Raw genomic sequence first — 72,089 nt, forward strand, 5'->3', positions numbered from 1 at the left:
TTATTATTATTATTATTATTATTAATGTAATGCACATAATGGGAGAATTACATGCCCATAGTTTGGCCAATTACTGTGACAACAGTATGATAAAAGATATTTTGAAGGGAGGAGAGATGGAAGGGAGTAGAGAGATGAGTTCACAATATTTCTGGCAAGAGAAGATGAGTCGAAATGATGACAAGAACAGTGGGGACTGTAAATGAGAGCACTGATGCAAGGAAAGGGTCCCCAGGTGGAGAGATACTTAGCTAGACTTGGCAACAGACTGAACATGATGAGCAAAAGATAAAGGAAGCAAGCATTCCTCAAGATGGTATCATGGTTTCATGGAGATAAGGGTGATTCAGTTATGTGACATAAGAAAGTGAAAGAAGATCTGACTGGGGGAGGGGCCTGGCAGGGCTAAAAATACTCTGTCAGGTTTTATAATATCCTGTTACTAGAACGACACTAGGCTGGAAAAGACGTATTTTATTAGGATCGGAAGAATGATCTGGGGTGGCTTAACCATAGCCTAGGCCTCTTAAAAGTTGAAATGGTTTTCTATTCAAAGATACCTACAAAATAGGGATCTATTTTGTATATGCCTACAAAAGAGGCATATAGTACAAGCATACAGGTAATTTATGAGCATGCTTTTTTATTCAAGTTAAAAAAAAAGATAGAGCAGGTTAAAGAAAAAGATCACTGAGCACTTGCTCTCAGGCTTTCTGGTCTCACTGATGTCAGAGGTTGTTATTAAGTGTTTTTCCTGAAGAACTTGTCTTAATAAGTAGATACGTCTCAGGGGAAAAAGCTCAAGAGTTTAACTTTCAAAGACAGAAATAGAGTAAGGAAGGAAAAGGCCATCATGCCTGAAAATCAGTAGAAGGAGAGTTAAATTCACATAAAATATCATTTGGGGAACCAGAGCACAATCGGGGTGGCCAATAAGGAAAACCAACAAAGTTGGTGAGATGTCCAAAGAAAAGTTCTCCTAATCACCCTGTGACTCATCTATTCTCTCTCACTTGCTGCCAGCACTGTAGATTTTTTTTTAAAAAAATAGAGATGGTTAGCCGAAATTATTTCTGTTCTAGAAACAGGGAAATGGTGTTAGCTATGAAATTTCATAAGAGACAAGGACAGGTGAGGTGAGAATAAAGAGCAAAAGACCCATAGGGTGGCACCTGGGAAAGGAATTAAAATGGCATAATCATTTCATCATTTGCACTTTGTAAGGGGAAGAAAAGAAGAGATACATTTTAAAATACATGTACATTGTTCAGAGGAAATAACTTTGAAGTCCATGCAGTAAAATTTAGGTTAAATACTAAATGAAAATGTACAAAGGAAAATAAAGGTGAATTTTTAGTTGGATTTTTTTGAGGCTTTCTTTTCATGAAACTGAATTTAATTAGAGCATTTATATCCATGTTTCTAAGTCCAAATCAAGGCCAGCCTCAGAAGTACGTGGCACAGATTGAGGAGCTTTCTAACAATCTTGACCCAAAGACCGTCCCTATCTGCCTGCCATTGATCTGGGAATTCCATTATAGAGGTAGTCATTTCTCTTCACAGAAGTTCTGAACGATGTCTTTTTGAAGCGGGAATTTTCCTGAAAGTGCCTTATATATTACCTTTCTAATAGTCGTTCACACCCCAGAAAGAAAAAGATCTTCAAAAAACAGCTACACAAAGGGAATGAGGCTTAGGAAATGCTGAACCATTTGAAGACAATGTACACGGAGAAGAGGAGGAGTGGGTGGCTACCCGAAGTTGGGAAAATCTGCGGATTCGGACCAGGGCACATGATCTCATCACCACTTCTTTAAAGTTAATTCCCACTTGTTATTTTTATTTTTTTCTGTAGTTTTCTGGGACTAGCTTGCCTATTCCTCTTTTCCACAATAAAACTTTTCCCCTGGGACTCCATCTTCTTGAGCAATGAGGTACTGAAGCATATTTTTCTCTCTAGTTCCTCATGTTCTATAATGAACCCATAAATCTTGTTCACATTTGCTAAGATTTTTGCCTCAAATTACCACTGGGGAAGAGCTGACACACTATACCTGGAGGAAATTACAGAGCATAAGAGCTGTATTAGTCACATGTAGCCTTATCTTCATCAGAATATTACTGGATTGGGGCCACATTTTTTTTTTTAAAGACTGAGTCAGTTTTTTCCAGACCTTCATCCGATCTTGGCAAGCCCCAAGCAACTGTTTGTCAACTTTATACCAACAATCCACTACCTTCAACTCTTTTCATAAAGATAACTCATTGTCAAGTGTAGCATCATGGGGAAATTCCAAACCAGTACCAGGCCTCTGCTTCTCCAAACAGAATTTCATATGCACACACTTACTGCCATCTTCTATTTTGTATAAAATACATGAGAGACAAAAATTTACATTCTTTGAACTAAAATGATTGCACATTTTCTACACAGAATTGTTCTCATGGGCTCCCCACCCCCTCCTGGATAAACAACATTTAAAAAAAAATTAAGTTAGTCTGTTTTTCACTTGAAGAAAAAAATTAGGGCTAGCACTGGGACTGGGAATTGGGAGTGGGACGTGATTCCAGTGCTCTTTGGGCTTAGTGCTACGATCTTATAAAATAATCTGAAAGCACCCGTGTGTTAGAATGATGGGACAAGAACAGGCCTGACAGCATTTATGATGCTCCCCCGATCCTTCAGCACAGGTCCGCCTTCTGTTTCTCTCATCAGCTCCACTGAAGAGACCAACCTGAACCCTGGACACAGTGGAGAAAGAGAATGGTCCCGCTGCCAATTCTCACTGACTATAGTTTTCCTTATTTTCCTGTCTCTTTGGAGACTTGAAGAGAACTTTTAGGTGAAAAAAAAATACATAAATACATCTGGAAAGTTTATGAATTGAAAGGATTGTTAATGAGTGTCATTAGCTATATAATTTCTGGACATATTCAAACAAATATGGGATTGAAATAGAAGGTCCTGGAAGCTTCACAGTGTAGTAGTATCTGCCCTCCACCCCTCTCCCATCTCTAATATTTTCTACCAAATCCTTTTTTTTAGACCCTGGATTGGGAAATTTCATAAATAATGGGATATTAGACACCCCCTTCCCTTGCTAAGTAACAATCTATGCATAATTTCCGCATTGGACAGAAAGTCATATTAGGGGTTTCCAGAACAAAGATCAATGCATTGAGAAGGAAAATAAAAATGGATGGTAGCTAAAGAAAGGAAATTCCACAGCAAGGTGAGACTACCTGAGTTTCTCCTGTGTCTATCTCAGCTTCTCTGTCAATAAGAAATGTCTACATTTACATTAATCAGTGGTGTGCTGGATCTGGCTCCAACCTGCTTCTAAGAGACAGAAATGTGTGTATTTTTTCCCAAGTTCTAGTTCATTGATATACATTTGTATAGTTCAAAATAAGCCAAGGTGGGAGTATTGACACCATGGAAATCAGCAAATGCTTCAAATCAGGCCATTGTATTTTTGTACAGTCAAATTGCCAGCACACTGCCAATTATAATTTATATTAAAGAAAAGGAAATGCAAGAGAAGGGCTAGTCAACATACACACAGTGCTCTCCCTGAAAGGAGATCTGATGAATACCATTTTTCTCATTTTTAGTGATGTCGTAGCATGCATTAGGCCATGGTGTCTCCTTGAATAGCAGCATCACATACCTGAGATTTTGCAAATCAGAAACTCTGGATTGGGGCCAAACATTAAAGCCCTCCTGGGGACTCTGACTCTTGCTAAAGTTCGAGAACTTCAGCCCGTGCATTGCTTCTAGTGAATCTTCTCAATCTTGCTCTGTGTGTGTGTGTGTGTGTGTGTGTGTGTTGACGGGACAGTCGAGGTCAAGGTATATTAGATGTCAAGGTGTATTACTGAAGGTATATTATTTAGTTTGATTTTATGATAGAAGAGATACGAGCAGATATCAAAAATATCAAGGCTTGCTTGTCTGTTTGTAAGGTAGAAAAGGTGCAAGCTAACGAGAAAGAAACAGTAATAGGGGAAAGAGAGAAAACACAGGAGAGGATAAGAGTAATTCGACCAAATTCCTTGAGAGACAGAAGATGGGACCTGACATACAGATAATGAAATCAACCTTGTTAAGTCTTATGCTTGATAGACTTGTACCATCCCCAATCACACCTATTTTTTAAGGATAAGATGCCAACATCATCTCTATAAAGTAAAATAACTTTTTTTTTTTTTTAAGCAGATGCAATATCTATCAAAGTCTTGAACAACTGGTCTGTTGAATGCTCAGATAACACAAAAAGTTAGTTGGGTTTGCATGAAAGCTAAACTAAAACTCTCTGCCACACATATTACTATACAAATTAATTTGATGAGTCATCTTTGATATCTGAGGTGGAACAAAATTTATAACGGGCCTCCAATAAGGCTTTCAACATGAAACTTCAATAAGGCCTACCATTTACTGAATACCTACTGTGAGTTAGGCATATTATGTGCATTATTTTGTTTATTCATCATATTTGTACAAGGCAGGTGTTATTAGTTATATTTTCTGGATTGGTTAAGGTTCGGAGATATCAAAGTTAATCAATTGCCCATGATTGTGTAGTAAATATCCTTTAGTATAATGGATCCCAAAGCTTACTTATTCACTTATTTTTATTGGTATTACTGGCAAAGTTGGCAATTTTAAGAAAATGCTTTGAAGTAAATTTTATAATAAGTTTATAGAATAGAGTCAAATAGAAAAAGGTCAAGGAAGACCCCCACACAATAATTTTCCGTGGAAATAATTACAAAAACCTCTACCCCTCCTAGAACATTACAAAGAGTAACTCTGAATCATATCTGATGAAAACAGTTTCACACTTACATTGCTCATAAGCAAAAAGAAATAGAAATGAATATCTTGTCAGAACTTTCATAACCTTTGGGCTTGGGGACCAGAATTTAGCAATACAAAATCAATGGGATTTTCGCAGGCCTTATGCTAAACTCAGTGCCTTACTGTGGGCACCGACCAGACCTCTCAATAACTCCTCAAGTGAAATATGTTCAGCACTCTCAGGTTTAATTGCTTAGCTGTGCTTTTTTCCTGTCCATTGGGCTTTCATAAAATTATGAAGGAGAACCATTAATGTTCACAAGGCAAAGTCAAGGTCACTGCCTTGGCCACCTTAGTGTGACATTGACCATAATAAACACATAGAATTACCCTAGCTTTTCCCATGTCTGCATGTGGTTTACACTAGAGAAACGCCAGACTGACTAGACTATATGTCTTTCCTGGATCACAGCTCTGCCGACCATCCAAGAAACATTTTTCCCTCCCTTTTGGAAGTTGATTTTCTGTCCTCCAATCCTACTTCGTTTTAGAGGAATCTCTCTATTCAATAGAGTAAAACCAAAAAGAACCATTGCAGTGTATTATCATTATTTAAAATGTATTGTTTTTATCTCAGTAAGCTTCAATGCAGGAAGAGTAGAAAGTTTTTCATCTACCTATGACTTGCCTTTTACCATATGAATTAAACATCAACTGCTACTCTGGGGCTCACTGAGTCTTATGGTGAAGTCCAAATCATCACAAAACATTCGCTCAGTCTTTCCTCTATTACTAGGCTACAACCTCAAGCAGTTTTCTCTTGTTTAAAGTGTCTCCTTCAATTAACAACTTTTAAGGAATAGAAAGTGATATTCAATATTGAAACAATATATTATACCTAGCTTCCTTCCCTAGTTTGAAATCACTTGAATCTTTCTATCAGTCTAAAAGGAGACAGTGCTGTTTTGATTTTGCACAAGGAAAATTACGTATTGAAAATATATGTATGTACATGAATACAGATATTTATATACATACATATACGTGTGTGTCTATACAGTTAATAGACGGCAACTCATAAGAACTCGAACTACAGACATTGTCTAGTCTTGGGTAATCAACAGTTTGTACATGAGGAAGAGAGTTTTTGTTTAGCATTATAATTTTTCAGTGTTTTAGTATGATACTTAATATTTTAGTATTATACTTAGTATTTTAGTATTATAATTTCCTGGCATAGTTTTCTAAGATGAAATTGTGTGCTTAGTATCTTCTAATCACTTCAAATGGATTTTGCAAAAGGAATGTTCTTTTTAATGTATGGAAACATGTACAGAGCTTCGGGCCGGTTGTGCCGTTGCGAGGCTGAAGCTGCGATCGCTGCTGTGGGCCCAGAATTGCATCCTGACTAAACTGGAGACACCAGTGTCACTGCCAGGGTTCCTTTGAGGTAGTGTCTGTTTGGGATCTGGTGCAAGTCGAATCTCTCATAAGGTGTAATTGAAAAGTGACTGAACCTCTCTGCAAAGATGTCAAAAACAAACAAATCCAAGTCTGGGTCTCGTTCTTCTCGCTCAAGATCTGCATCAAGATCGCATTCTCGGTCATTTTTGAAGTCTCGATCTCGAAGTCGATCTATCTCTCATTCGAGGAAGTGCAGGTTGAGTTCTAGGTCTCGTTCCAGATCATATTCTCCAGCTCATAGCAGAGAGAGGAATCACCCAAGAGTGTATCAGAATCGGGATTTCCGAGGTCAGAACAGAGGCTATAGAAGGCCCTATTATTTCCGTGGGCGCAACAGAGGCTTTTATCTGTGGGACCAGTATAACCGCGGAGGTTATGGAAACTACTGCTCAAATTGGCAGAATTACCGGCAAGCATACAGTCCTCGTTGGGGCCATTCCCGATCCCGGTCCCCAAAGAGAAGGTCCCCTTTGCCACGGTCCAGAAGCCATTCTAGAAACTCCGATAAGTCTTCCTCTGACAGGTCAAGGCGCTCCTCATCCTCTCGTTCTTCCTCTAACCACAGCCGAGTTGAACCTAAGCGCAAGTCTGCAAAGGAGAAAAAGTCCTCTTCCAAGGATAGCCGGCCATCTCAGGCTGCCGGGGATAACCAGGGAGACGAGACCGAGGAGCAGACGTTCTCTGGAGGCACCTCTGAAGATACAAAAGCATCTGAGAGCTCAAAGCTGTGGGCAGATGGCAGCACGTACAGTGCTGGTAGTGCATCCGGGCCTCGGCGGCCTCCGAGCTGAGTCCCGGGGAGCGAAGCCCTGCTCTGAAAAGCCCCCTCCAGTCTGTGGTGGTGAGACGGCGGTCCCCCCGTCCTAGCCCTGTGCCAAAGCCTAGCCCTCCACTTTCCAGCACATCTTAGATGGGCTGCAGAGTGGTTCTGGGTACCAGGCTGGGACACACCAAGGTCAGTTTGACCATGGCTCTGGGTCCTTGAGTCCATCCAAAAAGAGCCCTGTGGGTAAGAGTCCACCGGCCACTAGCTCCACATATGGCTCGACTCAGGAGGAGGAGGCCGCTGCTCCAAGAGAAGCAACCTATACAGAGAGGTATCTAGATGAGCAGAAGACAGAGAATGGAAAAGATAAGGAATAGAAACAAACAAATACTGATAAAGAGAAAATAAAAGAGAAAGGGAGCTTCTCCGATATGGGCTTGAGTGATTGGAAAATGAAATCTGATCTGTTTGCTCCCAAAACTGATTCTGAGAAGGCTTTTCGGGGTAGCCAGTCTCCCAAACGGTGTAAGCTCTGAGATGACTTTAAGAAGAAGATGGCTGACCTCCACAAGGAGGAGATGGATGACCAAGATAAGGACAAAGCTAAGGGGAGGAAAGAATCTGAGTTTGATGATGAACCCAAATTTACATGGAAAGTCATAGCAGGTGCAAACAAAAACCAGGAGGAGAAGAAGTCAGGCAAATGGGAGGGCCTGGTGTACGCCCCTTCAGGGAAGGAAAAGCAAAGGAAAACAGAGGAGTTGGAGGAGGAGTCTTCCTCAGAGAGATCCAAAACGGAGGATGGGGAGGGCTCGCGAGAACCGAAAGTGGGCACAGGGGGTTCGTGCCTGAAAAGAATTTCCGAGTGACCACTTACAAAGCAGTCCAGGAGAAAAGCTCATCACGTCCCCCAAGAAAGACCTTTGAGAGCCGAGAGAAGCTAGGAGCCAAAGGAGACTTTTCCACGGGGAAGTCTTCGTTTTCCATAACTCGGGAGACCCAGGTCAATGTCCGGATGGACTCTTTTGATGAGGACCTTGCAAGACCCAGTGGCTTATTGGCTCAGGAAGCAAGCTTTGTCAAGATCTAGTGCATGGCAACAAAAAGGAACAGGAATTTCGTTCCATTTCCCAACACATACAGTCAGCTCAGTCTCAGCGGAGCCCCTCCAAGCTGTTTGCCCAGCACATAGTGACCATGGTCCACGACGTCAAAGAGCATCACTTTGGGTCCTCAGGAATGACATTGCATGAATGCTTTACTAAATACTTAAAGACAGGAAGTGAGCAGGATGCAGCTAAAAACAAGAAAAGCCCAGAGATACACAGGAGGATAGACATTTCCCCCAGTACATTCCGAAAACATGGTTTGGCTCAGGATGAAATGAAGAGTCCCCGGGGGACCTGGCTACAAGACTGAGGGAGAATACAAAGATGATCCTGTTCATCTCCGCCTTGATATTGAACATCGTAGAAAACATAAGGAGAGAGATCTTACACGAGGTAAATCAAGAGACTCAGTGGATTCCCGAGACTCAAGCCACTGGAGGGAAAGACCAGCTGAGAAAACCGAGAAAACGCATAAAGGATCAAAGAAGCAGAAGCAGCACCGTAGATCATGAGCCCAGTCCGGGTCATCGTCCTCCTCCTCCCACTGCTACAAAGCGGAGGAGTACGCTGAAGAGGTGGAGGATAGAGAGGAGGGCACCACGGGCTTTGACAAATCAAGCTTGGGGACCACAGACTTTGTGGGTCCAAGTGAAAGAGGAGGCAGAGCTCGAGGGACCTTTCACTTTCGAGCCAGAGGGAGAGGCTGGGGCAGAGGCACCTACTCTGGCAACAACAACAACAACAGCAACGATTTTCAAAAAAGAAAGCGGGAGGAGGAGTGGGACCCTGAGTACACTCCCAAAAGCAAGAAGTGTTACCTGCATGATGACCGTGAAGGCGAAGGCAGTGAGAAGTAGGTGAGCCGGGGCCGGGGGCGAGGAGCCTTTCCCCGGGGTCAGGCTGATTCATGTTCCGGAAATCCAGCACCAGTCCCAAGTCGGCCCACGACAAGTTCAGTGGGGAAGAAAGGGAGATTGAAGATGACGAGAGTGGGACTGAGAACCGAGAAGAGAAGGACAATTTAAAGCCCACCCCTGAATAGGGGCCAGTCTTGATGGGAGCCCCACCCCAGAGGAGAGAGGCGCTGGGAAAATGGCTGGTGAAGAGCTAAACAGAGGAACCCCAAGAAGATTCTGAAAATCCCACCCATACCCCCTACCAGCCATGCAGAATCCTACTACAGCTGAAAGCATCCCTGGCGCTGCGTCGCACTGGACAGAGGTGGCTGGTGTGGAGCCTGGGGTCAGGCCCAGCTCTTGAGCAGAACACAGCACATTGGGCTTTAGCTGTGTTTCTCATTTGTTGTTGGTGTGTGGGGTGGGGGCTGGGGCTGGGAGGGGAGAGCGATACTTGGATTTTGGTTTGTTCCCTATTAGAAACCAACAGTTTTGTTCTTAATTTCATTTGGAGCAAAGACTAATTTGATGATTTTCAATTTCTTCTCCCTTATCCTGGTTTTAAAAGCCCCTCCCCCCTTTTTTAGGCATATGTAATAATATTAGCAGAAAGATTTAATTTGGGCAACTTTGATTCTTAAAAGCGAAAACAAAGCATGTGAATGAACATTGAAGTGTTCACCTCAGTTTGGGACCAAACTGCTCGGATCTTTGTACAAATCAGTTTTGTATGTCGAGGAGGAGTTCAAGGCCTTTCTAAGCACCTTGTGTTCCCTTTTCTGCACAGCCATTATCACATGGTGTTGCTCCTAACCACACCCCGCGTGCCCCCTCCCCCTTAGTTTCTGATTTCTTTTGGGCTTATTTTCTGATTCTCCACCAGCAGCTCCAATATCCTAACTTTCTAGTCCTGCTGATCTGCTCCACAACGGGTGGAAACTGGACGGCAGTTTCTGGTCTGTTTCCTAAGATACTTCCGAATTCTATTATCTTTACAAATATAAGATGAAAAAATAATTTTTTCAATATTTTTTATTAATCTTTTTATAAAATGAAAAGAAACTCCTATGATCGATTAAGGAAGGTGGTTATGGCTGGTGGTTTGAGGGGTTTCCTTTTTTTTCTTTTTTTTTTTAACCTTAAGCGTTAAGTTGAAACATTCTCAGATGTGTGGGGGGAAAACATCCTCTTAAAATGGGGTCCTTGTGCTTGCCTTCTGGGGAGGCGGTCCCGAGCAGGTGAATCATATGGCATTTATGCATATGGTATATGCGGACTGCACCCACCTCTTTCCCTTCCAAACTTTGCCTCTTGGGGTTTTGGACTTTCCTCTTACTTTGCTACGTTTCTATAGTTAAGTTGGTTTTATTTGAATGATTCATGTTTAGGGGAAAAAAATGAAAACACCTTAAAATTTGTTTCAACTCCTCCTGCAAATAAACAAATAAATGAAGTGGCAGATGAAAAAAAGAAAAAAGAAAACATGTACAAATGGAATGCTTTCTAAAAATTAGCATAGGATGATTCTGTGTTCTAAGGTATATATGTGCACCAGGGTGATCTATTAGAAATTTTAGCCTGAAATTTTAAATACTTTGCTATTTAAACTAAAAATTCCAGCATGAAATATTGTAAGCAGTTTCCTACATCCAAAATGGTAAGATTTAATAGTCCTTGCAGAAAGTCCTGTTCTATTATCCTAGAGAACCTTTTGGATGGGGACCTTTCAACCATACAAACTTGAAGAAAGAACTCTTCCCTTGTACTTTTCATGAAGTGCAAAATTACCATCTACTTGAATGAAAAAATTTCATTATATAAAGTATTCTGTTTACTAATGTAAATTAGTGTAGATTTGAGGCAATATTCTTAACTTGTAGGCATTTTAGCTAACTTTTTTGTTATTTGGGTAGAAGAAAGGCTCGGGGAAGTTTGTAAGATGAGGTCTGATACATTCCTGGGCTTTGTGTAAATTCCGAATGCCTTGCTTGTGGAATTGTGTGTTCTCTTTTTTTGAATAGTTGTTTAAATGAGATGAGTTGAGATGGAGGGAATAGCACAAAAAACATGCAGATATTTACCGTCTCATCTTTGGAAGGAAAACTGTGAAACCCAGGGATAAAAGACATGGCTAGAGTGGTGATAGTGTGGTGGTGAATCACAAAATCTCAGAACTTTAGAAATGTGCATACTACTGATAGTGTGTTCTAAAATGATATCTTTGCTGAAATGAATAGGGAGAGCGACAAGGGACAGTTTGTGTGAGAGGAGCAGGCACAATACGGGACTGCTCACTCTGGGTCCGGTGCTGTGCAGCAGATCTCTACACCTTTTCATCCTGTGTAACTGAAACTTTGAACCCATGGACTAGCACCTCCTCATTGTCCCCTCCTTCTAGCCCCTGACAATGACCATTCCACTCTCCGCCTCTACGAATCTCACTATTTTCGACACCTCGTGGAAGTGGAAATATTCAATATTTGTCCTTCTGTGACTGGCTTACTTCACTTAGCATAATGTCCTCCAGGTTCATCCATGTAGTTGCAAATGGCAGGGTTGTCTTCATTTTTAAGGTTGGATAGTATTCCGTGGTATGTATAAACCACATTTTGTTTATCCATTCACCATCCATCGATGCACATTTGTTTCCCTATCTTGGCTGTTGTGAATAACCGTGCAACAAACGGTTGCGTGCAGACAGCTTTTCAAGGTCCTGGCATCAGGAGTACTCTAAGTGTGCCCTATATATTCTTTTGATAGCTTCAGACAAGTTTGGGCCAGATTTCCATGATTCTAATTTATAATTCAAGTGGTATTATAAATACTTCATACTTTTGGCCTTCTCACATAGTCATTGATGGCCTCCCGGCCTGGCACAATTCTAACTTGTGTCTTCGGTCATCAAAGAGACACATTCTGGATTTTTTTCATTGGTCTCCTCTTTCTATAACACATTGTGAGCTACCTTTATAAAGGGATTCTGAGACAAACCTGTTTCTGATCTCAGATACTCTAACTTCTTTCATTCAGTCATCTATTTGCCAGTACGATAAAAGAATTATACTTTCTTCTAAGCATTTTGAAATCATCAACAACAGATGTCATTTTTCATATATATCATACAGGCATTCTTCAAAGAAAGATTTGCAAACTAAATCAAAATTAATACAGCATTTAAATTCTGACCACCATAAGTTCGTATTTTTCAAATCATTCTACAATTTAAGAACTAGTACCCTGTTATTCAATAGGTCAGGCATCCACAAAGTATGATCTGCAGGCCAGCCATCTATCTTTGTAATTAAACTTTTACTGGAACACAACTATGTTCATTCATTTTCCATTGTCTATGGCTCCTTTCATGCTATAATAACAGAGGTGGTAGTTTCTACAAAGACTGTGTGCTCCATAAGCCTGAAATATTTGCTATCTAGAGCTTCAAGAAAAAGTTTACCATTCTCTGCAATAGACTATAAATCGTAATGCCCGTACCCAAACATGTAAACAAAATTTAGAAGAAATTCCTATGCTAGTTTTTCTCAGCACCCTTGGCATGCTGAAGAATGTGCATCCAAGTTGATGGTGATTTTGCAGTTTATTCCAAGTATAAGTACAGCCACTCATGTATCCTCCTAAACTTGGTTCTGAACAGCTGGGGTTGAAAAGCTGAAACTACATTTCCCAGACTCCCTTTTTTGTATGGCTTCCTGTTTGTGTCCTGCTCATGGGAGGAACGGGTGGAAGAACAGAAGGTGAGAGGAAGAGAAAAGCTTCCAGTTTCTGACCCTGACAACAGTGGCACTTGATAGAGGCTGCTGTAGCAGCAGTGGCATGGGGTGACTGCAGAAGCTTGGAGCCCCAGCAGTGGCAGCATCTTCAGTTCCAGCACTGCCAGCAGTGCAGCAGGGACAGCGCTGTGAGCTCCAGTGTAGGGGCATCATTTGTTCTTTCATCTCAGAGTATCTCCCCTTCTGCCTTTTGGCTCCTCCAGCTTTCCTGCTTTTCTCTGTTTTATTTCTCTAGCCCTTCCAGAACTTTGTACAAAGTTCCAGTGCAAACCCTCCCCCATTTTGAAATACCTACCTCTCTTTCTATTTCCTTAACTATGCCCTCACCAATATGATACCCAGGGTGCCCTGTTTTCTTCCTCTCTTTTGGTGAGCACATATTTATCCACCAACACACACACACACACACACACACACACACACACACACATCCATTATCTAACTTAGGCCCTTAGAATCCTTATTGTTGTTCTTGCATTCTTATCATAAATTTTGACAAATTCATGGTCACTCAGGCTTCAAGCTGATATAATGAATAGAGAGAAAATAGGCACTCAGAGTCAATAAGAGGTATGGATGATGATGCTTCAGTAATTTGTGAAATTGTAAAAATACACTCACTTATTTTTCCTTTTAGCTATATTGAAATTTTGCCTGATTTTAAATTTAGAAGAGAACACTCTGGAAATGCATAACTAAGAAGTGCAAAATAAACAAATACACAAACAAGAAAAATAAAGCAAGCAAACAGGAAACATCAGTGTAACTGTAACCCCAAAACTAGGCAGCTTGTAAGTCTAATTTAATAAAAGCTGGCAAAGACTTCTCTCTGCTCTATGGTTAATAGCCCCGTGCTCAAAATACACTCCTGTCTTTCAGCTTTTAAGTCATCATGAAGAATTAAGGGCCCTAAAGGCTTCAGCCCCTAGGTTTCCTGCATTACTTGGATATTCTGAGAACACTTCATGTTTCTAATGACATATTTAAGTTTGAACTTTGGAAAATCATTTCTCATGTTCTCCATTTACCTATAAAATTATTCCATGTGTCTGTTTCCTAAGAAGAATTTGGGATGAAGACAATGACTATTAACACGAAATTACTATGACATAAGGTCAGAAATGAAGTATACTTTATTATATACCACACTGTGTATTTAAACTATAAGTAATGTGCATTTATTCCTTTGTGACATTTTCTTCCTTCTGTATAAGCTGTTTTTCATACATATCATCTCAAATCGTATTTTAAAGATTTGCTTGGCTACTCATAAATCTATTTAGTTCTGAAGTACAAAACTTACAGCTCCTCTTAGATTCAGTACAGTCTGTACTTGAAAAGAACTCATCCTTTAAAAGCACTTCCTTGCCCAAAATATTGGGGGATGCTTTTACCTACCACCCTCAATGTGATTTAAAGAAAATGAGCAACTTTAGACAATATGGTAACACACCCCTAATAAAAGGCCAACTACTCCAGGGCTCTAAGTCATAACAGAATCTGTTATTTTCATTTTGTTTTTATTGCATGATACTTTTTCCCCGTGAAATACTAGAACATAGATTTTTCTTTAAAAAAAAAATCATGCACTTAAAGCTACACATCATTTCATGCCCCTCTTCTTCCTAGATTCAATTACACTTTGCACATTTACATAATGTCAGACATTTGCTCTCTAGAGCTGGGTTGACACCACTGCGTTAAAACCCTTGCAACACACACCTTCCTCTCTGTGTGACTTGGGCAGGTAATTGAAGGTCACTGTGACCAGTTCTTTGTCAGCACAATGGAGATAAAAATACTCAACACTTTCAGTGCCTGAAATGCTCTAAACTTTGTGGAAATGGTAAGTTTTTTCAATATTTATTATTTGAAAAATTACTCTCTCAAAAACAAAGAAAAATAAGAAAATCAGGAAAAGTCTATAGCACAGTTGAAAGAGCATCAGTCTGAATAGGGGAGCCTGGTTCTGATTTGACCACCAGGACACTGAGCTCAGTCTTCAGTGTTTAGTCCTGCACCACTGAGTTGGATGAAAGACAGAACTGCATAAGATCATCACAAAAGACTCTTCCAGGTATAAAATTCTTTGCCTGTGACTAATTTCAAATGACAAAACATGGTTTATTTGCCTCTGGGCTGTTAAATGTAACCAAGCTTAACTCTTTTCTGACAGATATTTCTGCCTTTTCCCTGATTTCCCAGATTGAAGAAGGCCCAAAGAATCAATTGTTGACCAAATTCCCCAGTGAATAATGTGTGATTTTCTCATCTCAGTATTTTACCCTCTTTTTTCATCTAATAACCAAAAAGAGTATTCATATTTACCGCATGCAATACCTGTGGTCAAATTACCCATCTTTCTAATGGATTTACTATAAGCACATGCATTTATTTCCAGTAAAACATTCATTTCAATCTTCAGAGCAGAATGTTTTTAAGGTGTGTTAATGAGACATCACCAATGACATGTGTCATTACACAGCTCTGGTCTGAACTAGTGCCAACATTACCAATCAAATGAAGAACCACGCCTACGTGGGAAATCAAAATGTTGCAGAGAAACCTAAAACCACATATATTTACCATTCCTAGGGAATCCTGACCACCTTAACCATTTTAAACCTTATCAGTACGTAAATACCACTATTAGAAACATTCTGAAACTACAATAGCACTGGCTTTCATTAGATGCTCAATTTAATTTAGTTTCTACCTTCCCATCCTTTAAAGTGTTTGAAAGCTCCCATATATATTATTTGAGGCATGAGACTGGGGCTTGAGATACTGCTAACCTTATTCTGCCAAAATGTGTGGATTCTGCTCATAAAGACACTTAGTTTGTACAAAACCAGCCACTCACCAATTCTTCGGGTCTGTTCCCCTGGGATACCTGACCATTCCCCTCGGGAGCGCTGTGCTCGCATACCAGCTTACATCCTCCAGGTCTCAATACCTACGATTGATTGACATAAATGAGATTCAACAAGACTTTCCTGCCTGGCTTGGTTCTCACTGAATTAGTTTGATTAGGTATTTAACCAAGGCTGCAGAGACTAAGCCAACTTTGTGACTCTGTAACCTGACAGCCCTGGAGTGGTGGCATCCTCTCTTTTTGGTCTGAAATACTGCCAGGGTAAATCAGAGGCACGTTCATCAGCACCACCTCACGCCTCACTTTGGACTTCTCAGAGCCATGTAGAGTTGCACAGTTTATACTCTAACGGATTTTAATTTGTTGTTTGGCAGGCCCCGGTATAGTAAATGTGGATGAGATTGCTGGCTAGTCAAAAAAAAAAAAAAAAACGGAAGAATTTATTTTCAATTTTAGAAAACACTGACTGATACCAACCATTGACAACTAAAGCAATTTTTTTTTTTTATAAATCTGTTTGTGCATAAAAAAAGATTAACAGCAAAGATCGCTGCCAGTGGTAGCATGTATTTATGACCACATGACGGGGAAAGGATTTTGCTCTGCAGAGAATACTAAAGCGACCGTAGCTTTGTGGAATAAGAAAGCTGCCTTTTCACAGGAAAAACCCGTTTGGTTTGTCGACTTTGTCCACCAAACTACTTATGCATTCATATTTTAGGGAAAAGATGCTATAGTAGGCTCTTTAAAAATATGAATCAAATGTCTTTCCTTCTTGCTAAATGAAACCTCATGCCCAAGAGTGCTATTATGAAAAGCTACTAAAGCAAAAGCCAGGAGTAAACATCACTAGACGACCAGAAAGAAGGACATTAATGTTTTAGGGATTCAATGGCTTAAGAAGTCTTGATTTTATGGATGGATGATGGACTCATTATAACAATGACTATTTGTTTAAGGTAATTAGACTTATTGGTTGATGGATTTATTATGAGGCAAATTACTTAATACCTATTAGTAAGATGTCTTTAGAGATGATGAGACCAGATATAAACTTCATTTGCTTTTTCTGATCAGCTTATATAAATATATGTACATGTACATGGCGTGTGTATGTGTGTGTGTGTGTGTAAAAGTACAATCGAAGTTTATGTGGAATTCTTTCATTTGAATATCTACTGTAATGGATGTTTCCTATATCTACAGTATGACAAATAACATGCTTGGCAATACCAAGAAGAACAATAAGACATCAAAACATTGTCTGAATAATTAAAATTGATTAACTCATGTTCAGTAGATTCATAGTGTTCTGTGTTCTTGTATATTTTAATTCCTTAAATAAGTAATACATAAATTACACACATACCTAGGCTCTTTATTAAAATATCCCATCTCCTAACCTTCATTTATTTTATTATTTGTTAGAAAGTAGAATTCATAAGTTACCAATTTACTTAATATTCCAACTACATAAGACAAGGGAAATTTTGAAAAGTGTATTTAGCCATTTCAGGTTAGACTTTCAGGAGTCTCATAGAGCTGATAAAAAAATATTTGCACAACCCAGGCTGAAATCCACACCTTCAAATTTAATTTTCAGACACATCAAATGTCTCAGGCCAGGAAGAAAAACAAAATAACTTGACATAGCTGTAAACACAGATCTTTAGGGATAAAGGAAAATTTCTATAAGTTCTTTTATTAAATTGGGTTAGAGTAGAAGAAAAACCTATCTGAGGTAGGGAGTTTATGGGTAAAGAGAAAACATACAACTTCAGACAAAAAAGATTGGAATCAGTATTTTTTTAAAGCAAAGAAAAGGCGGTGGCTAGACAATATGCTGATTATTTTTGCTATCTTGAGTACAATTAATGGACAACTTAATTCAGTTTGGAATTCATAATTATAGTGCTGTGGTCGTCTTATTATTTTTCAATATAAGCACGAGTTCCACCTAGCACTCATTTTTTGTAATAAATTCTAAGTTGAATCATCGAATCTTTTTTCCAGACTTCATTTTTACAGGTTATTATAAAATAATCAAAATGGACAATTGTCTTTCCCAAGTCTTACCCTCAGAACCTGGCCTGAGAATAAGACTTACGGGACTTTACAAGTTACAGTCCTCTCAGAAAAGTACCTGTATAGAATAACAGCTTTATTTTTTGCTTGTCCTTTTTATGATATGCTATAAAGTCAAAACTCAGTCACTGGATGTCCCTGCAAAAACAACAAAAACCTGGAAAAAAAAAGTGCCAGTTCCTTACCACCATCACTTGAATGATTTATGTGAGGCTGAACAGAGGATGCAATTGATTCAGGGAATGGTGACTAATTATTTTAACAGGATGTAATAGAAGCTAAGTCTCATCACTTCATGACTAAACCCCTTGACTTACTAATACAGACAGTTGGACTCTGAGAAAATAGTGGTTTCCCTTTAACTGGACTTTAAAAGAAAAAAGATAAGCGTTAATTGGTTATACTTATTGGTCTTTTTTTCCTTCTAAGAAATACGCCCCTTTTCAGTGAATCATTTTTATAAATAATCAATCTGTTAAAACAAGTACATTATTTTATTTTTGCAACTTTTTCCACCTGCTATAAATGTATTCTGAAAAATGTGAGGTAATAATCCATGGGTATTATGTAAAATGGATTTTTTAAAAATGAGATAGCAAAAGGATCACAATAATAGTCAAGACAGATTGGTCCCTAATTTCAGCATCCTCAAAATACTAAGTGAAACAGAATAATTAAGATTCCTTGTAACAGAATTTTCTCTCACGGTGGCTTTTCCTCACACTTTTGTAGTTTCTATATAATATCTGTTGGTCTGAACTAAAGAACATAAATTAACAAAACTAACTGCTAATAAAGCCATTAGTATAGTTACAGGATTTAAACAGTTTTAGTAGCTCCTTAGAAAATTTTAATTCTACAGTTTCAAGTTCAATACCTAATCTGTCCAGACATCTTGTAGATGTAGTCTCACCAAGCATTTGTAACAATGGAGCTCCGTGTCATGGAGGTAAATTACTACTTGTTACAAATGTGATTGGGAGGAAAGAACTGGATGACTGATGACAACCTCTCTCCTCCCTAAGGAACAAACACTCCAATACCCTTTAAAAATAGCTTAGAGAAGAGAAATTGCATTGAGGGCTTTGGATGAGAGACTTCGAAAAGCAGAAGCAGGAAGTGTGATCTTTATTAGGCCTTCCCCCAGCCCCCAATAGACACTTAATGCGAATAAGGGGATAGGAAAGGTAGTTGTTAAGGATTATCCTAACTCATAACATGTGTAGGGTCCAGAAGGCCCTGCCTGTTGGTCAAAATATGGTTCTTGCTACATTACAGTCTATTTGTGTATTCAATAAACGTTTATTGGGTGGCCTGTGTCATTCCAGTTACTGCACCAGTAAATGGAAATACAAATACGACTAAGACAGAGCTCTCATCCTGAAAGAACTTTTATTGAAGTCAGGGACCCAGATAAGAAAGACCATGACAACACAATAAAATGGCTGCTATGATTCCTGCAAACTGAGGGCAAAGGGAGAGGTCAAGGAAAGCGTCATGGAAGGGTACCATGGGGAATTTTTATGTATAAACTCACTGCATAGAAGCTGAATTTGGGGAGACAGAGAAAACATGCCTATGAGGAAAGTGCTCCCACTGAATGAGGAGATGCTTGAAATTAAGGTTTCTGGGCGAGAATTCCCACCCGTTCTCAGAAAATTTTTTGCTTTCCGTTCCCAAATCCCAAGATATAAACTGTTTTCTGTTCTCCACGATGAATCATTTCCACAAAGTGACGGCCGATACTACCAACCACCTGGGTTCAAGAAGCCGATTTTCCCAATTTCCCAACCAACTTTTCTCAGGATTCAGGAACAGAAAAGCGAAAAAAAATTCCTGAGAATGGGTGGGGATTCCCGCCTGGAAACCCTACTTGAAACGTGTAAAGAAAGCTAGCACTAGAGAGACCTTGCTCAGTTCATGATGAGTGGATTGTGGAGTTGGTCAGAGCTGTATCCTGAGCGCCCTCCTATGCCACCCCAGTTTAGAAAGGAAGGCTTTCAGGAACAATGGAAGGATGTTAAGCAGGAAGCGTTTTTAGAAAATTCCTTCTATATTAGAGTGGAGTCATGCATAAAAGGAAAACATCTTAGGAGATACAGTAAAGACCTAGATATTCATGAGAGGGGAATAAATTTCTGGTTGTCAAACTATTAATGATGTTACCTTAAAATCCTGCTGCAGATGGTATACTGTATTTCTGTCCTGGTTTCCAAAAGTTAGGCAGTTACTGTTTATTACTTCTTAAATACTTCCTAAAATTACTTTTTTTTCTGCTTGCTTAGTAGTGTTCTCAGAGCATGTAAGCCCTGAGTGCAAGTGATACTTCCCTCTTAAACCTTAATGGAACCACAATTAATCTAAACACGCAAATTATGTTCAATAACAGATTTATCTTCAGCAATATGTGCCCAAAGTAAATATCTTATGAGATACATTGTTCACCTCAGGTTGTAAACTCAGAATTATAAATGCTTTCCTCAGAACTTCTCAACATTAAAAATATCAACCAACTTTGACAATATAGGATTTGTCCCCTCTTCTCATCTACTCACTTCAATATTCTAGATAAACAAGCATATCTTTAAATGTTCTGATTTATAATGATGTCCTACCCTGATTTTTCCTTCCCAGTAGAGCCTTAACATGATATTGTCATCTTGTTTGTCAGTGTTTGTTCACCTGTCCCTTGCCTGTTGTTGACACCAAAGCTCCATATCTGTCCTCTTCTCTCCATCTCACCTCCTCAACCACCATTTGTTTTCCCAGGACTGTACATAATGTAAACGTGATATGTACATGTGTGGTAGTGTGTGTGTGTGTGTGTGTGTGTGTGTGTGTGTGTGTGTGTGTGTAAAGCCAATCAACATCCTCTCTAGCATCTTAGACCTCAGGCTACTTATTTGCAAGTACAGTCTGGGACCCTTAAGTGGCCCTGATATTAAAATCCTCATCCAAGACATTAAAGATTTTATTCATAGAGAGGAAATGATATTCCATCATGTCGGACCATGGCAAGAAAGAAAAATCAGACTCAAATAGCTATCACACATAGAACAAAGGACTTATCTCCATAAGATGCCCTAGAGCCAACTCCAACAACGTTCTCAGCAAAGATTTAACCCTGGCCTTATAACTGATCATCTTTTAATAACTACCTATGTGTTCCTCAGTCCTTAGGCTTTGTACCTGGTTACTTTTCACTTTTACCTCATCATCACCACATCCATTCCTTTACCATCTCTTGATACCAAGTTTATTTTTCCTGACTTTCATTCAGCTGCCCTTTTAAGTCATCAGATTTCATTCAAAGTCTCCCTCAGCTTAGGTAGCACTGAGTTTTTCTGTTCATACTTTCTGGATAACCCTGGTGATCTATTCATTTCTTCATTCTGAGAATAAAACTGACTTCCTTCTCACAGCTTTGTGTTATTCCTCAGAAACTGACTGACGCACCTTAGCGATCCAACAATTTTTGTGTGTACACATGCCACAAAAATCAGTATGAGCTGGTGTAATTCCTCACCTTGTAAGTGGAGAATAACCTCAAGTATTGGTCATAGTGATGATTTACAGAGATTTTTTACACAGATTTTTACACAGATTTTTTGTTTTGTTTTGTTTGGATTGCTTCAGTTTGTTTCTTATCACAGTCTTCTGCTGTTTGTCAACTATATAATTAATTTTAGTATGTGTCAAGCTCTTAAACCATTGTTAAAAATCATTCCCACAAATGTAGTTCATTATTTTTCTAACAAATTAGAAACTACATAATGGAGAATGTTTACCTCAATAACTATATTCTATAAAAGGAAATATTCTACTCAGACACAATATTTTGTTATCCTAATATTCCTAAAAGACAACTTTATATCTCTATCAAGTCAAAGGGCAAAAGACATTAATGCCTGAGTTCAAGCAGACGAGCTGCTTGTTTTTAAAGCAGATTGTACCTTCAATGCAATTGTAGTTTTAGTCATGGTAGACACTCACACATGGAATTAACTTTTACATCTAAACCTTGTTCAGTTAGTACAAGTGTGCTTATGTTGTACAAGTCTCTCTTTTCCCTTCAGAAAGGCGAACTCAACCATGATTATCATCTGGTGGCAACTGTGATGACGGCATAGGAGACTTAATTTGATACTAATTACTTTGGGAATTTATATTTAAACGAAGAAACAAATTGTCATTTGTTTTTCCCTCTAGAGCAACTTAGCAATTGTTCCATCTGCTTAAAATAGCCACTTAATACCAGCATTAACAGTAGGGAGGAGAAATTACTAATTTTATATAATTATAAATTATATGCAATTCAAAGTAGCTATGTCTTTAAGAAATTATTTTAATATTCTTCTTTTATTGTCACAATCTCAGCACTTAGAGAGCAATACCCTTAATCCTCAGCCAGTTCTACCAGTTTCTAAATTACGAAAGGTTACCTTATATCAATTAGTCAAGTAAATGACACTAAGTAAACTTTATCTTAAAATTATACGAGCATTGAAAAAGTGTATTCACCAAGATTATTTTAAGAATCTACTTTAAAAAGGTCAAAATTAAAATTTAATACGACATTTAGCTAACATCCCATGTTACAGTTCTCCTAACTTCCTATTAAATACTTATGATAAAATAGGGGAAAAAATGTACTCATAGTGAATTATGTTCAGTTGACCCTTGAACAACATAGGTTTGAACTGCTCAAGGTCACTTATACACAGATTTTTACTGAAAATAATTGGACCCACACAGTTCAAAACCATGTTGTTCAGGGTCAACTGTATAGAAGAAAATGATAAAGCCAGTAAAATATGCAATAAATGGAGATGAAGCCATCCATTCATTCTCTCTGTTGATAATCCCCAAGTCTAGAAAGGTTTCTTTTCACGTATGGATAATTTCATTATCGAATTATTTGTTGCCAATAATATAGAAATATAAGTACATTGAACTTGTATTTTCAAATTTTGCCAAATTCACTTATTAAATCTCTTAGTTGTTTTGTAGATTACTTGAAATTTTCTACATATGTGATTATGTCACCTGTGAAGACAGTTTTACTACTTTCTTTCCAATTCATGTGTCATTTTTTTTCCCTTGTGCAATAGCACTGGCTAGGCCCTCCAGTACAATGTCAAACAGAAGTGATGAGAGGACATTTTTGCCTCACTCTCCATCTTAGAAGAAGTATTCAATATTTCAAAATTAAGTTTGATGTTAACTAAAGGTGTATTATAGATACCTTTTATTACATTAAGGACAATGCTTTCTATTCCTAATTTACAGAGTTTTATTATAAACTAATGTTGAATATCATGAGAAAGTTTTCTCACGAGAATATTATGAGAAAAAGGCCACACAGGGGCCCTGCCTGCATCCTTCTGAAAAGTGACACTATAACCTTCAGGTTGATGGCTGAAAGCAGCATGAGTAATATGGTAGTGCTAAGGAGTAAATGGAATGTGAAACTCTTTGACTAGTTTCTTCGGTCCCTTGGTGTCTGGAGATTTCTATTTTATTGAGTTTATAATATAATAATGTGACCAAGAAGAGAGCATTCTTAAATTTGGAAGAGACTTAATTTTAGATAGATATAAAACATATATATATATATATAATTCGTATTATATATACATATATAATGATAAGAAGCTCAAGTTCTGAAAACGTATTTCTTGGATTAAAATCCTGTTCTGCTGGGCTGTTAATCTCTGGCAAATTCTTTAGCTAATCTCTGTGTGACTCAGCTTTTTCTTCTGTAAAGTGGGAACTACTGAGGATTAAATGAGTTCATACACATAAAATGCTTGAACAGTGCAGTTGAATCATTGGCAGTGAATACATTTTTAATATGAAGTACAAGAAGACGCGAGAAAAGGAAGAGGAAAGGGGGAAGAGAGGGAGAAATGTTATTCTTTATGGGAGGGACATGAAGATACCAAAAAGCAGAGATTATGTCTTCTACCCATTTATATCCCTTGCAGGATTTAGCTGATAACAGGTGCTCAAGTAATTGTTTAAGCATATGGGTGAATAAGTAAGTGACTATAAAGCATACATGCAACATTGTGAAGACCATCCTGGAAATGATATTACTAGATCTTTATGATTTCCCAGTTTAACAAATCTTTGCTGATTCAAAGGTTATGAAAATGCTCTGTTTGCATCTGCAAGGTTTCTTGTTTTACTGTTCAATCTAGATCTGTATCCACATTTTTTGTGTATGGTTCGAGTTGGTAGCCACTGTTTATTTTTTTCCATGTGCCTATCCAAGTGATGCAGCAACATTTATGTACAAGACTATTGTAAATGGTCTTACTACAATTCACTGTTACTTTGTCAAAATTTATTTTTTTATTAATTTTATAAATATATACTTGCCTTTGTTTTTAGATTCTACTGTTCTATTGGTCACTTTGTCCAACTTGGGCCAAAACAATAGTGTCTTTCTTACTTGCTGTATTATTTATTTACTATAGCTTTATCATGGGTCTTAATAGTTGTTCAACGAGACTTTTAGCTTTGTTCTTCCAAAATGCATTGGCTATTCTTGGCCCTTTGCTCTTCCATATGAATTTTTAAATCAGCTCATTAATTTAAAAAGAAACAAAAGCTGTGATATGTCATTCTTTTTTTTAACACCTTTTAATTTTCAATTACAGCTGACATACAATACATCTTGACTGGAACTCCTAAATTGTGATATTTCTCAGGATTGCATATAAAGTGTTTATTAATTTGGGGAAAATTGTCCCTTTTCCAGTATTGAGTCTTCTAATCTATGAAATGATATAGGTCCCCTTTTTTTTCTCCTTTTTCATTTCTATCTTTAACGTGTTATTTTATAGTTTTCCATGTAGAGATTTTGTACATTTTAATTTAAATATACTTCCATGTATTTGGCATTTTCATGCTATTGCTAATGTCATCACATCTTAAACTTAATTTTATACATACTTGTTGCACACATGGAAATTCAGCGGATTTGGGTATCTTAATTGATCGTGTAGCTAGTAACCTTTAAAAATTTACTATTTTTTAATTTTTATTTGGAAAAAAAAAGCTTACAGAGAAGTTGCAAGGATAGTAAGTCACCAATTGTTAATATTTAACAACATTTGTTTTATCATTTTTCTGTATATAAAATATATATTATTATTTAATATCTATTGTTATTTTTATTTTTGTTGAATCATTTAAGACTAAACTGCAGACATAAAGAGTATCTGCTCCTAAATAATCCTGTGCTCACCTCTTAAAAATGAGTAATAACTATAAAGTTCACTAAATTTAGTTTTTATACAATACTATTATCTAATTTACAGTGTATTATCAAATCTCGACAATTATCCCTATAATATCCTTTTTAACATTTTTATTTTTCCTGATCCCGGATCCAGTAAAGGATCACACATTGCATCCAGTTATAATATCTCCTTAGTCTCCTCTCACCTAGAACAGTTCCTCAGCCTTTCCTTGTCTTTCATGAAGACTATTGGCAGGTTGTTTTATGAAATAGCCCTCAATTTTTGTTTGACTACTTCCTGTGATTACATTCTTATTATTCGTTTTTGGTTGAAAGCCAAATAAATTATTTAATGCTTTCAGTGCAGCACAGCAGGAGAAATATGATGCTAGTTTGTCCCATCATTGATTATATGAATTATATGTTAATATTAACATTTTTAATGTAATGGATTCAAACTTTGCTAACATAAACTTTACCTGTATCTTTTTTTTTCATTTTAGTATTGTTTCTAGATAATTTAAATTATACATATGACTTGCATTATGTGTCAATTGTACAGGGCTATCTTAGAGCACCCACTAAAAATGTAAAATGGAGGTAACTGAAACCCAAAATACATTAAAAGAAGGAAAGAATAAATGAGTGAAAATCAATAAACAGAAATTATTAAAATTGATGCAACCAAGAAATTAAACAATTAGTAAATTCCTTACAAGAACAACCAAGAAAAAAAAGCACAAATTACCAATATCAGAAATGAAAGAAAAGGAAATAATTATAGGTCCCACAGGAATTATAAAGATAATAAGAAAATTTAGGAGCAACTTCATGGTAGGCAGAATTCTAAGATGGCCTCCAAGATTCCTACCCCTAATGTTACATGCATTGTATAATTCTCTCCTCTCAAATGTGGATGGGACCTATGAATATAATGGGATAATCACTCCCATGATTACGTTATATAAGACTCTGTTTTATCAAACTGCTGTGAGAGACTCTCCTGCTGGCCCTGAAGAAGTAAACTGCCATATTTCGAGAGGGCCTATGAGAGAGCCATGTGGCAAGGAATAACTGGTGGCCTCCAAGAGCTGAAAGAGACTCCCACCTGACAGGAAGCAAGAAAATGAGGAACTCAGGAACTGAAAACTGCCAATAATCAGGTGACCGATAACTCCAAAAAGAAACACAGTTCTGAACATACCAAATTACCAAACCTAGCATAAAAAAAGAAAAGGAAAGGAAATCTGAATAGTCCTATGTATTTTTTAAAAATTGAATTCATTAATTTAAAACTCCACAAGAGAAACTACTCTAGGTCCATACAGCTTTATTGGTATATTCTACCAAACACTTCAGGAAAAAACATCAATCCTATAGAAGCTCTCAAAATATATAGGAGAATGGAATACTTGCCAATTTATTTTTTAAGACCAGATTATCCAATACAAAATTAGACAAAGACACTAAAGGAAAACTAGAGACCAATATCCCTTGGTCTTTAAGACCAGATTATCCAATACCAAAATTGGACAAAGACACTAAAAGAAGACTAGAGACCAATATGAACAGACACAAAAATCATTTAAAAAATAATAAACCAATATGAAACAATCAATATATGAAAAGCAAATATATATTGATAACTAAATGAGGATTATTTCAGGAATGCAAGATTGATTTAACATTTGACTAAGTAAAGTTTATTTCAGGAATATAAATTTTGTTTAATACTGAAAAATTAATCAATATCATTTACCATATCTACAGACAAAAGAGAAAACAAACGTGATTATATCGATACAGAAAATTTTTCTCATGATATTCAACACTAATTTATAATAAAACTCTAAATTGGGAGTAGAAAGGAATTTCCTTAATGTAATAAAAGGCATCTATAATAAACCTTTAGCTAACATCAAACTTAATTTTGAAATATTGAATGCTTCTTTTAAGATGGAGAGCGAGGCAAAAATGTCCTCTCATCACTTCTATTTGACACTGTACTGGAGGGCCTAGCCACTGCTATTGCACAAGACAAAAAAAAGACACATGAATTGGAGTGTGCAGGCATAGTGATAATGGTGTCTGGGCACCTATAAAAGAGAACAAGGATTTGACGCATCTTCCAAACCAGCAACGGAGAAGAGGTTCTAACCTAATTCTAGAGGCCTGTCTGGGACATGAGTGGCTAAAAATGAAATCTGAGCAGTCTCCCCTAAATCCAATCTCAGAAGAAATTGCTCAGGGAAATTCCCAGTCCTTGCCCAGAGAAATCCCAACAGACTTTGAACAAAGGGAATAACTTTTCCCTAAATAGATGAAAGAAACATGAATCAAAGGCAAGTATTTGCATGCATTATTCACCATCCCTCTCTGTGGCTGCCTTACTTTACATAGAAAGATGACTACAAATTATTACCTCTATTCAGGATTTTTCTTGGGTTTTCCCAAGCATTCCCTATATCACACTGTATGAGAAAGAAGGAAAAAAAGAAAGAGAGAGAGAGAGAAGAGAAAATAGGGAAAATGAAATTTAAATATTATAGGCCCCAGAGACAAGGAAATAGCACATCTTGATTGATAAGGTAAATTATATAATTCATATAATATATACATATATAATGATAAGGTGAGAAAAGTCTCCCTGGTTAAGCATTTAGGTTAGACATAGAGAGTAAGAAATTAGAGGTAAGCTCCCACAGGATGGCTAGGGAAGAGTTGTGATGATGTGACCTTGGGTAGAGATGGTAGAGATAGAGAGGAAGGTAAAAGATCCAAAGATACCATTAATACGCAGTCAAATGATTAGACAACTGATTGGCATGTGGAGGGTCAGAGAGAGGTGAAAATATATGAAGATTCTGCCCAAGTGTCTGGCCTGAGTGGCTGGAAGAATTGATGCCATCAAGGGGGAAAAAAGTGAAATCCCTTTTTTTGAGGGAAAATAAAAAGTATTGGACTTGTTAGCTTTCAGGCATTGGTCAGATACACTTATGGGATACCCAGTAGGCATCGACATAAAACAGATAAAATGGTGAAAGCTAATAATAGTGGTGCTCAGTTTGTTTTGTAATATATTGTAGTCTTTAAAGTGCTTGATTTTATTCTCACAATAACCCCAATAGGCAACCAAGAAAACTATATTTTCTCAATCTACAAATTTCGAAATTAAGGCATTGTGATGAAAAAATTTACACTGTTCATGGCAGAACTGGCAACCTAAAGATTCCTGGTACATTGAGTACATTTATGCCACGAGGTACCATGTCATAGAGTCTGAATATATTATCAGTTGAGATATTACTGAGATAAGGTGAAAGGAGTCTAAGACCACTCTAAAGAGAAAAGCAATAATTTGGTTCTCAGTACATTGCATATTGGTTATTTAAATGACAAAATATTGACCATATTCTTCTCAAATGATCCAACCTTATTAACCCACTATAATCAATGTGTCTATCCAAACCCCTGTACACCAGTGTATTAACCATGCCTTTTGTTTCCTGATACTTTGACATCTTGGGTCCTTGCTGACTCGAGGGATTGCCGCTCCCAGAATTAGTTAATTTCTAGAGATAGCAAACTACTTGCCAAGAGCATGCCTTTTAAGCAAACCAGCTAATCCAGAGCCGATACCTCCAACCGCTTTCTTAATCAAAGTCTTACACTCTGAGCCACTATCTACCTTCCCAATAACCCCCAGAGCCACGTACCAGACAGCTAGGGACAGCCTGCCCAGAGCCCAGTGAAAATCTGCAAACAATCCAACAAAACCTGCTTACTCTCCTTCATCCGTTCCTTTCTTTAGGCACCACAATAAAAGCTCTTGCCAATACTCTCTGTCCCCATCTCTTCACCTCTTGACAGACCCTGTCCTTCCCTGTGTAGCCCCCATGGAAAGGCATGCCCACTTCTCTTTAGATTTGTTAGTAAAATAAACTGTCTTTTCACTGGCGGGTGCCTCCTGACCAGTGGCCTTGCCATAGCTAAATAATAATAAAACCTATATTTTAAACCAACCAGTCAGAAACTGGAGCCTGAAATAATAAAGAAACCCCGAATTGAACAGATTCCTATGTGCCTGTAACATAAAGAACATAGCCATCATTTTAAACAAGCAAACAAAAAACCCACGAAAACTGACATGACAACAGTTATAATTACATAAAATAATTAAATATATCTTATATAACTACTATATAGAAAAACAGACTATTTAAACATTGCTTTATTCTTTTGAATACTTATAATTTTTAGTTTTTAAATTGTTTTCTAATATTAAATATATTTTATTTTAAAATCATTCTATTTTCATACATTGATATACATACATGTACAGTATCACAAAAGATAATTTCAGCAACAATAATCCCCATTCATATTTAACTTTTCTCGATCTCTTCAGCCATATAACTTTTAGGTAATAAAATTATATTACAGAAACCAATGTATAATGAGTTTTTTTGGATAGGAACATTTCAGCCTGTGGCCCACAGGTAAATCTGGCCTGCTGCCTATATTTATGAATAAAGTTTTATTGGCACACAGCCACAGTCTCTCATTTATTTGTTGTCTATGACTACCTTCTTACTACAGTGGCAGAGCAAATTGGCTACTGAAGCGACCACATGGCCTGCAAAGCCTAAAATATTTACTATCTGGCCCTATACCAGAAAAAGTTTGCCAACCCTGATATATGGTGTATACATTTTTCATATTGTTTCTATTATAACGTAATATTCTTTTAAATCCTACAGTAATCCATTACAAATATATATTATGATTTCATTTCTCAAATGCTAATTTTTTGGATCATAATCTTGGATTCATGATTCCCGGAAATAAACTTTTTCAATTTGATTTAGAGCATGAAGTTTTACAGAAGACTGGAAAGGCTACTTCTTACATAATAATGTTGTTAAACTTTAGACTGTAATTAAAATGTAAAACATTGATTCTGTGTATTAGGATTTAAAATCCATTATACTTTCAGAGAACATAAAGTAAGGCCATAGGCAATACTGAACACGATATCAAAAGCCATTTCTATATATATATTAAGCATTCACAGTTCCCATGTTCTGCCTGACCATAAGGTCTTCTCTCCACTTGATTGTTAATCTTTTTAAGCAAAGCTGATGCAGCCCATCAATAGCTCCTAAGCTCTTCTATAAATCTCCCTCACATTTCGTGCCAATTTGATACAGTAGAACATGTTTAAGGAGAAGGAGGAGGAGGATGAGAAGAGGAGGAGGAGACTAACACTTCTGTAACTAAATAATTCTTCCTCAAAATATTCATCAATGACGATGCTAAAAATCTAAATACACAGGGTGGTATTGGGGAGGACTGGAGCTCTCACTCAGGACCCTAGTTTGTTCTAAATTAGACTCTCTGCTCTACAGAATGAAATCAGGAATGTCAAAAGTAAAATACAATGATGGGTTGTACACCAAGAACAAGACATTTATACTAAAATATTTGGGATTGTGTTTACTGTTTAAATGGCTTACAGGTAATAAATATTGGATTTGAATCTGCAATATTTGGCTAAAGTGACCTATTATTGAGATTTTCTAACTTATATAAATTTAGGTTGATGAAAATCATATATATAGTGTATGTGTATATATACGTGTATATAAATATACATACACACACACACACACACACACACACACACACAGGCACAAACACACCAGGGGTTCCAAAAAATGTATACACATTTTAAGAGATGTTTTCTGTACTCAAGCAGTAGTTCACCTTAATCAGAAGTGTCTGGACACCACTTTGAGTGCCTCTTATAATTGCAGAAGTCAAATGTGACTTGTATTCATCTTTTGTTATGGTATATATTGAGTATTACAATTTTAATACAGTTTTCCTTTCTTAAAATGTGTATACATTTTTTGGCACCATATATATAACTACACTATGTTTAAACAAATTGCTGTATATGTGCCTCTCTTCTGCATTCAAATTTTAATGAGTTTCCTTAGTTTTATATTTTCTACATAAACCCTAGGTACCATTTTTTCATGACATTAATAGTGGAAGAGTAATATGATAAGGGTAAAGAAGGAAATCTACACAGGCATTCATAGGCTGGACAAAAAAAAGACGATCAAGGTTACTGACAGGCAAGGTGTGAGGGATTTTAAACTGTCATCCACGTCCTAAGAGCTAAGATTATGGAATCATTTTTAATCAGCAGGTCAGTCAACTGAACCTTGAGAATGCGTGGGTCATTTGCCCATGATTTGTATAAGCAGCTACATTTTGAAAATCATAGCCTCCCAATGTTGATAAATGCCAAGATAAATAAGCATTATATGAGCTTGTCAAATAAAATTAAGTAAATATAATCAATAAATAAATTGGTATGAAAGAGAACTAAAGCTTTCCTTTCCTTTCTCCACCTCTTCTCAGTTTCCCCTTAATCTTTTCTTTTTTTTTTTTAATAACAATAACATTTGGGAGGCAAGGTAAATTCAGGGAAAGGATGATTCCATAAAACCATGCTTCTGGTTTATATTATCAGACATACTTCTTTAATCCGTCACAAGATGTGCTTCAAACTGACGCAGAAAGCATTACCAAAGAGGACAGCTGAGGTTAGACTGTTCATAAATAATTACAAACAAGTGAATTGTTTACTTAGCCTGTCTTGTTTTGGGACTCAATTATACACCAATTTTCAAAGCCGTGCAACCAACCCAACCAATTTGCCACTGGAGTCTTTTCCCAATGCAAATCTCAGGTTCTGTATCCCACTCACATCTGACAACTAAAGCTTTTCCGTTCCTCGTATGTTATGCTCCACTAATTTGAAAGAGAGCACAGCAGTAATAAACTTATCAATAAATCACCTTAATGTCAAGTGACAATTGTGTGGTAGTGCCCTGCAGAAATATATCCAGGGCTTAACAAATGGGTCTAGCTGCGTCATAATTTCACAGTGTGTGGAAGAAGCCATTTCACATACGCACAACGCAGAGATAAGAGGCAGATTTCTTTCCCTTTCCATTATGTATTTCCTGGCATGTAGCAGAAGCATTACTCTTATAGGTTATTTAATGTCATTTAAATATTCTTGTGACCTGAAAGAAGCACAAGTCCATTTGTTCCATAAGAATGAGAGTGGATGGGCTTCCAAGATCATTCTGGAGGTGTTGCGGGTAATGGTTAATATATTAAAGGCCCTCTAACTCCTCATAACCTTACCTTACTTACTACTGCATTTTTTTTCACCTCGGATTTTACTGGACTTATACTATTTTTTTTTTAAAAAATACTTTTGTGGTTGAAAAATAATTGAAACATTACAGAAGTGAATCAAGGAAAATAGTGAGTTCTTCCCATGGCTCCTTCCTGCCGCTGTCCACCCTTGTCACAACGCCGGTCCTCAGGAAAAAGCACTCAACAGACTGATGGAAAAACCCCAAGACCTTTGGGACATACATGCCTATAACATACATTTTTTAAAGTATTTCAATAAAAAAATCATATCTTCTTGTTGTATTTCTTAAAATGTTTACTTATATTTTAAGTATGACATAGATGGCAACGGTGGAGTCCCCTCACATTCTTGAACAGCAATATAATGTTCCTTTCTATGGCTATAATGTAATCTATTTAATCAACCCCTCAGAAAGAATATAGTTCTACTGTTTCCAATTCTATGAATATATTGCAATGAACATCTTTGCACACATATGTCGGCACAGTTTATTAGCAATCATTTATATAGTGTTTACTATCTTTCTGGCACTGTTACAAGTGCTTCATTTATTCAATCCCCATAACAAGTGTTTGAATTCAGTACTATTATTATCTTCTATTTGGAATTTTGGGGGGGAGGTGGGAAAGGCACAGAAAAACAGCTGTCTCATGTTAAATGGCAGAGATGGAATTCAAACTCAGGCTTTTTGGCTCCAAAACCAAACCACTGTGCAGCATTGTGTTCAAGTGTCCAAAATTTGAAGGGCCAAAAATTTTAAATTTATCTCTGCTTAGACCCTTAATTATCAGCCCATTGTCAAATTAAATTCTCCTCCCTTGACCAAATTTGGGTGGATAAATCATTCTCTTGACTGTATTCAAATTCTGTGTTCTCAGCCCCGTCCTGGTTCCCCCACCTCAGAATTGCAACCTCGCTTCTGTGACTTAAGCCTATCTATAGCCGTGGCTAGGAAACAAAAGAGAATTTTTATTATAGTCATCAGTATAAAGAGCTGTGAACAGTTGATGTCAGTTATGATACAGTACTTACGGAAAACCATAAATATTTACAACATTAAAGAATATCTTTGTTACAGAATCATTGACCTGAGCTTAATATGTGGGTTTGTGAACTCTGATCTCAATTTCCTCACCCATATAATGAAGAGGTTTACCTAAATTACCCCTGAGATCTCTTTCAGTATTAAAATGCAGTAATAAGTCTTTAGATCATTGAATAATTGAACAATGTCCTGATTCAAGTATTCAGATATCTGTTATCCACGTTGTAGGTATCTCCTGAACCAATGAATCTGAATCTATCTAACCATCTCAGCCATCATAAACACCAAACAAGCAATGCAAACCAGCTGTCAACTTGAACTTTACTGATCTGTCTGAGCTGATGGACCCATGTGAATGGGTCAGTGCCTTCTCCTTCCTCTACTTACAAAGATGTTATTCAAGAACATTCCCATGGCACAGACCATAAGACAAAAAAAGTCCTTGAGATGGCATTTGAGGATATTCATAATGAGCTTTGGGGAAAGGTGCACTTGATATAGAATTTGAAAGTGCCCCCTGTGTTTGTGCAGGAGAGCTTGGACCCTTGGGCCAAGACCAGATGCTAAGGTGGGAGTCAACCAGGTCTTCAGACTAAGGAGGATGAAAATAAGGGAGCTGTGAAAGATGTTGAGGAGAAAGTCAATAACTGAGCACAAAAGATACAGTTCACATGAAATGGCATTCGAAAGGAGCAGGGTCTGGGACTCAAGGGTAGAAACCAGAGGCTGAGAAAGTGGGTTTGGGTGCTGGCAGCTGATGGAACACTGCGACAAAGACATTTTGTGAGGGTAGATTATAGACTTGCCCAGGGCTCAGGATAGCATATTGGTAAGTCAATCTGGATAGGAACTATTTCTAAGTGAAAATTTAAGTACTATATGGCAGATACATTATAGGGGAAAAAAATGACAAAAAGGATACTTTTTTTACATACCATTTTTCATACTCAAATCCCAACTCATATTAATTATGTAAGCTCAGAAAAATCACTTAATTTCTATGAGACTCCATCTCAAATTTATGCAAGGAAGAGATTGGTTTCTTCCTGGTAACCTTTTTGTGGGTATTGGCTGAGTTAACATATTTGTAAAGGGTTTGTCAGTTGTGAATATCAAGCAAATATAGGAAGGATTTACTCTTGTTATCATCAATGGATTTCAGTTTCTCAAAATAGAACTCCATCTCATGAAAACTTTTTACTGGGTTGCTTTCCTTCTCTCCTTGGCCTTTCGCTTTTGTGCACCTTATACAAGTGACATGATACAGCTAGTCCATAAGTGGCTACGAGAGAAAATTATACAATGAATTCTATTTCTTCCTTGGTATTCTCAGCCAGCTGTTCTTCTGAGAGATTTCAAGACCTGATCTCAGCTCTTTCAGTTTTCATAACCAATCCATTGAATTACTGGAATAATACTCTCGTCTTTGAATCCTCCCTAATATTTTAGTTTTCTTGGAATTTCTTTTCCAGCCTTTGTCACAAATAATTATACAGCAAGGGGAGGTAGATTCTTTTAAGTTGTGAAGTAATAATATCTAACAATTAGTGATCTACATTTTTTCTTCTCCAGAATTGTGCAACCCTTGCATGTTACTGGGCTACAAACCAGCATCATTGACAGAGATTGATTAGAACCAATTTGGACTTTAGAAACCAAGATATAAACAATGCATTTTTTTATTTATTTATTTATTTTCTAAAGGAGGACATTCACAACAATAATATACACATCAAGGCTACTTCTATCATAGTTATTGTAAGACATTTCAACAAGATAAATGGTCCCCAGTTGCCTTTCCTAGAACCAGAGCTAGTCCAATTGCATCGAAACCATCTTGAGAGCTTTGGGGGGGAAAAAAAAAAGACTAAATCCTCAGCCTTGCTGCTGAAGTATTGAATCATAACCTCTGGGTATGGAACTCAGGAATCTAAGCAGTGTTTAAAGTTTCTCAGTTTATTCTGTTATCAAGCCAGGTTGGGGTAGCAACTTTGGGTACCAGATTTGACAATATACATATAGCTACAGGTTTGATTCCCTAATTCTAGGTATTATTTATCTATTCATATTAAGTAGCTATCAAGGACTAATTTTTTCAATTGTGTAGGTCCATCACATAGCACAATATGTAGCACATGGTACTTACTTAATGCAGAATTCAAAGCACAAAGGCTGAATTCTACTGAACTTCATCCAAACATTACTTAAGACCAAAAACTCAGAGCAACATAAGAAAGGGAAAAATGAGTGACACAGCTGAGGCTGAGTGCATTTTCCATTGTTGTTATCTGATCAACTGAATTTCTGCAGCTACTTAAACTTATCTATGGTTCTTTTTTATGGAAATAAAAAGCAGCTAAAAAGGGAAATATCAGGATTCATGGAAAATCATGTAGAACCCTGGATGTCAGAGAGAACAAAAGTTACAGACAATGTGATAAAGGTATTATAGTCTGTGAACAAAGTCATTCAAAAATACACTGAGGAAAAGTTAAACTCTTTAATTCATTTAAAATTAAAATAAAGTCCACTATTTGAGCTGTAGTGACCATCATAAAGTAAACTGAGATAATAACCTACTTAAGGAATAATGCTTTAGAGACAAATTTGCTCAACAGCCCCATTTTTCTTTCTGGTCCTCTTGACTATAAAAAAGTTATTCAAGCAAGCAATTTCTAGTTTTAGGTTACTCAATTCCTCTTCCCTAATACTGGAACAGTTCAATGAGATTTCACACATTACTCAAGGACAGATAGAATCGAATGCACTCATGGCTCAGCGTATGAAATATTCATTAGTTTTACTCATTTAAAACAATAATTTAAAAAAAATTATATATATAAAAATTGCATATATTTATATATAAATGTATATAATTATATATGATATATATATCCACCCCCCAGATCATTAGAGCAATATCATTGATTTCTCTTCTTAGAGAGATTAACATTTCTCCAAGTTTAAACCCATTCTCTATTCTTAAAGAATATGTGTGAGATTTTGTAAAGAACTAATTTTAATCATCATGTAGCACAAAATCTGGAACATGTTTGGTCTTTTTAATAAATTGAGCAATAGTTTAAGGGTTTGGACAAGAAGAGCTCCATGAAAAAACATTTAAGTCAAAATGAAACAACCTCCATTTCTAAGCACTGCAGCATGAAAAAGATTCCCTAATACTCAGCTAACACTGAACAACATTACCCCCAAGATATATAATAGTCAATCGCCTCTCCTTATAACGCATCTTTTCTAATCATCTAGGGGAGAATCCCATTATAAGACTGTTGCTAGACTCTACCAGAACTTTAAAATGGATCTACCTGTGGAGTAGCAGACGGAAAAGAATTTTTGCTTTCTTCAGTTTATGTTTTCAACAGTGTGGTAGATTGTAAAAATGCCCACAAATCTTTTCCTTACTACATACATTATTGCTATGTGACACTGCAGCATCTCCCATCAAAAGATGGACTCCATTTCTCACCCCTTGAGACCTTCTTTGGCCAAAGAAACATTAGCAAGCCTATCACAAATAGGGGCATCAAAAACGCGGTACAGAGGGTTTCCTGCTCCCTTGCTGATCTTGGAAACCCTGAAACTGCCACCACGTGGACAAGCCTGGAATTGCCTGATAAATGATGAGAGACACATGGCCCTGTTACCCTCACCACTGTCGTCCCAGCCAACAAAGAGAGCTGCTAGAGTGTGAGGTTATCAACTGCCATCTGGGTGCAGAAGCATGAGTGATCATAGATAAAGAACTTTCCAGCTAAACCCAGCCCAAATTGCTGCTGCAGAGAATTGTGAGCTAAATAAATGGTTGTTGTTTTAAGCCATTAACTTTTGGAGCAGTCTGTTAAGCAGCAAAAACTAACTGACACAAGGAGATAAAGTCAAATTCATAATAAGGAAAAGGCAAAGGAAAAAAATAGAGTTCTGCTCTTGTTTGAGCACTCCAGAAGGAAAGCCTGCAGAGTTGATCAAATGAAGAGGCCATCCCAGCACACCAGACTTTACACAGTTCTTTGGTTCTTTACCAAAGAATGATGAAGGAAAGTGACATTTGATGCATGACTTCTATGTATTAGATATGGTCATAGTTTTATAGTCTAAAACACATTTAATTGACTACGTAGGAGGAGTTATGGCCATAAGTTTATGCCCCTCATCTCATTTAATCTTAGCAATCCATGAGCTAGAATTCAGTATGACTACTATTTCAAAGATGAGGAAATTACTGCTCAGAGTGACTGCTGCAAAGCTACATACTTAGAAAGTGGCACAACTGAAATTCTAATGCAGTGCTGCCTAACGCCAAAGCCTATTAAATCATGACATAAATGCAACCTCACTGGGAGAAGCAAACATGACTTTTTAAACAGGTAGTTGACTATTTGCTGCAAATTCAGGAAAGGTCTGACTTGGCACTGGTCTCATTGGTCTCACTGTTACCAGAGTTAACCTTCTGAAAGATATACCTGGTCTCATCACTTTTATGTGAGAGACTCTGTCACTACCATGATGTACCCCTGCCTTGCCTCCTCTTATACCCAATGCTCTGGTGACTGAAAAATGAATTTGGTTCCCATGACACCTCAAGTTCTTTTTCCTTTGAAAAAAAAGTTAATGAAATACTTCAAGCATAGAAAATTAAAGAATAATATAACAAAAATGTATATGCCTATCATTGAGATTTGTCAAATCATTTCACATATTTTATTTAGTTGTACTTTTTATGAGATACAGAAAAAAATGTCTCTTTATATATAGTGTGTTGTGTGTATAGTGTGTTGTGTATATATGGTGTAGTTGTGTTTTTCAATTAATTAATTTGGTATTTAGTCTGTTTGGGTTGTCTTATTTTCTTGGATCTATTGTTTGATGCTTACATTATCTTCTTAAAATTCTTTGCCATTATGTTTTCAAATATTGTCTTCTGTCCGAATTTTACCTTCTTCTCCTCCTACGTAGTCAATTAAATGTATGTTAGACCATTTGAAATTGTCCCACAGCTCTTGGATGCTATGTTCTGTTTTTTCCAATTTTTTGTGTGTATCAGTTTGCTTAATTTCTAATGACTTATCTTCACATTTATTGATTCTTTGCTCAGCAGTGTTCGTTGAAGGCACTCATCATCCTTATTATCATGTGTTGTTTTTACCAGTCTTTCTATTTGACTCTTTCTGAGTTTCCATCTCTGCTGAAATTGCCCATCCATTCTTATACATTGTCCACCTTTCACACTCAGAGAGCCTTTTCCAAATTACTTAGGAGTATTTTAAATTCCCCATCTATAGTTCCAACATCTGGGTCATATCTAAGTTTGGTTAGGTTGACTGCTTTGCCTCTTGAGAGTGTGGTTTGTTCATTTGTTTTTGTTTGTTGTTTGTGTTTTGCAGTTTTGGGTTGAAAGACAGATATTTTATATAAGACAGTAGAGCCCAAGGTAGATAGTGTTTATATCTACAAATGAGCATACTTCCCTGTGCTTGACCTTTAGTTTGGGAAGTAGATTCAATCTAGAAGATAAGTTGGATCCTGATTTTGTTGTTTTTCTATCATTACACTTAGTGCACTACCAGTTGCAGGTTCCTTTAACATTATCTGTAGGTGAGTGCTGGTTTCCAAAGCGGTTTTTTCAATGTTACTCTTCTATGAGCAGCTTTAGGCTTTTCCTATGAGTGCACCTCAGAGAAGTCCTTTCTCCATGCTCTTGACTTTCCCCTAGAAGCAGACTGCTACTACTTGCCACTGGTATTTGCTATGCTGGTATTCAGGAGTGAGGCGAGAGGAGCATTCGTCTGTTGTCTTGGTTCAGCCTAGTCTTAGACAGAAGCTGTGTCTGCATCTTGGGTGTGGACCTTCTTAGTAATTCTACCCTTTTTCCAGCAGTAGGCGATTTTGAAGAATTGAGGCCTCTGATGCATTCCTGCCCCACCCCCAGAAGGAGTTTCTGGTTTGGTTTCGTTTTTTGCCCATTTCCTCCCGTTAGCAGCAGTAGTCTTTAGCCGTGTCTTGCGACAGCATTTGCTGATCTCTCCTTAGTGGTTTAAGGCTTTTGTTTCGTAGAGGAGATAGGGCAGAAGGGAATGTGGGGGGCTTCACACTTTTCCCAAAGTGGCTGCAGCTCCACACCTCTAGGCCTGCAATACAAGGGAGGCTTTTTCTTCACTCCCCACCCTCATCTCAAATCTTTCTTGTGAACATTCAGTGAGCATCCATGGAGAATTCCCTTGAGTCTGCAGCTCCAGGAGTTCTAGTCTCACACATTAGCTCAGATTCAGCTTGTAACAACTCCTAAAAATTTTAGCTAAATTATTCTAATATGTTCATATGGTGCCTGGTATCTATTTTTCCTTTTATGATACTTTTGATGGAAATAAGTTATTTGATTTCATATAATTGAGTTTCCATAACTTTTCCTTTATTGGTAGTACGTTTGTGTCTTGTTTAAGAAATTCTGTCTTAACCAAATCCATGAAACTATTGCCCTATGTTATCCCATAAACACATTATGTTCTGTCTTTCATAGGTATCCTTCATACACATAGAATGGGCTTTTGTTTACAATAGTCACGTTCTTTACTGATCAGTGTACACACGCTCTTTGCTGTGTCCTCTTCCTATTCATTTTACAAGAGTTCATTCAAACATCATCACTTCAGAGTGAATCTTTCCACTAAGTCATAATTTGTTGCTTTAGGCTTATTGCTTTCATAGAAGAAAGTCAAATCAACGAACAATGATTATTTTAGGACAAAGTATGTTCTGGGCACTAGACTGAATTCCAGAGACACAAAGAATAATTTACAGCTACTGTCTTCAGCATTTCATAGTCCACTTCAGGGTTTCTGTTTTGTTTTTTTTTTTCCTTTTTTTGTGATCTCAGTCCTTGGGCAGTCTAGTGATCCTATGGTTACCTTCTTAAAATGTTATTTTTATGTTTATAATAAAACAAACAACATAACAAAGGAAAGTAATATACTGGAATAATTATTGATGTGTTAAAAATTGTGATACAGTAATATATGTGCTTCTTAATGCATACAAATGCAGTGTTTTCTATCATATTCCAGTTCATTTATAAAATTCTGGATGGAAACCCCTAAATGTATTTCACAATTTACTAACGGAACGTATGAAGTTTGAAAACCCTAGTCTAGTGGAGATGATAGTGTTCAGCCTCAGTGTGCTTTAAAGACAAAGGAGTTCCTTTTTCCATATATCAAGGTTTTCTTTTCTTCTTTTTTTTTTTTTACAAAACTCTGTTAGAGTTTCCTCTTTGTATTATAATTCTGGGTTTTCGTATCTGTTGCATTAAGCCATGATGATGTATTCAGTGACTATTTTATTTTCATGCTTCTTTTGACTTAAGGCCTGGTAAAGATTAAGTCAAAGCCTCTAACACAGCATCCTCCTCTCATGTTATCAGACACACACAGAGTAGACACACTAGCCATGTTGTTAGCCGCATAAATGTGATTTGGCTCCCTCAATGGGCAGTCGTCACGTATTTCCCATGACGACCTACCACGTGAAATAGACTCTCCAGCTATTCCAGGGTTATTCCCTACTGTTAACCAACCTGAGAGAACAAACAGATGTAGTCTTAACAGAGGGCATTTGAATTCCCCCATGACTCCTTAATCCCACCACAAACCAAAGTCTTACTACCTGTCCCTCACTGGGCTGTTGGTTCATTTGTCAGAATGGGCTTATGTATGTCCTAAGATTCCCGAGTGTGAACTCATAGATATCTTACGGGCTGCTCCAGAGGCATGCAGGTGAATCGAAACTTTCAGCACCCACATCTTTCGATCCTATTTTCATCTCTTTTCCCTGTGTTTAATGGTGACCCTCCCTCCTCCTACATACAGCATCTTTCTCTGCCATTTCTCTTTTTTCTCCCTCTAGCATGTCTGTATAGTACTTCTTCATACTAAATATCCACCATTAAAATGCAAATCCTCTTTCTTATTAAGAGAAATACAACTGTGGCATTTCAGGTGTAAGAAAGTAGATAGGAAAGTTTTAGGTAGAAAGTGAGCCCATGAAAAGCTTTTGGCCCGATCTGTATCACAAATTGAAAACATAACTCTCTGGTCCCATCATACATATTGAGAGCTGTAGTTACTTATTAATGAAAGTAAATAAATCTCTCTGGCTTAGCTATATAATAGTTTTTCATAATTGAAATCAGAGCCAGGCTTTATGGTTTAAAAGATACCAATGTGAATACATTACTATTATGTACATTTACTTCTCCCCTTAAACTGGGAAGTTTTATATGAACAACTACATTTTAAATATACTAATATGGAAGAACATTTTAGACAGTGAAAATTTAAATTTTCAGTAACTTCATCTTAAAAGTAAAGACTGTCATTGTTTTGCCTTTTTCCTTCTAGGGAATTTATGTAAAACTAAAAAAAAATTGTTCAGTTATCCAAAGCTCTTTCAGTTAGGCTCTTGTATGTGGATATTAAAAATTCCTTTATTTAACATATATTTATAAAGTACCTACTATGTGCCAGGATTTTTTTTAAACTCCACGGAGAAAAGGAACAAGATTGAGAACACTATTGTACATGGAGAATACAATAAATAAATATAGATGTATTTCAATATACATATTTGAAATTAAATATTTAGTAAGTGTTACAGAAAATAAATTGTTTTAAAATTGGAAAAATATATATTTGCCAACAGATACAACCATATGAACGTTAAGCTTTCTTGCTTCTAAAGTACTTTGTATTGCTTTTCTTGTAATTACTAATATATGTTCATTGTAGAAAAGACAGATGTAGCAAGATTAACCATGAAAATAACATAGTTAATCTTTATTGAGAATTGTTACCATATGCTTTTAATGTAGTATCTCATGTAACCTTTATAAGTGTCCGATGAAATAGGTATAGTTATTATCCCCATTTTGTACATGAGAAAACTGTAATGTGAATGGATTAGCTTTCCCAAAGTTTACATATATTGAGTGGCAGCTTTTAGAATGCAAGTTATGTCTGTTGTCTGTCTCCAAAGCCCATGCCATTAACCATTATACTATTTATTAAAGTGCAGAGTATTGTGCCCCAAAGAAGTCTATTTCCTAACCCATGGATCCTGTGACTACATTGTGATATATGGAAGGGATTTTGAAGATGAAATTAAGGTTGCTAAACAGTAGAATTTTAGAAAACCCTAGATTATCAAAGTGGGTTCAATCTAATCTCTCAAGGCCTTAAAAGCACAGGAATTTCTCCAGCTGGATGTCATTTCTCAGTCAGAGGGATGTCATAGAATGAGAAGGCAGGAGAGACGAAAAGCATGACTTTGCTGCTGAGTTTGAAGATGAGGGGCCACGAGCCTCCAGAAAATGCTGACAGGCTCTGGAAGCTGAGACTAACCCTCGCAACAGCCAGAAAGGAAATGGGGACTTCAGTTTTATAACCATGTGGAACTGAATCTTTTAACAATCTGAAAGAACCTAAAAGTATATTTTCTTCCAGAACTTTCAAATAAGAACCCTGGCTGACTGACTCCTTGATTTTGGTCTTATGGGCCCCAGAGCAGAGACATCAGCTGGTCCTACTGGACGTCTGACTTACAGAACTGTCAGATGATAAATTTGTGTTGTTTTAAGCTGCTAAATGTGTGTTATTTTGTTATACTAGCAATAGACAATGAATATGCTATCCTACCTCCCAATAAACAAATCAAAAATTCTAATCTCACCACCCAGAGATAATCTTTGCAATCATTTTAGTGTATATCCTTTTATCCTTCTTTGAATGTATATAGGAATATCGGTATAAATTTCAGATTATCCCAAACATACTATTTTTAATATCCTTTCTTTCAAACCTAACCTGTCATTGTGACTATCTTCTCATGTTTTGAAATATTCTTCTAGAAGAATCTTAATGGATAATACTATTCCACTAAATTTATACCCCAGTTTCATGTCCTACATTTAAATATTTAACTTGCTCTGAATATTTTACTAATATTCACATGAACCAGAAACTTAATGGAGCCTCTCAGCCTCTAAGATTTATGCTGGTTTTCATGAAGACACTGTTTCCACAGCCTGAAAGAGCCAAGATTGCGTGAAACAAGACACTTACAGCTTTAGGTTGGCCTCTCTTTTCCTACGCTATCTAAATGCTATGCAGCTTTTCAAGCTCTCCAGAATAAGTATTCTTACCCTAAATCATTAATGACTAATTTAGACTTTTTTTTGTATGTGAACTTAAGATAATGGGCTCAGTTTCCTTCTAAATTTTCCACCAATTTTACCATGATCCACTTTTCTTAAACTGAAGACAGAGGTGCATATTTTTTTTCTTGTTTCACAGCATTGCAATAAATATTCTTATACTACATATTTATACATATTGTTGAATATTTCCTTAGAATGAAGACCTTGATCTGGAATGACTGAGTCCAAAATATGCACATTTGAAGCTTTTTATTCCTCTTCACAATATTCAGTGTGGTTCAGATACAAATCAAATGTTAAAAGATTTATTGGAAAGTTATTTGCATTAAAAGTCAAAAGATATTATTTATTGAGATGTAATTGACATATAACATTATATTAGTTTCAGGTGTAAAAGAACTAGTTTTGACTCTCAGTTCTTTAAACAGCTAAGTTTTGGGCTTTATGTTTTTATCATGTGTAAAATGAGGGTCCTGGTCACAGAGGGTCCCATTATGTAATGCTTTGAGAAGCAAGTTTAGGATTTTATATTAATGCTTTGAAAAGCAAGCTGAGTATATTATAATAATGAAATAGAATTAAATATATTTCTCGGTACAGTTGCCAGTTTCATGTTGAATCTATTCAGGGAGAAGTTACAAATATGCCTCTACTGAAACCTCTTATCTTATTAAAGCATATTTCCTTCACAAATGTTTACCATGCAGGAAATACAAGGGTTGGACCTATTAGAAAATTTTGTGCATTGCTCATATCCCTAATTATTAATGAACATTATTCTTCCACATCACAAATTCATTTCTGAACTCATAATTAAATGACTAATAAATATAAGGTTTTGTATCCAGTAAAGGAAATAACCAAATAATTTCCTATATTTGATGCCATTTGGATTTATTAAAAGCACATGACCTCATTCTTTCTGATGCTGACATCAGGGTGCCCTAGAGAAAACTGGTGGGAAGAAAGCTTGTCATTTTCTGGTTAGGATTTTAAATATGACACACCAAAATTTACTTTTTTGTAACAGAAATCATGAGAACAAAAGCCAGTTTTTATTCACTGAAAGAGGAAATTTCTAATTTTTTTAACACAAAGAAATACAATGACCCAATATATAATATGTGGAGAAATTTCCTAAATATAAGCTGAACTTTTGTCCTTGCTCTGCTCCAGTAAACAGTTATCATAGCTGACTGTTTCCACTACTTCCAAGACTTGGGAATTTCTTTGTTTCTTTACTAAGAAACATTCATTGGAATGTTCTTAAGAATGCAATATTTTTTTCTTATAGTTTTCTTGCAGAAAAAAAAATTGATCTTACATATACTAGATGTGTCTGCAGGTGACTGAACTTGTAAGTGTCGCAAACCCTGTGACTCTGTAAACTGTAAAGGATGAATTCCAAGTAAAACAGCACATGTGGTTTGATTCTGTAATACAGCCGGGTTTTAAATAGAATAATACCTCTTTCATGTGTGCAGATTTTGAGTTTCTGGATTCTGAATAGACAAAGCATGTTCTAAAATAATGGTTTTCAAGTTCTTATTGATATCAGGATCTGCAAACAAACTTGGTAAAAATATAAAGACCCAGGCCCTACCCCAGGGAGTCTGGGACTCTAGCCCTCTGGTTGATTCTGTTACCCTCCAAAGTTGAAGGACCACTATTCTAGAACCTTATTTAAAATTTTTTTTTTAATGCATGCATGAAAAATCTGAGGACCCTACTAAAATGTAAATTCTGATTCAGAAGAACTGAATCAGAAGTGGGGTGTAAGATGCTGTACCTCCAGCAAGGACACAGGTAATGCCTATTCTCTGGTCCACAGACCCCATTTGGAGCTATAAAGCAGTCTAGAGGCACAGTTTATGCCTCTTTACATACACCATCTGCCTCAGGCCAATGTGAACGCAACTGTCCCACTTCCAGCAGGACTTGCCTAGGAGATACCAGAACTGACTCTTGTGTTTTATCATAGCTGGCTCTAAACAACTTAAGCTTCCCTGCACTTTGAGTGACCTGGATGCAAGATCTTTATCAGACCTCACTGAGGACACTTTCCTGAAAAATGAAAAATGAGACAGTTTTAACCAAGTGTACACATACCTGTGGACTTCTCAGAGTGCTGGTTTTCTCCACTCAGTGTAAATATGAACTCTTCCTCTCTAGCATATAACCCCCCCAGCCCCGACATTCTTCTTCAGCAAATGACTCAGTGAATGAAATTTCTTCGCTGTTCTGTGTTCCCAGGCCTGGGAAATTAATGGTGTAGACTTGGATTTTGGTTGGTTTTGCTCCGGAAGTCTTTGTTTTATTCTTTGACAATAGTTTTAAGACATTGTTTTTCCATAAAATCTTTGTTAACTCTATTATGCCTTTCTGAAATCATGTCTCCCCGTGAACCCCTCCTTTCCCAAAGGGACTTTGCCTTGTGTTCCCACTTAGTGGAAGGTTCTAACACCCCCCAATTGTGTGCCAGCACTGAACCTCATTCTCTACGCCTAGTACACACCTACCCCATGATCGGATATATGTATGTGGGTCACATCTTATCTTCTCCACTGCAAAATGAATGCTTTGAAAGAAAGCATTATATTTTGGTATGCTGTTTTTGTCATTGTTTTTATGTCTGTTATCTGTTGAATTGAAATAAGTGGTAGTAAATAGTAATACTATCTTCTCGTTACTTGGCACAGTAGAAAGGCACAAAGTACTTTTATATACATTATATAATATAACCTTTATAACAGACAAGAAAGGTTTTATGGCATAAATTAGAAAGCTAAAACTTAGAGAATATAAATTATAACCTTGGAGTCGCACATAACTGTCAAAAAAGAGACATAAACCCATATCTTTTTCCTCTAGATACACGTTAGTCCATCTTTAACCACAAGCAAATAGACATACATTTTCTCTTACCGATTTTTATTTCAATTTCTTATCAAGATAGATGAATGGACAAAGAAGTTGGGGTATATATACACAGTGGAATACTATTTGGCAGTTAGAAAAGATGACATAGGACCATTTGTGACAACATGGATGGATCTTGAGATTATAATGCTAAGTGAAATAAGTCAGACAGAAAAAGCAGAGAACCATATGATTTCACTGATATGTGGTATATAAACTGAAAACAACAAAAGAACAAGACAAACAAATGAGAAACAAAAACTCATAGACACAGACAATAGTTTAGTGGTTACCAGAGGGTAAGGGGGGAGGGTGGTGGTAGATGAGGGTAAAGGGAATCAAATATATGGTGATGAAAGGAGAACTGACTCTGGGTGGTGGACACACAATGGGATTTATAGATGATGTAATACAGAATTGTACACCTGAAATCTATGTAACTTTACTAACAATTGTCACCCTAATAAACTTAAATTAAAAAAAAGAAACTAAAGGCACACAGAATGGAAAAAAAAAGATAGAGTAAAACAAAATCCTGCAAGCATAAGATGAAAGCCAAATAAGATTTGACGGGGCACAATGTTTCCAAAAATTATCACGGGCAGGGGAAGCAGACTGAGCTAGAACAGAGGCAGGTATATTGAAGAAATGGGAACACCGACTATCCAATATGTGTGGAGAGAATAAAATAGAGCAGGAGAGGAGAGATACCAGTGTCTGCAAGAATTCTGAGTTCCTAGTAATTGGGTCTCTAGTAACTTTCCTATTCTTCAAGTCTGTCTTGCAGCTGTAGAATTCATTTGTTCACTGATCTGTATTTGGTGTGTGTTTTAAAGGAGGTAAAGCTGACTTTCATTTGTAGTAATGTGGTAACTACATATTTTAAAAGCCATCCAACTATAGAATACCTAAAAATGATAGATACAATATAACAAACTTTTTAAAATAAAAGGCCAAACTCACAGGAACTAAATCACTACCCTGTGAAAAAAGAGAAAAGAGAAGGAGAAGCTAGAGGAGATGGTGTGCTAGGAAAAAGAAGAGGAAGAAGGAGGAGGAAAAATGCTGATGGATAAATTCAGGCTAGATTACCTACAGCCATTTTTTAATAACAAAAATTTAATACTTTGTTTTATAAGGATCATTCAGGGAAAAAAAAAAAAGGCCCTTTGGGTAAGCCAAAGGAAAAATTAGGTAAGCTTCAGGAAAAAGGGAGGTGGCAAAGAGAATTAACTCTGTCTCAGCTCCAGATGAGGAAAAGCATCTCTCCTGAGGACTAGCTGCATCCTTCTGGATTGGTAGTTGAATTTACATCACCTACTTGGTCAATGTGTAACAACAACAAAAAAAAACCTTCCAAATCAAAAAATAAACTTCACATGGTTTGAGTTTGATATACTGGGCATCTGGCAAAAGCAAAGGCACACAGAGCATACAATCGAACCAAAGTTTCCAAACCCTACCAAAAGAAGCCCCCAAGAGCAATGCTAGCAGAAACAAAAACAGTACAATTAGATCTGTAAGCACTTTATGTACTATAATTATCAGAATCAAAATACAAAACAAGTGTCTTTTAAATGTTTGAGGAAACAAAATAAGAAAATTAAAAGTTGAGCAAAAAATCAAGCAAAAAACAAAAATAGCAGATGAACTAAATAGATTAAATTTACAGGAAGAGAGAATTGATGTGGTAAATTAATTATGAAGTCAACTCAGTTCTTCATCCCTCCCTATAATCACACCCCTTGCAATGTGGTTTTGCAGATCTTCCCATCACGTGGTGGAGTCTATTTCCCCAGTCTTATGGTCTGGGCTTGCTTTTTGATTGGCTGTGGCAGAAGTAATGGTGTGCTAGGTCAACTTACGCATTAAGGCGTGGTAGTCACAATGCCAAGGCACCACAATACTTTTAGGGGCAAACAAAAATGTTTTCATCTTAATTTCTTTCAAAAGCGGAATAAAGATAGATATAATAATGAATATATAGTAATGAACAGGGCCTGGATTACATTCATTTTTATGCCAAGACAGTTCTAAAATATAATTTTTAATACATTTTTATGAAACAAGATCCAAAATGGCAAAAGTGTTTAGGGCTCTCAAGAGTAATAATGAAACCTGATAATGTGCCGATTTTAGCCTGGGCCTCAATAGACCTTGTTTATTTCTGCTTATTCTATTGTAACACTGTCACCACCATGAAGATATTCAAAGTCTAGCCTTTGGAGGATGAGAGACTTCTTGGAGCAGAGCTGAGTTATCCTGGCAGAAGCCCCACACATTTTGGCTGAAACCACCCCAAATCAGCCAAGTTATATAATCATCCCACAGCTGCCTACAGACACATACAGGTAAGTGAGCCCAATCAAAACCAGAAGGATCAGTTCTGTTGACCTGGTTCATGACCAATAATACATCCTTATATTCTTTAATCCACCGAGTTTTGGGGTAATTTTTTTATGCAGCCGTTACAAACTGATAAAATTAGTGAAAAAACAAAAACAAAAACAAAATACCTCTTATAATTCCCAAGAGACAAAGTGAAATCACAAAACTAAAACCATGGAAGAAAAGAATGTAAAGTTTTAAATACATCTCTTGGAGTTCTACATGGCAGCAATAGAAAACTATATTTGAAGGGATGATGACTAATTTTTTTAGAATTGATGAAGAACTTGAATGGTAGGTTCAGGAAGAACAATAAATCTCACACTGCAGAATATAAGAAATCCATATCTAGATACATTATAAAGTGAAATAGTGAAACATCAAAAACAAAATATATTTAAAGCAGCTAGAAAAAGAAAAAAGATTACTTAAAAGCAGACACTGTCACAAAGGTCTGATATATAACAAGAAGTTTTCTACATTCACTGTTTGAGTGCAAACTCCATGCAAATTCTACCTACTCCATTTAATCGTCCCTCATCATACTACACTGAGAAGGTTTTATCTCTCTCCTGATTTTTCAGGACTCTCTGTGAGAACTCTTATATAGCATGCATCCTATAATTTTTAGTATTATCATTATTTGTGCACAGGCTCAAACTTTATTTTTCGTAAGGGAAATTATCTCTTTTAATTCATAACTGGAAAATAGCAGTAATATTATTACTTTGTTACTTGCTTTTGGATACTCAGTCTTATCTAAATGTTGTCATTTCTTTTCATATTTTTCCACAATATTGACCTAGTCAAAACCTTAAAGGGTATGATTGGTGATAGCTCAATGTTTTACTAATATTCCCCAGTATATGTTCACATTTAAAACATTACATTTCTAGTTAATAGCAGTACATAAATAGAAAACTCAAATAACATAAGCAGTACAACACATCTAGAAGGGGAGTGAAAGCTAAAGAATCTTTTTAAATTTCATTATATAAAGGATGCCAAAAAAAAATGTATACACATTTTAAGAAAGGAAAAAACTGTATTAAAACTGTAATACTCAATATATACCGATAACAAAAGATGAATACAAGTCATGTGCATATTTTTTTGGCACCCCTGGTATAAGGTTCAATATGTGTTTAATAGGACTGAAATTTTTCGTATTATACAGACACATATTTCCTGTCCCTCTCTCTTTCCAATTTATTTATTTTATTTATTTTGCAACTTTGGATAGATAAGTATTCACTTTCTACATTATTACAGACATAGAAATGTTATTCACAGCTATGCCAAATAGTACCTGGTGATTATCATTCCTTTCTTGCATATTTTTTTTTCTCTAGAGATTATACTTCTCTTAATTTTTTAATAGACTTTATTTTTTAGAACATTTTAGGTTCACAGCAAAGTGAAAATAATAATTAATTTTGCACTTATTGAAAATGCTTTGTATGTTTTTATAAGTCAGACCCAAAGTCTCCCCAAAGTGTTAAATACCCTCTCCATTAATGTAAGTACATTATTTATTCTACCAATTCTATAAATTTGAACTTTATGACTTCTTTTGTCTTGGCTGATTACCTTCTAGAATGACTAAACTATCCTCTAGGTTGAAGATTGTATTTTTCTTTTTATGTCTTTGAAGCCACTTGCATATTGTGTGCCTTCAGTAGATTACTAAATAAATGATGACCCTAATGCAAGAGGAAAACAAATGGGAAAGAGGCTGCGTGAGTGAGCTACTTAGTCTGGAATATTCCAGTCAACTGACCACAGAGAGAGCTTTTAGCTCCACTTCAGCCCAACAACTGGCAACTCCACTCATTTAATTGACCTGGCATTTGAGTATCAAATAGCCACTGCCTATGATACACTTATTTGAATGGACACCTAGAAGACCATTTGGTATTCTTGTTGGTCTACGAGTCTTCCATCTTATATAAGTAGATAATGAAAAAACAAAACACAAATAAGTACCATTGCATTCTCATAGTCTACTGAGCACATTTCAATGTCCTTGAAGATAATCAATGCAGATGATCTGATATGCCAAAATCAAGAGAATCTTGTTTCTTCTAACTTGATTGGAAACAATCTCACAACTCAAATGTACTAATATCTGAGAAATGCAGTGACATGATCTTTTATGGATTTTTATGTTTATGTTTCTTCGTCCTCGCTGCAGAAAATATTGCATTTATATTATAAGTAGTATAATAGAAAAGGCAGTGAGCAGACAGAATCCTAAAGATAGAGATCCAACTCTAAAATCTATTCATGAAAGCTTGGAAAATGCCTAATTTCTCTGTCTCTATTTTCCCATATAAAATATAATGATAATAATATCAACCTACTCTCACTTCCAGAATTGCTTTGCCTATATGATGAGACAGCGTACAATAACACTTTATAAATCTTAAGGCACATTGAAAATATAAAATAACTTTATTCGATATTTTAAATAGAATCATGGGTCAAAGATTCACAACATACATAGGGAAATAAAAAAAGCCCATAGATAGAAAACACTGTAGGTTGGCAGTGAAAGTTCGTGGTTAATGAGCATGGATCTGGAAACAACCTACTCTGGTTCAAATGCCAACTCTAAAATATGCTGGCAGGGTGACTATAGATAAGTTACGTATCTTCTCTTTTCTCAGTAGTTTTATCTGTAAAATGAGAATAGTACTAATAGTGCCCATCCCACGTGGGTGTAAGTAAAATGAGTGTGTAAGGCACACAGCCCAGTGTCTAGCGTATGGTAATCACATGGTTAAATTGGATATTTTCCATTATCATTACTATTGCTAAACACTAGCGATAACTTGTATTAGAGTTCAATCGACCTTAATTCTTCTGCCAAAATCTACACTATTCTGTGAGACTATTTTATACTTTTAAGGAAACACACAGTTATTCCACTAAAATCATTGATGACCCATTATGAAAAATCATAGAATTTTAAGCTAAATAAAACTTGAGACAAGACTTCATCTATCTTATTTTGCAGATAACAAAATTCAGACACAGCGAGTGCACCCACTTGATAAAGATCATACCACTGTTACTGGCAGAGTTTACAGCAGAATCCAGGGCCTCTCACATCTAAGTCACAGATTGCTGCCTCTGGGATAGCTTTGGTTATCTCAAAAGATGTACCAAAAATAAATGATCTTCTAAGTCATAAAAATCACTAGTATGGATCCTGACTCCGCAGTAAGAGAACCTTTTGTGTTATTTTTCATTAGAATGTAAAAGAATGTTCAAACTACTATGTATTAAATGTACATATGTATATGTGTTATATATGCACATATCGGAAGATAGACACTTACATTTTACTCTAGTTATCTGTTGCCACTTAGTGGAAGTAGAAATGCTTTGAGAAATTCAATAGCTCATGATGTATTTTTAATTAGCTGATGTAACTTCTCTCTATTTTGAAACTTGGAATACTAGCTAAATCTACCTTGACTCATTTCAGTTGTGAATTATGGTAATCCCCATCTGAAATATGACTACAGAAATATTAGGTTGGTGCAAAAGTAATTGCAGTTAAAAAGGTTAAAAATAATTGAAAAAACTGCAATTACTTTTGCACCAACCTAATAGTTGGTTTTGTGCTTACCCTACAATCTACTGTTTACTTCAAAGTAGTCTTTTTAGTGCCATTCTCATACAGAAGTAATAAAATTAAATAGAATAAAAACAAAAGAGAGGCAACTGGAAAATAGTAACCTGTAAATAGCCTCAATAGCTTTATAGCAGAGGTGTCCAAACTTTTTTCAACGTTTTTCACCAAGGGCCATCTGCGGTAAAATACACAAACAGCCGGGCCACTCACTCGAGGTGAAGTACGTATTGCCTCACCTGGTTTATTTAAGTAAACTAAATATATTTTTAGAATTTGCTGCGGGCCAATTAAACATGGATTGTGGGCTGTAGTTGGCCTGCGGGCCACAGTTTGGACACCCCTGCTTTACAGACATGAAAAACTTCTATCTGGCCGAAAGAATCCATACCACCTCAGAACATTTCAGCCCAAATCACAAGTTTCCCTGTGAGATGGGAAAATGGTAGGTATATCCATCTCTGGAATCCAGTGAACCAGGATGCGTGGCCCAGCACAGTCCCCTGGGGGGCACATGCCTGCTACTGCTGCTAGGAGGATGAGCAGACACTAAAAGAAGCAACCAGTGAGGACAGCAACATAGCAACCATCTCCTTCTGCCCTGAAGGAGATGTTTGTTTTAATCCTGTCTCATTTGGATACCATGTGGTGGAGGCTTGGAGGAGGAAAAACAAACATGATTTTCACTGAGTTCCATCTCTCCCGTTGGCATTTTTAAAAATCTTTAAAATCTCTTAGGAAAGCACTAGAAAGTAGACAGTTCACTGATAAGCAATGAAAGCAATGTCATAAATGTTCCAATTGTAATTTCATGAATTAAGTATAATCTTGAACTGTGACTAAATTTGCATCTCGTCTAGAACAGGAACTATATATTCCGTGGTATCATTCCTGACTCGTTGTCTTGCCTGTGAGAACCCCAATAAACTAGAATGAAAACTCATCCCAGTGCTTTTCTCCTTCTCTGGGGCTGCCTCCTGAATTCAGCAATGCTGAATTCTTCGCTAAGCCCTAATGTGCCGTGTTCTCCACGTCTTCAACATGTTTTCCTTTTTGTCATAAATATTCCTTGAGATCAATTAATGGACAATGGAGTCAGTGTATTAGGGGCTGTGCCTTTATATTAAGGTGCATTTCTTTATTTCAATATGTGACTGGCTTTTTATAGAAGTTGCTTTACTTAGGCCATTTCTCAAAGGGTACTCTCACATCTGTTAAAAGGAAACCAAGAATACAGACGCTACGTGTTATTTATTTACATTCTAGAAAATTTGAAGTATGTACAAAAGTAAAAAGAACACTGTAACTCATTTCCATGGCCCATCACCCAGGCTCAACAGGTATGAACTCAAGGCAAATCTATTTCATCTGTATCCCTTGCCTACCTAACTTCCCTCCACATTATTTTAAGCAAATATTGTGATATAAGCATTCAAATACCTCAATTTTCCTCTAAAAGATAGGGATACTTTTTAAAACGTGGCCCATAACTCATAATACCATTATAAACTTAAAATAATCAAGAATTTCTGTAGTACCATCAAATGGCCTCTGCTTGTGGCTATAACCAGGTAGCCAGTAACAACAGCGCAGCTCTCCAAGGACTAGAAAAGAGGAATGAGACACATCTCTGATGCTTGAAGTCACAAGGGGGCTTTTGAGGAAGGCAAGACCTGAAAGGTCAAGACGCCATGGGAAGGGAGCTCACTGAAGGAAGCTCAACATTCTTCTGTAGCATATGGCAGTTCTTCAGATTCAAAAGTGAGTGAGAGGCTGAGAAACTAGGTAGAGGACTCCAGTGAAGAGACAGAGAAACAAGAAGAGACTGGCATCTCAAAGGACTGAAAAGAGAAAAGCTGCAGTTCAGGCTGCTAAGACAACCAGGTCTTGAGACGCTTAGATCCTAGAGTAGAGGATGTCAAGAAAATAGGCCCATCAATCTGCTGGTTTTAGCCTTGGAGCAGTTTCCACACTTTTAGATGTGCAAGGCCAGAAGCCAAGAAGCCAAGTAAAAAGCAGCTGAAAAGCTGAGTAGGGCTTTCACCATTCTTACAATACTTGGGAGCCAAAAATAAACCCAAACAAACAAACAAAGGAGGAGGCCAGGGCTGTACCAGCCCCTGATAAACTCCCAGGCTTTCAATCAGAACCCCAGAGAGCTATTACCCTAGCAGGGGGTAAACCAGAGGTTTCCCTCTCATCTCATTTCCTTTTCTCTTTTCTTTACAGATTTTCTTTATTAGGCCAGGTACTTTGTCCTTTGGTTTCTACATTTTTTATTTTGCTTTTCCATGGTGTATTTAGTATGCTCCTCTGTTCTCTGTATTACTGTGCATTGGTAGTTAAGTCTGGATGTTTCATGAGATTCAAGTTCAATTACTTGGCAAGGCTGCTTCACAGATGGTGAGATGAACTTTCATCAGGAGGCTTATAAAGTGAATTATCTTTTCCCTTCACGACGTTAATTAGCAGCCCCCAGTGGAGATCGCCTAGATCCATTATTTCATCAGGGGTTGCAAACGGCAGTATTCTAATTATGTCGTTTCTTCATTTATTAACTGGAATACGTCTATCAAGAGAGGATTCCTCTCACCACTATTTAGCTACCCTGCGGTATTGTTCATACAGAAAAGACAGGAGAAATGAATGGTTCTTTTCCTTTATTTACAAGTTTCAAAATACTAAGTCGGTTCCCTATCATCTTTCAACAGTGGCCATTTATATTTCAAGTATCGTTATGAATTAATGGATTTGAAAGTATTTTATGTATTTAAGCCATTTTATTTGTAACCTATGTTGATGCCCCAATTAATGGAAGCCTAGTCAGTTGGCTCCTGGGCCCTTTCGATATCACCTTTGCTGTCACTGACAGCTCTCTAGACCACAAATTTTTAGCCTGACTCATTTTCAAGGAAGTAGATAAGAGCATTATTAGAACATATACATATGTTCATGTACTATACATATGCTTGTATGTATTCATACATATGTGTATATATACAGCAGAAAAGCCATCCAGGTGAGTCACGATTGCTGACTGGAAACAAATATAAAAAAAACCTAAAATTGAAGGACAGACTAAATTGCACTAGTTATGCACCCGTGAATTGAAAATTTCCATCAACCACCTTCCATTTCCTCTACCTCTTTTTGTAGCACAGTACGTATATCTACAATAGAACAAGGAGAAAAGATGACAATGTTATTTCTTCTTTGAGGACTGAGAAAGAGGAAACTGTCTTAAGATGCAGTGAAATATCTATATTTACACCCTTGCAACATGCAGGCTAGGTTTGGTCTATGTAGAAAATAATTTACTTGAGCACAAACGGGGTAGGGAGAGTGGAAGGAAAGCAGTATTTTCTGAAGGAGGTCAGAGCATTGCCTTTAAAAGAAAACAAATTATATCTTGGGTGCCTACAACAGTGCCGAGACAAAGCTTCTGAAAAAGGAGCATAAACAGGATGATGTTGGGGCATGTGGTTCTTTCCAAACTTCTAATTTCATCGGATCAGTTCACCAAAAATAATATTGTCGGAGTTTCTTATTGTTTGTCATGTGAAGGCTGGATAATTGGCATCCTATTGTTTGTACAGGACAAAATATTACAGGAAGAACACCATGTGACTTGGGTACCTCTGGGTTCTCGTGGGAACAAGAAGGTTCTTAGCGAGAGGGAAAAAAATATTCAAACAGCATAACCACAAGCTCACTAATGGCCATTTTCTGCTTAAAAGTGGAAATTGAGGGAATTTTATGTTTCATTTATTTTTTTTCAAACACTTACTTTTCAAAAGTAAAGTAGGGAAACTAGAATATTTATTATGATTGTCATCAGTTTTGTCTTGACATGCGAGGCTGTAGTGTTTAGAGAAAAGCGTAGTTAAAAACAAGCTACCTTGTAATCTGCTCTGCTTTACTTTTATATATTTGTCTTACTCAGGTAGACCTTTCACAATTACTTGTAGTTGAGAAGAATGATAATAGTAACATTTATCAAGTGCTGTATTAGTTTCCTTTTGCCACTGTAAATAGATGACCAGAAACTTAGTGGCCTAGAACAACACAAATTTATTATCTTACAGTGCCAGAGGTCAGAGGTCCATAATGGGTCTCACTGGGCTAACATTCGGTTGTCAGCAGGGCTGGTTCTTTTGGAGGCTCAGGGAAGAATCCATTTCCTTGCCTCTTCCAGCTTCTAGATGCTGCCTGGGTTCCTCCCGTCCCTGTATCACTGTAACCTCTGCTCCCCTGGTCACATCTCCATCTCTAGCTGTAATTCTCCTGCCTCCCTCTTTCACTTATAAGGACCCTTGTGGTTACATTGAGCCCACATGGATAATTCAGGATAATCTCCCCATCTAAAGATACTAAATTTAAACACATCGGCAAAGTCCCTTTGCCATGTAAAATAATATATTTACAGGTTCTGGGGATCAGGACATGGACATCTTGGGGGGAGGGGGTAGCATTATTCTGCTTATCACAAGTACTTAATATATGCTGGGAACGCTTATAAACCCTTCACATGTGTTAATTTAGCTACTCTGCACAACAGATCCGATAGCAAGATAGTTATTATTATTATTTCCATTTTAAAGATGAAAAAATTGAGGTACAGAGGTTGCATTTCTAGGAAATAGTGGAGCGAGCTGATATATAAACTTGCCTAGGCTCAAGGTCCCAACTTTACCCTTTAAACCATACTACATATTTGAGAATAAAAATAGCATGGAAAATTGAAATACATGGATATCCCCCAACCCCATTGTAATAAAAAATGTCAAACACTCCATCTTTTACAAGACCTCTAACTAGAAACTTGCTATGTTGATTCTCAATTTTTCAACAATGTTATTAAATACCCAGAATTATAACAAATACTGAAAATTCACAAAATCCCTGCCTTTCAGAAATTTTAAAACAAAATGAAAATATTTAGAAACCATTGGAAAACCCTACAGAAGTATATGTACTCAAGTGCGAGGTGAAACGATACATTCCTTCAAGTGTCATTTAGTAGAGTTCAAGACACAAATAACACCATCAGTGTTTAAAATGAGCAAAGGGAAATAAAACAAGAGAATCAGCCAGGGACATGGGCTATCTCTAGAGTGAATATCTACATTTGGGTCACTGTTATGTGTATTCATTCTTGACTTCCATTACAGTAAAAGTTATTTCACAGTCAAATCAACTGTATTTGTAATGATTACATGACAGAAATGCCTTAGTCAGTCAATTTCTTCCATGAATAGGTAATGAGCATTTCCAGCACAACTTCCTTGTTCTGACTGCGGCCAGACCCTGTTATTTTCAGATACACTCCTTTCAATAACAGAATAATAGAATCATTTTATCTATTCATTAGAGAAGGTTCATGAGAATAGTGTGTCACAACACAAAAGACCAGATCTTCATGTTATCAGAAGCATATGAGTCTTAGAGTTTTATAGTCTACAAGTGAATAATAAAGGAACAGAATATGTATTGAGCCAGACTATAGTATTTCGGAGGTTGTTTGGGGAGGTGGGTGTAGAGGGAGGAAGGAAACTCAACTGATCTTGCACAAGCTGCAATTCTGTGTCACCTGAGCCCAGCCTTCCAGTCATCCCTTCCTAGATGCCACAGATAAGAGCTGAGCTGTCTTTGACTCCAGCCCAAACTGGTTACCAGCTAAATAGCATTGAGTGACTCCTATACGTGAAGAATCACTTAATCAACAATGGCCTGCATTCCTTGCACATAAGATCACGATATAATAAATATGATTGTTGTTTAAGCCCCTAATATTTGAGGTAATACATAGTAGGTGAGCTAGATCAAACAATAGATAACCAACCCCAGGTTTAATACTTCTCAATATAGAAGATCCATAAAGAGATCTTTAATATCTCCTAATCTCTGCCTAATGGCTGGTGGCTAACAGAAATGATCTAGTATGGTGTACTAATCACAGTAGACTAACTGCTGTAATGAATCCCCAAACTGCACTGACTTAACACAAGAAAGGTTCCAGTGAAGTTCCGAAAAAGGTCTCTGCTGCACAGTCCAAAGGTGCCCCAGGCTTCTTCCATCTCCTTCTTCATTTTCCTAAGGTCTTTGAATCCTTCAATGGATCTTCTGTATTTTGGGCAGCCAACAAGGAAGAGGGAAAGGACAGGATATTACGCAGAAGGTTTTGTGGTTAGATCTTCAGGTGGCTTACCTCATTACTTTCCCCACTTTCCATTGACCAGAATGTAGTCACATGCTGCACCTAACTATCGGAGGTTAACAACGGAATCTAGCTCTGTGCTGAGGATGAAAAGGAAACAGGGTTTATAAACAATGTCTCCACATATGTCCATATGAGCGTGGCATGCCATCTCCTGATCTGTCAAGCTTGCCACTCTGAGAGCAAGCCAGATGCAGAATAGGGTACTTTTTTTTTGTACATGTAGAAAATATTACATCCCCACATGCCCTGCTTCCCAGATACTTCCTGTCTCCCTGACTGCAAACCGGGGACTGATGGTCATCACATCTTTTCCTCTCTACCTGCTACCTAGTTAAACATAAAGTCTCCAAAAAGGCATAAAAAAGAAGAGCTTGTGTGGGCAGGATAAGAGGGGAGAGCAGGGCAAAACTCTGGCCAGTTCAGAAGTCAGTGGCCTAAATTCCTGTCAGGGGTCAAAGACTGGACTTGAGCCAAACCCCTCCATGCTGTCTTTCAGCTCTGTGTTTTGTTTGTTTGTTTCTGATTTGCTTACTTTGTCAAACCAATCAAAGCTGTAGTCTCCAAATCCCTATAAGTTGGGCCTGTGGTTTTCTCTGCAGTTTTAATATTGCTGTCATCTTTGTGGTGTGTGTGTGTGTGTGTGTGTGTGTGTGTGTGTATGACTTCATAGTCTTTAGTTGGAAGATGAGAGAATTATCTTGCAAACCGGGCTGCCACCATGCTAAATAAAGGTCTCCCTGTCCTCTTTGAATTTAAGTGTTTTCGGTTGTTGTCATTGTTGTTGCTTTTTGTTGTTTTATTTCTCAGTTTTTTAAAATGTCACTTCCAATTAGGCTTTATGTTCACTGTAAACAATTACATCAGGGGATTTAAGGCTAATGTTTCTTCAAGACATCACTCGGGGAGGTAAAAACAAAATCAAAGACAGGTTTTAGAGCAGGAACAACGTCTAACTCATCACTATTTGGTACAGGTTCCCTTTACCACTGAGGTCAGTTGAAGCCTCAAAATCCTTCTGAGGCCATCCCCTTGGTCAGCCACTGCCAACCAGTGCGGGCATGTAATACGAAGTCTGTATGCCATCAGTGGGTTAGAATGACCTCATTTGGCTTGAGTGATTTGTTCCGTTAACAAGCATTTATTAAGCTTGTGGCAGGCATTGTAGTCTTTGCTGAAAATAAATGGTAAAATGTGTGCTCTGCATCATCAAGGAGCATGTAATCCGTTGGTGGAGACAAACTAAATGACATGTAGGGTAAAAGGTATGAGAGTAGAAGTAAGCCCAGGATGCCATAAGAACATCTAGACTGAGCACCCATCATAGCGCTGACAGTAAGGAATGACATCTTGGAGGGCATGGAGACCTGAAGGATAAAAGGGAGTTAATCAATCAAAGAGGAAGGGCAGAGCCAGCCAGCTGTTCCGTAAGCCCCTTCTCAGCACTTCCCCTACTGCTCTAACCACTTCCCTTGGAAACTCTCTCTCAGGGACTTCTGCTCCTGTGCCTAATTCCTCAGGTATCACATGGAAGCATGATGCCAGAAATGTTATTATCTCACGGTGAGATAATCACTTCTCCTCAGTGGCAGTGTTGAAATCCCAAAGGGATGACATGAGCTGGCTATGGATGGTTCTTACTTGGGAAACCTCCAAAAAGCCTCTTTACTCTTCTTCCTTTTTATAGAACTCTGCCCTCTATTTTTCGCTTGGGGGAGGCATTTCTGGAGCCAAGTTCTCCAGCTTCAGTAAACTGTGCTGAACTCCTTTACTTTGGTCTCATTGAAGCCACTTCTACCCACCAAAGTCTGCTTTTACTTGTGACTCCAAAACAAAGAGATTTTGAGACTTCAAATCAGAAAGCCCACTTTTTATCTTATCCTCATTAACTGTAAAGATGATATTATAATCATATGCAAAGAGATTTGCTTTGGGGTTATATATATATATATTTTTTCTACCAGTTTCCTCATGTAGTTTGGAAGAGTCAACAAAGAGACATACAAAGAAGTGGAATAATGGACACTGCAGGAGTCCCCTGCTCTCAAACTTCTCTCTCTGCCTTAACCTAGCTTTTGATTCCTTTGTTCAAGTTCACTACTTTTGAGTTGCCCAAAAAGTCTGTTGCTAAAATGAATCATTGCAGTCCCTGGTAAAACCTTAGTACATCATCCTCTATTAATAGTCTAGCTTAGATGTCTCCAGGTTTGTTTGAGTTTTGGTTTTTAATTAGTTATAACAAGCAGAGAACTGGTCTTATGAAAATAGAACTCAGGGCAGATATTGTCAGGTAGGAAGTGTTTAAAATGATTAGAACAAATAAAGCACTATCTGAGTGTGACATTTCTGGATGAGCATTTCAGTTATACCCTCTGTTAAATATTAAATATGCAATGGGGAAACAAGTTGAAATAATATATAATAATTGAATTATTAGTAGTTTAGAAGCCAAAAAGACACATGAAGATGTTTTATATTTGACTTAAATATCTCCTTCCTGCACCTTACTTTCACTACCAGGAAATACATTAGGATGTGTTGTTTCTTCTCACACCTGAAGAGAAAAGGGGGTAGATCAAATAACATTTTTAAAAGTTGACATTTAGTGAGTAAGTCATTGATTATAGTACTCTAAATCTTGCTCTCGGTTTACACAATTTAAGTATAGCCTCTTGATGTTTGTGCTTAGGTATTTTAATAAAGTGTAATCATATGGACAAACATGCTGTTTTTAACTCTCATTTAGTCACCTTTGCGAAATCTGGTTGGTGAATGTAGGAAAATATAGCCAAGTTATTAGCCTAAAACTTATGAAGATTTTACAATAACTACAAACCAGAGAGTCTTAAAATAATAAAATAAAATTTTGTTAAAGCAACCCTAAAAGCCAGAGCTGAAAATTGCAAGCATCTCAATACTTTCTCAGTACTTTGAGAAAGTAAAGTCTCAATTAACTGAATCTAAACTGCTGATCCTTCAACTTTTAGCCGTATTTCCAGTATTCTATTTCTTACAAGCCTGGGGAAGAGGGGCAAGAGAAAGTGATAAAAACAGACTATATTAAAAGATTCATTAACAAAGCGGTTTTCAGCATAAATCTAGGGATGAGAATGCATTCAATCCAGTCCCCCAAGCTTCTGCAGTATAGTGCTCTGTGTTAAATGCATAGGCTTCAAAAGGGGGAGAGAGATTTAATGGATTTCACAAGGACCTTGAATACCAGTTTTGCAGCAACAAAGTGTTTTCCATGTTAACCACAGCTGACCACAAATACAAATTTGCCCCACTTTTGACTTGCCCCACTTCCTCGCCATACTGGTTGAGGCTTCACTGTACATGACGAATGGAGCATGTCCCCATATTGTAGATGGAGCATCCCATCCCATGTAAGATCATTAACTTAGAAACAACCTCTGTCTGCCACTGCGCCTGTTGCATGAGTTGTTCTGATTGGCAACGATATAGTTGCATGATTCACATCTCACCTACTCAGTGTGGTTTTAAGTAGCTGAGAGAACTCCAGTGCCAACACATGCCCAATAATTCACAGCCTGGTCATTTCCCTGAACTCTTTAGAAGGAGTGCCCCTCAATCAGGAAGAAACACACATCGTTCACTCACTACACATCCTTTCACTAACTAGGAGAAACATCAACCCTACCGTATGATTTGGGTAATTTTGATTTCTCTGTTTTCATACCTTGAGATCCTGGATGCATTTTATATCTTCCTTTTGAAGATTACATTTTATTAAATATTTGACCAGATACTTAATTTTCTGCTTCCTTTTCTCTCCCCTGAGTCCCTGTGTCATGCTCACAGTTAGGTCACAGGTGCACTTTGGAGAGCTTGTTCCGCTTCTGAGTCATGTTGCTGAGCAACAAAAAACTCCCTCACATCCCAAGAGGCTCACCCCTCTCCAATTTCTCTTCTCTTTCTAAGGACACCAGAATAGGATAAGTAAACTGCACTTACTGTTTCTCCAAGTATGCGGATTTTCAGTATTATCTGTTTCCGGGAATATTTATGACAATATTTAGATCCTAGGACCCACTCTAATACATATAATATGGTAAAAATCTGGAAGAATCTTTAGCTGTTTATAATATATATATGAATGACTAAAGTAGAAATATATATACAGAGGGTTCCAAAAGCTGTATACACATTTTAAGAAAGGAAAACTGTATTAAAATTGTAATACTCGATTTATACTGATAACAAAAGATGAATACAAGTCAGTTACAGTAGGTGCTCAAAGCGATTGCCATCAGCCTCCAGACACTTCTGATTACGGCTTACTACTGCTTGAGCAACACTGACCAAAGCATCCACTTGTATACATTTTTTTGGCATCCGTGGTATATATTCATTCCTATTGTTAGTTTCCTAATTCAGCTATCAACATGGTTTCCCTGATTACTGCCATGTTCCCTACATTGTCTCTCTGAGTCCTATGCTAGATCTTTTTGTCCATTGCCCCCTTTTATAGACTGGGACATTCCCCTGCTTAAAATGCTTAAGTGGTTCCTCACTGCCCTCAAGATAAAATGCATCTCCTTAGTATGGAATACAAGGGCTTTCTTATTTTGCTACTGATTACTTTCCCAGCCAATCTCTTGACTATTCTCCTACTGTCTTGCAATCTGATCTCCAGTCAGACTGAATTACGCACTCCTACAAGGTCTTTGCATAAACTATACTTTCCACCAGGGACACCCTCTCACTCCCAACACTTCCACTCTTAGATAAGTCTTATTCATTTTCCAGATTAGGTGATAACTTCCTAGATGTCACTTTCCCTTACACCTCAAAACTTGTACCAAGTACCAAGTTACCAATGTACCAAGATAACAAGTGTTGACTCAACAGTGCGGCTTTTCCCTCTGTGAGCTCTGAACATCTCACTGAACTCTGAAGTTCATGAGGGAGGGGACCATGACAATTACATGAGTGTGGAGACCACATGGTCAGACTCTGCAGCTGCAATAGGTATATGTTCTTTTTTCCTTTAGGAGAGTGGAGAAATAAACTCATGCACTCATTCAGCCATCTTCAGTGAGAAGTCTGTTGCCACAGCTTTAAATGTTTTTTTTCTTAGCACATGAGATGCTTTTGACATTGAATCCACAAACTCAGGATACAAGAAATGTACTATTATTATTTTCTTAAATATTCATATTCCACTCTGTGGTAGAAACTTTATCTAGTCAATTCTGGGTTATCTCATTCAAATCTGAGAGTTCTATCCCTTCCCTGAAGTTACATCCAAATTGAGGGGAGAAGGGCTGATTTTTCACTTAGAAGATAGGAATGGGATTGAAATCTGTTTCTCAGTCATCACTCAACTAGCACTGGCTGATTTGGTCATTGGTCTATCAGGTCAGTTGCATCCTCCCTATTCCACCCCAAGATCTTTCCCAGTCTACTTCTGTCTCAGGGATGCTGGAACTCTCTCCGGCATACTGAAAATACTTGGTTGTTCCATAAACCAGCAGGGCATGAATTAATTCTATATAGTTTCCTCAGGTTTGTATGCCTAGACACCCTGTATGTTTACTCAAGTATTTATGCCATTTCGTGTATGAAAAACCTCTACAAGTCTTACCACCTCTCTGACTTTATTTAGGAAACATGACACAAGTAGATTTCTTGCAGATCATCCTAAATCCAGTAAGATTTTTGTTTTGTGTATTTCCTGTCTCTTTTGTCCAACCTTACATTCAATGCAAGCCAAAAATTCCATACAGTTTCCATTTGGGGAGCCAAGATTGTCTAGCTAACGCTCTAGTTTTAATTTCTGTTTTTCCCCTAGTGAGGGAAAGTTCCCCTGCTGTGGGTACCAATCATATATTCTTTTCTGTCTTTTGTCTTACATCATGAACTCAGGTTTGTCTGTTTTTTAATCCATATTTAAACCTTTTTATGTTCTTTGCATTCCACTGTGTAATTTATTCCCTGAAACATAATTATGGAAGGCTATAGTTTCCTGGTTACAGAGAATAGTCACAAGACACAAGGACCTATAGGGAAGGGACATCAATTAGTATCTGAAAATATTATTCTACCTAGACAATTGCCCTAGACAAGTGCCTTAAAAGTACCTGGAAAAGAGCGCTTCTAAAATTAGAGTTTTCTAGTAAGTGTTGCGAGAGTTCAATAGGAGGTCTACTTGAAATGTCCTTCTTTCTCTCTGCTTTTCCCTCCCAAATTAACTGAGAATTCTATCTCATCCTTGTATTTTGAGTAAAGGCCTCTGTGAAGCAAATCAGCACTATGAGAGGGAGATGACTGAGATAAAAAGCAAAAAGAAGAATGCATTTGCTCTTAAAGCCCCTGTGTCCAACTAGGCCCTTCTTAGATTCAATCCTTTGGCCTGTGACAGGACAGAAGCCCAGGCCATGCTTCCACAACAAAGAAGGAAGAACAGAGAATAGACTTCTGCACCAACCCTCATACCATTTCATAAAACAGGACGTGAAAGAGACGAGCATGGCCTCTTATGTTTTTAAAGCAAAGTATCCTTGGTTATCAGAAAATTGAAAGAAGAAATAAATGAGTAAGTAAACTAATGAGTGAATGAAAAAAGTAAAAAGGGAGAAAGATGTAAAAGGCAAGGAAAATGAGAAAAAAATGGAATTTGGGGTTTGTAAGATGTAATACATTTGGCTAAAAATTTCATTGCCTTTGATCAAGATTTATAAACTGTTAAATACGTTTCATTCTAAGCATGGTTGAATGAAGCAAAATAATGTATTTGAAAGTATGTCATAGGCTACAAAATATCATAAAAAGGAAGCTATTGCTATCTATTTTCACTAGTGTTACCATCTGTTAATTTTGTTATTTCAAAAAGATAGAAAGTACAAACTTGTAATGTGAAAAAAATAAGTAAATAAGTCCAGAGATTTAATGCACAGTATAATGAATATAGACAACAATATTGTACTATAATCATCAAACTTGCTAAGAGACTAGAACATTCAACCACTGAAAAGAAAGTGTAGTTATGTAACATGATAAAGGTGCTAATTATCACTACAATGACAATACACATATACAGGTATCAAATTAACATGGTTTACACCTTAAATTTATACAATGTTATATGTAAAATATATTTAACAAATTTTAAAAAATGATAGAAGGGTTTCACGTCAACCCATTAGTATTTGCGGAGGACCTGATGTGCCTGATTTGTTACAGAGCTTAGAGTACTCTCAAAACACAGAAGAATGTGGGAAGAAAGCCAATATGGGCAGTTGCTTTGTCAAGCAAGACTTTCAGCAGATAAACAAACAAGAATCCAGTCACCTAAAGGAGCAGAAATGCCATAGCTGAAATTTCCAAACCAGTCAATGACGCTTAACATTTACAAAAGGCTGTGCATCCGGGAATTCACTCAAACTTTTTCTGTTATATCTAAAGAAGCAGGCATGTATACAGATTTAAGGCTGTGCCCAGTCATCTGTTCAGGAAAATAAATACTTATGTATTTTTTTCATTCTTTTCTATTTCTCCTTCACTCTTTCCTTCTTAGTCTCCTTCTGAAAAGGCATCTTCAATCGGTGGTCAAATGCACAAAATTCAACAGAATAGAAATAAATAGATGAAACAATCAGCTTGAGATCAAAATGGTGATATAAAGACAAGGTAACACCAGGGAGAAGAAATGCAAACCTCATTGTTAGGTTGATATGTTGGCTCTGAGTTTCTTAGTGGGCCATAGAGGCAACATGTTTGTTACAAGATTCACAATGTCTATGAGATAAAAACGAAGCAAGTCTTCAAGAGAAGCAATTCAAATAGAAGCACTGTTGAGTCATTTGTCTTCACCATCCTACACACTGTAGGACCACTACAATAGAAACTCCCAAGATCCCATGACACATAGCAGACACAAATTCCATCCTAATCTAAAGCTATGAGCAGAACATCTTCACTGACATACCATTAAACACAAGGCACATTAATAGAGAATAATTCTCAACTTGCTAAGAAATATGTTTGTTATATCTCTAATTTGAAGCACTTGCTGCTTTAATAGAGGGTAGAGCTTTTTTGTTTTTACTTTATTTCATTGAAGGTTTTCTGTCTGTCTGTCTCATGATTTATAACCCTGGGATGAGTCTGTTTCATGCTGTTACCCTGCTTTTCTGTGTGTTAATTGATGAAGTTTATTCTTGTTCCATTTATTGTCTTCTATGCCTACACTCTTTTATTACCTAAATGTCAGCCCTTTCTTGGTCCCACCCCTTCCCAGCTGTTCTGATATCCTTGTAGGGACCCGAAGGCTGGGGTGGGCTGAAACTCTCCCAAACGAATGAGAAGGCAAGGGGCCAGTGTAAACTAGGCTTCACTGAACAGGCTCTCATTTCAGAAAATTGGCCTTGCACTGCACAGTGAATGACTTAGTTCCTTCTATGGATATCCCTCAAGCTCTTTTCTGTGTGCCTTGAAATCTTTAGATAGAACCTTGTAGACACCTTGACCTTCCTACACCCCTCAAATACTGGTACCCTAAGAGGAATTCCACCTACCACCTTCAGTCAGCTGCCTTGATTTACTCCTGCATCTGCTCTTTAAAAGATTTGTATCGCACACTCTGCATTAGTTTAATACTGTTGCCATAACAGATTATACAAATTTAGCAGCTTAAAACAACATCCATTTATTATCTACTAGTTCTACAGGTTAGAAGTGCAGCACAGGCCTCAGCAGATTAAAACCAAGGTATCACTAGGGCTGTGATCCTTACTGGGGACGCTCAGGAAGAACTTACTTCCAAGCTCACCAAGGTTGTTGGCAGTCTTTCAGTTGTAAGGCTGAGGCCCTATTTTCTTGCTGGCTGTCAGCTGGGAGGCACCCTCAGCAGCTAGACGCCTTTCTGGTCCTTAATGTGGACCCCCACATTTCAGAACCAGCAATAGCACACTGAATCCTCCTCATGTTTGGAATCTCTCTGATTTTCCTTTCTGTCATATCTCTCCTGCCTCCACAAGAGAAAATCTATGCTTTTAGGGATTTATGTGATTAGATTGGACTCACTTGAATCATCCAACATAATCTCCTTATTTTAGGGTCTGTAACTTTCATTAGATTTGCTAAGTCTTGTGTCGTGTAAAGTAACATATTCACAGGTTCCAGGAATTAGGGCATGGACATCTTTGATGGACCATTATCCATTCTATTACATGTTATCCCAATGCTCAATTTGAAGGCCCGGTGTAGTTCCCATTTGGAGTTTCTCAAACTGCCTTGATTCCCAAGGGACTTCTTTGAAGTTCTGGCATTCTGCCTCTCAAGTCCCAGTGAAACTAGATATGGAAACCACGAGCCATTTCCCAAAGGCATCACGATTTACCTTGTTTCTCTGTTTTCCTATGAGCAGTCCCACTATCTCCCAGAAGCACGTAAGTATCACTGATGCTGAGGTATGTTCAACAGCTCTCTCTTATCTGCCTCCTGCCCCAACCACCAAGCCAGATCTTTTGACCCTTGTTTTTAATGGAGACTCTAGAAAAAAGACATACATCTCAAATTTGCCTAAGTAGCTATTATTTTCAGAGAAAATAAATACCACATTATAGCTCATGATTTTCTACAGGACAATTTATGACAAATACCAAAGCATATTAGTCTAGCACTCTCTAATATGACAGGAAAAGAGGAAATCAGTCTGGACTGTAAGAGATCTGGAATTTTCTCTAGGCTGTGTTTGTTCTGAAAAGTTAACATGTATCTAAAAATATGTGCTCCATTTAGCAAAGCCAGGTGCAATTTGGTGAAGAGTGATGACATCTGAATGGCCCAAATCTAAGCAAACTATTTAACATCAAAACAGTTTATCAAATTTTATGACATGCTTATCAAGTGTAAATCATGTGATTTTTAGATAATTATTTATATGTATTTCACACGTGTGTGTGTGTCTGTGTTTGTGTGTGTGTGAATCCATCTGTGGAGTGTAATAAGATAAAGGCAAACAACCATTCAAGTGACCCCCCCACAATAATTCACATCTCTTCATGCCCTGGAGTCTGGCTGGAAAGAATGAGTAGCTACCAATTAACAGAATACAGCGTACCAGACGGGAATTTTTATAGTGAGATCACAGAAAGACTGCAGCTTCTATCTTGTATCTTCCTTCTTTGTCTCTCTTGGATAGCTCATCCTGAAGGAGGCCAGCTGCCATTTCATGAAGCCTATATGCCAAGAGGTCTATGTGAGTGACTTTGGAAGAAGATGTTCACTCAACTGAACTTTGAAATGACTCTAGGCTTAGTCCAGTGCTGACTGGAACCTCACGGGAGACCTTGAATCAACCAGCATACCTTCAGATTCCTGACCCATAGAAACTGTGAGATAGTAATACTTTTTGTTTCAAGTTGCTAAGTCCTGGGGAAATTTTTTACATAACAATTCATAATTAATATAACAGATATACACTCAGAGCTCAATAAAACCCTCCAAACTAGCACTTTATGGAGCGTTCCTACCATGTTTCCCCGAAAATAAGACCGGGCCTTATATTAATTTTTGCTCCAAAAGATGTATTAAGACTTATGTTCAGGGGATGTCATCCTGAAAAACCATGCTAGGGCTTATTTTCCAGTTAAGTCTTATTTTGGGGGAAACACAGTAATAGTCTTTATATCCAAAGCACTCTATTTAAAACAGTTTGACTAAAAGAAAAAAAAAGAAAACTAATGATTATCTTTTCCTAGTATAAAAAGACAAGACACACATTTGGAATTGATGAGTTCATCTCTGTTCTAAAGTAGTACTTGCTTGACCTGCTATACTTGGCATCATTGTTTTCTTTCATGAACTGTAGGATCTGCTTAAGTTTCTTACAATTTACTAGCAACATATGAACAAAGAAGATTTAGAAAACTTGGGTATTAGCCTTAACTCCACTCTAACCCAACTGTGTATCTTTATCTATACTGTTTAACGTTTCTGCAATCAGTAAGCCTAGCCACTTGTACTTCTTGTACTAGCACTAAAATGGCTGATTTCTTCTCGATTAGGGGGTATCAAAACTCCTAGGTGTTAAAAGGGCTATATCATCAAATATCATTCTTAGTAATGAGGAATAAAAAGCTAAAGTCAGAATGAGAAATCATGACACATGATTAAAATGTTTTTCACTATAATTTCCTTAGCACTTTAATGGAGCTTTGAATTAGAGGTATATTAAGTCTCACAGACAAATGAACTAAAAGCATAAAAATTCACATAAATAGAAATTTGAATATATAGAAATATGAAAAAAATTAAAACCTCATTAGTAATCAAAGAAATGCAAATTACCCTGTGAAAAATATCTAAGAGGATACTTTATCAAGTTGTCAATGATAAAGAATTAAATGAAATACTGGTTATAACCAGAAGCTGTTATAACATGAGCACACTAATACGTTTCTGCTAGCAAGGAATTTCTGGAGAGCTATTTGTCAATGTGTATCAACTACCCTAGAAAGATTAACATTTTGATTGCTGAAGCCCACTTCTAGAATGATGGAATTTGAGATGTAGTCAAACACTTATGTAAAAGATATTATGGGAATATAATTAACAAGAAAGAAAAAAATGGAAGGAAAGAAGGTAGGAAGGAAAGAAAGGAGGGAAGGAAGGAAGAAAGGAAGGAAGGAAGGAAGGAAGGAAGGAAGGAAGGAAGGAAGGAAAGAAGGAAGGAAGGAAGGAAGGAAGGAAGGAATCATGTCAATGTCCATTCGAGGAATGACATAATGAAATATGGCAAAACCACATCATGAAGCATTATGCAGACATTAAAAATTACATTTTTAAAAACAATGTAATAGAAATAATAACATATTTTATAAATGATTATCTTTAAAGACTATATATTTTGAAATATTATCTGATATAAATAATAGCATGAAAAAGTTTATGCTCTATTTAATGTTAAGTAAAAATGATAGCATATAAAAATAGTAAAGATGGTCCTAACTTTGCATACATAAGATAAGACTTAAAAGCTTATCTTTATGATGAGATTCCAGAAGTTTAATTTTTCTTATTTGTAGCATGTTAACTGCATAACCTGAAAATAACATTTCCAATAAATGAACATAGATACTTCCTTTTCTCTTTCCTTTGATTCCATCTCAAAAAAAAAAAAATGCTTTTGCTGAATTTTAAGAAACTTCTCATTTAGTTTGAGTCTTACACATCAGTTTAATTCTCTGAAATTAATATGAAGGTCAGGATTTAAAAACTTAGGTCATCTCTGCATAGTTATAAAACTGGCGTGCAACTTCCTTAGATGAAATTCTTTACTCTGCTTATTTTTGAAAAGCTGTAGGATTTCTGCAGATTAGAGTGCATAAAATAATGATGAAAATAAGTTATAAAATTGATTTTTTAAATTTCAGAGGGAAAAACATTGGACATGATTAAAAGAATTGGCTACAAGGCCATCTGAATTATCTTTTAAGTGTTTCAGTGAATTGTGGATTCTGAAGAGAAAATAAAAGTGTGGGTTATTTGCTGTTTGAAATGTATGGGAATTTTATGCATTTGAGGGTTATTGGAGTAAAACTCATCCAATAATTTCATTGTTACCCTCATCATTTTTATTTCAGTGATAATAACTCTTGAAATTGACCAAGAAAAATTCCTTATTTTGAAATTCAAATATCAAGTTCAGTAAAAGTAAATAAATTGTTGAACTACTGAACCTAGGAACAGATAGATGGAAGTACAGACTACATGATCTCATCACCATCCTCAGGAGGTTAGAATCACATCATCAACCTTGGTTAATACTCTTACCTGTTCAAAAGCAAATAGAACACTAATGGAGAAAAACAAAGCAAGCCTGTGACAGGGTTTCTGAAACATGACATGCAGGTTGTTATCATTAAGTGGAAACATACTCATTTATCATTGCGGGAGTCACTAAAAATTTTTAAAGGAAAGAAATTATTATGATTGCTAGAAAGCAACACCACCACTACCAATAATACCAAAAGGCTGGTATGATAGTCTCAAAAATGAAGGAAAAAGAGAGACATCATCAAAATGGTGGTGTGAGGTGAGCCTCTGGAAATTGTCCCTGGAATTTACAACAAATTGAACAACTATAACTCCACAAAGGACTCCCTGCACAGCAGAGAGGAAAGATGAAGAGTCTCACTACTGAATTCACCTAAAGGTGGGCGAATCATGCCCGCAGGGAGGAGGGAAGGGAGAAGTGCGGAGACAGAGCCACATGGGCGCAGGACGCAGACCTAGCTCAGTGCTCCGATCTCGCTGCATCCCAGAACTGCTGCAGCTGTGGGAGAGGAAAGAACTCGGACTGCTAGGGCTCCGTTTATGGCACACAGGGCTGAGAGGACTGCATATAA

At 37.0% G+C, this 72,089-nt stretch overlaps 1 pseudogene; it reads left to right on the top strand.

The window, feature by feature from the left end:
• Window positions 1-6,333: 6,333 nt before the first annotated feature.
• LOC117025207 (thyroid hormone receptor-associated protein 3-like) lies at window positions 6,334-9,185 on the top strand (annotated as a pseudogene).
• The last annotated feature ends 62,904 nt before the right edge of the window (window positions 9,186-72,089 follow it).

This window comes from Rhinolophus ferrumequinum, chromosome 7, assembly GCF_004115265.2.
Source record: "Rhinolophus ferrumequinum isolate MPI-CBG mRhiFer1 chromosome 7, mRhiFer1_v1.p, whole genome shotgun sequence".
In the NCBI taxonomy this organism is placed as follows: Eukaryota; Metazoa; Chordata; class Mammalia; order Chiroptera; family Rhinolophidae; genus Rhinolophus; species Rhinolophus ferrumequinum.